Raw genomic sequence first — 54,256 nt, forward strand, 5'->3', positions numbered from 1 at the left:
TACACAAGATATAGTAGTAAGATATAAATAGACATACTGCCAAAGAAGGACAACAAAGCTGAACAAAGATAGGTAAAAAACTGAACTAAGTATTTTCAGAAGGAGGAGAATATGTAAATGTGTATAGTACATATCAATGACAAACAATTTACAGTGAAACGAGTTATTTCTATGGATAGAATACATAAATAGTGCAAAGGAATTAATAATGAATGGGTAATACCATAGATTATATATGAAGTGGGTGGTTGTGCACTGTATATGAATGTAGATATTTCTATACGTGCAGATTTATATATTGTATAAAGCCACTTCCCTTAAATCTCAATGCTAATTCCGGAAGACTTCAGAGTAAGAAAAGGGAATCCTGTCTTTAACATTGCAATAAATGTAAAATTGCTCAACATCATAGAAGAAGTCAGTGTGTATTTGAACGTTACTATTACAGAATAATTGGAATTCCGGTGAATCATAACGTTTTCTTGTGTGTGGATTTATTTCACAAGGATTTATTTTGAAAGAAAAATAATTCAGAATGGGAATTCGGTATGTGTTACGGTTAGCTTAAGCAACGCTAAACCGTGTCTTTGAGGGTAACCCCAGATCAACGAAAGATCTCGCGGGAGTAAACATTTTAACCAAACCCATGATTTTTATGCACTAATGTCTAGGTTTTTTCTTTCCCTAAACCTATCCACATTTTACTCATCGCTTTGGCATATTGTAAGACATGACTGGTTTGGACGACGGGCTTAATGAATTAACAACGCATACAAATCTCGCGAGCGTTTCACAAATTAAGGGTTCCCTTCTAGACACCCCAAGAAGTACTGCTACTGCTGCTGTGCTGCATCGACCTTGGCTGGTTAAGGATGGCAGGGAAGGCGTGGAGGTCAGCGGTATGTACGAGAAACATATGTGAAACTTTAATAAGTATTGCACCAAACTCATGGTATTGTTTTTCAGTTCATCCGCTGTCGTTATGTTCTTTGACTGTCGTTCACACAGTCAAAGTCAAAGGACTGCAGGCATACCAGGAACAGTACCTACCCAGCTACTAGCTAGGCGCTAACGCATAGGCTACTTGCCTGTAGTTACTATAGCAACCTGACTCTTGACTGCTATTTAGCTAGCTAGGTAGTCGTTAGCTAGCCAGCTAGCTACATGTTTTCTTGTATCGAACATTGTACTAAAAGTTAGTTTATCGCTGATTGCTCAAGTTAGTAACAGTGTGGCATCAAATGTCTATGAAATGTCATCAACAGATTCTTAATCTACTAAGAAAGTGGGGTTTATCGCTCAGTGACAAGGATAAAATCAAGGCACAGGAAGTAAGTTAAGCATAACCTACGTATTACAACGTTGACTGTCCTTGCTGCTTTAGGAAAAGAGCTTGCTAGCAATGTCCCTCAGTAGAAATGCCATTCAAATCTGGAATGGGCATTTTCTTTTACAATCCTTTCAAAATCAGAACACATTTGCTATTGCATTGCTGAAATTTCTGCAAATTAGCCGAGCTAAGATAACCTATATAACGTTACTATAAGCTGTCAGTTGTGCTTCAAAACTAAAGGCGACCTCTTCCACGCTTTTTCTATTGGTCAATTACATTGCAGCATTCAGTTTGCCATCTGAGCTGCCTTTTCTCTTGTTGCGGGCCTTTTAGTAGCTAATCTAAGTGTATGGGCTCTTGACCCCCGCCCATACACTAAGCCAAGGCTAATTTATTTTTTAATAGTCATTTATAAGGAACAGGACAACAGAAAATTGCCTTTTCAACACAGCTAATGTGCAGTTTAAAGACTGCTGTGAGCTGGAGTCTCCTCCTCCAGAATGTCCTTTACAGATTGCTTCAAAAGTCACACATATCTATCTGCTGTGTTCTGTCAGATATCAATCCCATGTGTTTCATGTAATTGTGCTGCTTTTCACGCTCAGATAGATTAACAACAGTTATTGTGTACTTTATAGGTCAAAACGAGTGCAAAGTAGTATAGTAGTATAGTGCAGGCCAACAGTTGTCCAGTTAAAGTACTGTAAAACATAAGAGTGCACAATTCTTGGGTCATTCTTTTCCTAGTATGTTCATTTCTCCAGTAAGGTCTGCTCAATTGATATTACAGTCTAGCTCTACTTATAATGGTTTTCCCTATCATTATAATTTCCTGTATTTATGCTGATGAAGTGAATTATATTATGGTAAAAAAAAATAAATAAAAATTATTTATGCCTGTAAAAACTTGGGCCTTTTTGACTGTCAGGTGTCATGGGTGGTTGGAGGTCTGAAGAAAGAGATTCCACAACCCAGGACATTCACCCGTGGGGTACGTATCTTCCCCCTACAGCTAAAGAAAATCAAAATTTAGAAGATTTTTGATGTAAGTTATTGCTTGTATTAATTTGCGACTGTATTAAATACAGATTTATTGTTGTATCACTGAATGTTATGTATCTTTGTTATTTCTCACAGATTCAAACTGTCACTTTAATCCCTGGGGATGGAATCGGTCCAGAGATCTCCGATGCTGTTATGAAGATATTTGAAGCAGCTGAAGTTAGTTCTGGAGAAGCATGAAAAACACATGATTATTTACCAAGAATATTAACTAGCAAAATGATGCTTTATATTGCAATAGATAATACTAGTATTATTACAGCACTGATACTCAATAAACAAAATCTGATATAATTAGAAATACAGTTAAAGTCTTTTAAAAGAAACTGCATGATGTTAACTAATCTAGTGATGTTGCTGTACACACTTTTGATCTAGGCACCGATTCAGTGGGAAGAGAGAAATGTTACAGCCATCCAAGGACCAGGTGGCAAGTGGATGATCCCTCCTGATGCTAAAGAATCTATGGACAGGAACAAAATTGGCCTAAAAGGTTAGCCTGCTTAATACATTTATAATTTCATAAATAAAAATGGGATTAATTGAAAGTTATTTATTGCTGATGCTGATGATCATAAGTTCATACATATTTACTGCTCAGGATTAGTAGCTAATCCTCCAGTCGTTTTACCCTCCTTCATTCCCATGGCAAATATGTGAAATAAAATTGTTTTTGAGCTCTTGCCCACCAAGCTACAAGATTGGTAAAATAATCTTACCCTTTGTATGTCAGAGAGGTTTTTACAAAAATAACTGAAATATTACTGTTCATTACAAACATGGCACATATTTAGATCGTATCCTTCCGAAAAGTGTTTTTTGTTGGCAGATGAATTAGTAAATAATTTTGATTATTTAACAATCTATAGGGCCATTGAAGACACCAATAGCTGCTGGACATCCATCTATGAACCTGCTGTTGAGGAAAACCTTTGACCTCTATGCCAATGTGCGCCCCTGTGTGTCCATTGAGGGCTACAAGACCCCGTACACTGATGTGAACCTGGTGACCATCAGGGAGAACACGGAGGGAGAATACAGTGGGATAGAACATGTGGTAAGACCCTTTAAATAACACATTACCTGTCTAATTCTTTCATTTTATTGATTACAGTTTTGGTCTTTTGACCTTTTGATTATTTAGATTAAAACATCATATCTCATTATCCTTTCTTGCTTCCCCATCATTTGATATTTAGGAATAGAAGCACTAGCGTTTTGTTTTTGAAATCACTCAAACACCATTTTTAGTTTACAGATTTTACTTGACTCTTTCTTGGATATGTTTATTTTCAGATTGTTGATGGAGTTGTACAGAGTATTAAGCTCATTACAGAGCAGGCCAGCCAACGCATCGCAGAGTATGCTTTCGAATATGCCAGAAATAATCAGAGGGCCAGTGTTACTGCCGTTCACAAGGCCAATATTATGTAAGCTGTATTTGCTACAGATTACTTTACGTAATTTGTCATTTTAAATGAGCTAAAATTAAATGGCTGTCCTCATCTTTTTACAGGCGCATGTCGGATGGGCTTTTCTTACGAAAATGCAGAGAGGCTGCTGAAAAGCACAAAGATATAAAATTCACTGAGATGTACCTGGATACTGTGTGCCTGAATGTAAGTTCCAGTTCGTTTAATCTCTGTAAATGTTTTAGATGGATAATAAAACAGATAATGGCATTTTTTGTATTTGACATTCCTAATGAATAATGGAATTGTTTATAACTGTTTTTACAGATGGTGCAGGATCCCACACAGTTTGATGTATTAGTGATGCCTAATTTGTATGGAGACATCTTGAGGTAAGATAGATGACATGTTCTCCATTTTTTGTGCATCATTAAATTGCACCGAAGAGCTGCAATCTTTGATATTGATACCCCTATTTGTACATTTATGTATACACAGTTGTGCATTGTTTCACTGTTTTTGTGTACTTGTAAAAATCTGTTAAAACTAGGAGACTAGTGTTGACAGGGAAGATTCAACCAAGCAGTATATTAACAGAAAGTAATGACAAAGTATTATAAATTTGTTATGTCAAATTTGTGGCAACCATGCACAATGGCATGTTCAAAATAATGAGGCTATGTACCTTGAAATCTAATTAGCAAGGTCAATACAAGTGTGCGTTCATGAACAAACCTATAGATAACTTTATAACTTTGTGTTTACCATTACAGTGATCTTTGTGCTGGACTAATTGGAGGGCTTGGAGTCACTCCAAGTGGAAACATTGGTGCTAATGGTGTTGCCATATTTGAGTCGGTATGTTCTTTTCATTTGTCAGACTCCCTTCTTTTCACAGGTTCTCACAATTCCTCCCATGATAAGTTCAAGTTGCATGGTACAAATTAATTGAGGCAGTGAAGGCAGAACAAGTTTGACCTGTTTGTATTTGTTATTGCAGAAATGTCAATCGTGAAGATGAATTGTGCTTAATTTCTCCTATTAGGTTCATGGAACAGCCCCAGATATAGCAGGAAAAGACATGGCCAACCCCACCGCTTTGCTGCTCAGTGCGGTCATGATGCTGCGGCACATGGGCCTGCATGGCCACGCCAAGAAGATTGAGACTGCCTGCTTTGACACCATTCGAGACAAAAAGGTGATCCACTTTTCAAGAAATTAAGACGTAGTTTTGGTTGTACTGTATGTTCCTATTTTAAATCATAATGCTTTTGTTATTTGTCTTAAAGGTTCTAACAAAAGACCTGGGAGGAAACTCAAAGTGCTCCGAATTCACTGAAGCAATATGTCAAAGAGTGCAGGATATGAACTAAAAGGATAAAGGATGGTAACGGGGCCATGAATTAATTGTTAGGGTATGGGCCTCTTTGTTTCATCATGTCATGTTGTATCTGCACATTTTAAACCAAAATATGTATTTAAAAAAGACTCAGGAGTTTGAGATCCTGAATGGTTTATTTTTCTCTCTGCACACTCCAAAGCACTGTCTTAAAACTCTTGACAAACAATTATTGTATATGTGATATGTATTTTATTCCTCAAGTGTTTAATCTGTGGTGAATATTGTCTATTTATTGGCTGAATTTGGCCTCTTGTCTACTTTGTTTGACACTGTTATTTTGACATTAGTAGTACAATCTGTAATCCCCATGATCACTTGGCAAAAACTCAAAGCATTTGTCAACAAGTCAAACGCTTCAATTACTGTATGTGGATATATTTCACGTTTATGTGGTTAAAAAAATCTTAAATATATTTAATGACTTAAATGTAATTAGGCTTCCATATCATGAAACTTGATGTTTTGCACGAAGCCTTTTTTCATGTCATACTGTTTTTCTTGCTGCAAATATGAATGTATAAAGAAAAATGGATATTACAATGAAATCAGATATGCCATTGTTTTTATTAAGTGTTGCACTCTAAAAAAAGATGGGGTTGATTGGCAATGTGTAAATCTCTAAGCCAGGATTTTTTTAGTGCGTATACAAGTGACTCTTGTGTGTCATAAGCCCCGTCAGCTGCTATGATGATGATTAGATTCCTGGTGAGAGTTATTATCATGTTTGGTGGGTTTTTAACAGAATTGGTATAAACCATATCGTGAATACCACTAAATATTTCCGCAAAATAGCTAGTATAAATTTAAAGCAGTAAAAATAAATTGTTGACTAGAGACAAATCTGAATTAGAAATATTTCAGCCTATGAGAAGATGCATTCAATTGTGTGACTTTGTAAAATTCTTAGCAAGTATTATTCACTATTTAAAACTTAATGATTTTATCTTAAATATTATTTAAAAAAATCAATACGGTTGTTCTATTATTTATACCTTCTATAACAAGACACAGATATACTTAAACTCTATGCATGTCCACAAGAATGATAAGATATGCAAGTGATTTTCATACTAACAGTTACACAGTCATTTCTCAAGGAATACGATACTATTCTTGATAGAAGTTGTCTATGACCTTATGGTACATCTCCAACACCACAGGGCGCCGAAGCTTCATTGTTGGACCTGGAATGAGAAAACAATATAATGAGCCGTAATTCAGTGCAGTCTCAAAATTGCAATGCATTTAATTTAATTTAAAAAGTGCATAATCTGTTTAATATATAACATTGTCCAGTGACTGATGCTCTGCTAAACTTACCCAGCTCTCCTCCAGACACAGAGAAGTCCTTTTTGAGAATGGTCCACTTCTGAATGTGTTGGGCATTAGATGTGGCTCCAGAGTTGACTCTGTCGATTCCCTCTTGAATTGCCTGGTATACCTCTTTGTCTTTTCCTCCAATGATCTCGGACACTTTGGTTGCTTGGCTGCCGAGCTGTTGGCAAAACTCCACAGCCTCCGTACTCAGCTCCTCTGTGGGCTCCATAGTTTCTGTATCACTGCAACACTGGAATGCAGAATTAAACGTACAATCCATCCCAAAATCAAAAATAAATATTTTCCCTCTTACCTATAGAGGTATTTATCCATCTAGATTGTTTTGGTATGAGTTGATTTGTTTTGGAGATATCGGCCCTTAGAGATCTCAGCCTTCTCTCACATTTAATAGAACTAGATGGCACTCTAGATGGTGCCAAAAGCTGAGTGCCATCTAGGTCCATTATATTTGAGAGAAGACGGACATCTCTACAGCCGATATCTCCAAAACTCTAATTAAAAAAAATAAAATAAATAATCCAGCTGATAAATAGCACTACAGTTTAGATGTAAAATTGCTTTTGGGATGAACTGTCCCTATAAATCTTAATATATTTCCATATAAATCATGACCAGTTGTGAAAATTGTCTTTTAAAGCATTATTTAAAATTAATATAAAGGGACTATATATATATGTCACTTAGGTATGCACACACTGCTTCTGTGTAAATGTCTGTAAATTTTTCCTCTCGCCAAGGTACAGTACATAATAATAACTACATAAGATATGGTTAACATGAGGAATACAATGAGGCATATTATGTTCCATAATTTGGATAAAACCTAATGGCAGATTACCTTGAGGGTCAAAAGCATTGACAAGAATTTCCTCTTGTCTCCGATGAGCATGGCATTGCTGATGATGGGCAGCTCCTTCTTCACTGCCTCCTCTATGGGAACAGGAGGGACATTCTCTCCTCCAGCTGTGATGATTAGCTCTGAAATGAGAGAGGGCACCCTGACATTGCAGCTGTTTATGACTCATCACACGAATAATGGATTTTCTGTCCTCATGTGCTCAGGTGCGGATCTGAACCAAGACATCAACAATATCCTTATTTGCTCAGATGGCTCTACCTTTTATTCTCCCTGTGATGTACAAGAAACCCTCTTCGTCTATCTTCCCCAGGTCTCCAGAATGCAGCCATCCGTCTTCGTCCAAAGCTTCTCTGGTTTTGTCTTCCATATTGAGGAAACCCATGAAAATGTTGCGCCCCCAAAAACAAATTTCACCTGTCCCCTCTGAGTCTACATTGGCCATTTTGTATCGACAGCCAGGCACCACCTTCCCACAGCTTTGTCAAAGAAAGAAAAAATCTCTTTGTTATTTTGTATTCATAAACTCCAAAGCATAACAAATTTTGCACACTATTTTTTTATGACCCCTCAAATTTTACCTTGGTAGTTTGTAAGCTCTGGGACCTGACATGAAGTGAGGTCCAGTGCTCTCACTCATGCCATATGCCTCATACAACCAGATATTCAGGCTCAGGAAAAACTGCACAGTTTCACTGCTGATTGGCGCTGCTCCGGAGAAGAACTTCTGACAGCAAGACAGACCCAGCTCAGCCCGAAGCTTCTGCAGCACAAGGCTGTCAGCCAGGGAAAAAAGGAATGATTTCTCATCATCCCTAAAAAAAAAAAGAAATGAAATATCAATATTATTAAATCTCTCTGCAAAAATGCATTTTTGGTGAGTCATTTACACTCTTTTACCAGCTCTTACTTTTGCGTACACTTCTGATTGGCTCCAAGACTGACAGACATCGCCCATGTCACCAGCTTCTTTTTCACGTATCCGCACTCGCTAATTCCCTGTTTTATCTTCTCCATCATCTTCTCCCATACCCGTGGGACTCCCATGTGGGATGTGGGACAAACTTCTCGCAGTGTTGTTACCAGGCTTCCCTACAACACATACATAAGTACATAAAGAGCTTAAAAACACATTTGATCAGTCAGTTGTCATTTTTATTGAGTGTAGTATTCAGCTCATTTCTTGCACAGCTAAAATTATAACTTGGTATTAGTTAAGCGAATAACAGAAGTATTTCTCATTTTGGGGGGATCTGGAAACAATTCTGCCACACAAGATTGTTTTTGCAATTGCTTTTACCTATAATTGAGAGTAAGATTGATGACAAACTGCTTATTTTTTAATTATTTGAACTTTAAAGACCTACTGTGAGACCTTTAAGATATACTGGACATTTTTATTTACCTTTAATGCATCTGGCTGTGCAAAGTATACCAGCTCACCCCACTGGATGCCTGTCCAGAGATCATAGATCTGAGCGGCGATGTGGCTGAGAGGCAGGTAGCTCACTAGTGATTCCTGTTTAGTGTCAGCTGGCTGCATGTCGCCAACCCTGCTGGCATGATTGGCAGTCCATGTGATCTGAATATTCATCACAGATTAAGATTAGACAGAAGCCTTGTTCACCGTCTTATCTTTATATAATTGCATATAATAAGTACAGCTGAACATTAGTCACACAAAAGCTTACATTGTCATGACTAAGCATGACTCCTTTCGGCTTGCCTGTGGTGCCAGAGGTGTAAATCAGGATGCAGCACTGGTTGGCTCTCTGACTGCTGATGATGTCATCCACTTCTTTCTCAGAAACATCCAGACCCAGCTCCATGAACTCCTCCCACTGTCCCAAAACAGCAACATACAGCATCACAGCCTGAGCTGGGTCACTTTGACCCATATCACTTCATGTGGTGTCAGGGGGACTTACAGAGTAAAGACTGGAGATCTTCTGCTGGGGTTCTCCTCTGTACTGCACTATGGCTTTCAAATGGGGCAGTCTGTCACGTATCTATGGTATCAAGAGTGAGAAATTTACCACAGCACATGTTGCATGTGGATCAGATCAGGTTAATTTTTATTGATCTAGTGTCAAATCATGACAAAGGTTATCTCATTGCATTCTCTTTATAGAGCCAAGGTTGTAGTCAAGACCACCTGAACCAAGACCAAATCATTACCAAGACCAGATTGTTTCAAGACCGAGAGAAGAGCAAGACCAAGACAGGACCATGTTAAGACCTGGACTAGACCGCTTTTGATGAAATGTGGAACATGCAAACCACAGACACTCCTAAGACTGATCTGAAAGATCCACGTATATACAGTACATAGGTAGCTAACATGTATAGCTAATATGTGTTAACACTCTGAGTTAGGGACGAAGAGATTTCTGAAAAGTTTTGGTACAGTGGATGATGCTAATGTTGCTTAACAGTTACTAAAATTTTAAATAAGAAATGACTCTGGTTATTGGTTGCATTTGAAGCAGGAGGTTTTAAAGCCAATCACAATTATGATGTTAACAATTAAATGACAAACAGGATATTTTGTGATATCACCACAGTAGTTCTCTTGAAATAAACTCCAGAGTCTTCTTCATCTGAAACTAACTAAAAATGTGGTCAATTCCAAGACAAGATTTTCAAAAAATTATTCTCTAGACCAACCTTGAGACCAAGACCGATGTCAGGTACTGCAAGACTATAAAAGACAAGTCTAGACCATACTCTTTTTAATGTTATTACAGACACAGAATATTTCTAACCAAGAGCAAGCACTAATGTAACAGAGGCAAGGAAAAACTTCCTTTTCACAGGCAGAAAAACTCGAGCTCAGTGGGTAAAGGCCTTTATATATTTGAGTAACAGCACCTGCAGGATTTTATCCAGTTGCTTTTGGTTTTCCACCACAATAATGTTGGCTTTGGAGTCACTGAGCACATACTGGCAGGCTTCTGGTGAGTTTGTGGCATAAATTCCTGTCATTATGCCCCTGTAGGAAGAATGCAGCTCATTATAGATTGGCAACAGCAGCATGTGTCAGATGAAAAAGCACAATAACGACAACACAGTGTCTTTAGAGAGAGATACAGGCTGATTCAGATCAGTATTTTGCGTAATGTGGGTCTGGTTCTCACCCTGCCATGATGGCACCCACTGCAGAGAAGAACCATTCTGCTGAATTGAATCCTAGTATTGCCACTCCATGGAATCGCTCTAAACCAAGCTGCACAGAGTAACAAACTTTTTTGTCTTTTCATTTTTGCAAATCTGAAAATTGATAGCACTCAATACTCAATATTTAGTATGCACAGTAGACACATTTTCACACAATATACCTTTATAAAGCTCTTGGCTGCTCTCCGGCAGAATTGATAATACTCTAAGAAGGTTATCTTTTCCCATTTGCTGTTCTTCTTGCTGGCGAGTGCGTACATGTTCCCATATTTTTTAACTGAGGCCTTGAACATTTGGTGAACTGTAATAGGCTCCTCCGGACATCCTTCATCTATTCTGAGTCTGACTGCACCTTTAGCATCGGTGGTCCACAGAGAATGAGCTGGAGCAAGAAGTGTGCCAGCAAACTCCTCTTCTATGGTTTTCTTTCCTAAAATGAGAGAGAAAGTAAATCCAGAAAAACAAATGTAGTCCTTTCCAGAGACGAATAAAAAGCCATGTTTGTGGCCTCGCCGGTATGATTCAGAACCAGCAGAGATCTAGTGATGCTCAAGACTCACCTACGGAGACATGTTCTTCACTATCAGTCTGCTCGTGTGCCATAGACTCCTGAACACTGAAACACACAGAGGAAACATGGGCTCCAAACGGCTCATATACACCCCACTCTCACATTGTGGCAAAGGCTTGGCCTGCTGTTTTTCTTTCATCACATGGGTCTAAATTTCAGCTGCATTGTTTATCCAACACAATGTCAGGCTTTTGACACAGCTAAAGCTCCCTCGCTTTGCTTGACAGAATCAATGAAAGCTAAAAAAAAAAAAAAGACTGCTCATTGCCATTCATTAAATTTATTATTATAATATTATTATTATTTTGATATATATATTATTTGTTAAACCAGAGACCTCTGAAGTAAAGCTTGCAAACCTTCATAATCAACCAAACTGAGTTTTATGTGTCTGTCCTTCTTTCACTCCAGTTATACTTCAGCAAACAAGTTTTTTCTCAGTGGAGGAGAAATTAGAGCTTCTCTGCCAAGCCACCATGAGTGGGCTTAGCTAACTTAGCTAACTAAACAAGCTAAACAATGTAAAGTTTTGTTAAGTTTTTATCTAGAAAACAATATAAGGTTTTAACTTTATAACTAGATGAAAAACAGTATAATGTTTAGTCAACTTTTTAGCTCACTAGCAAACAATATGTTTTCTTAACTTAACTTTTCTAAACTTAAGTTTTAGCAAATTAGTAACAATGTACCGGCTAGCAGAAAATATACTATACTAGATCCCAAAAGCACTCAAATTTATTTTCCATTTCATTGATTAATTTATTTGGGTAAGCAAGCATCTCCATTTTTATTCAGTTTTATTTAATTAATTTTAAATCTGAATTTACTCATTTTAAAACTTGTTTTGCTAAACTCTGAATACATCTAATCTTAGATTAATTAAATTAATCTTTTTAATTTTTGTTGGTGCAACCCAAACACGACAAAAAGTAGCGATCAAGGACAAAATATGGTATAACTGTTGTCACACCACTTTTGCTTTAAAGAGAATTTGCATGCTAACTGATTAATCTGTTTCATTCAGCTTTAACAGAAGAGTATTATAACATATGCTACAACTAAACTGAAAATATACAGATGATTCTTTCACTAGTTTGATATATGGTCTGATGATCATCATCTCCTAATCTTCAAGATTAAATAATTTTAATTTGCTTACCTTTTCTCAAGTTGATCATCTTTCTCCACTTCATCTGGGAGTTCCATACTGTTAGGTTGGTAGATATCCTGGTATTGTGGCTACAGGTTATGTAAGACCAAGCTGGGTTTGCTCAAAGGAAACACTTTTCAAAATCTTTCTTTCTTACCACATATATTTTTTAAGAACTCAGAAACTAAAAGGACACGCAGTTTAACAACCCTTATGAAGTCATTAATGGTTGCGAAACAAGTCAGAAAGTCCATGTGCGCACTGCATTGGAGCGATCGCTCATGAAAACCATGACCAGAATTTAAATGACCTCAATCTTTTCATATGTAAAACAGTGCGATTGTAATCTTCCCTTAAGTCTCACACAGGAAGGTAAAATCCCTAATCATAACAATACCACACTTTCAACTTTCAACAAGGTTTTATATCTAATGGGAATTATAGTAGCCTAATATTTGAATTCACTATTTCAAAGGTGGATCAGTTGTGTTTAAATGTGGGTCCTGCAAACAATCTCAGTTCCTTCAAAAGTTATGTAGGGATTAAATAATGTTGGATTTCTTTTACATACTTATAGGAAAAATATCTAGTATATTTATGGTACCAAAGCATAGTCAAGTGAAAGTAAGATCTGTAAAATCTGACATGCATGTAATTAAGGGAAACATGGAAGTATGTTGGCAGTGATGGTCAGGTTACATCATTTATATTCACATGTAAAGGGGGCATAAATGGCCTTTAAGAGTGCTTTATATTGATAAATCCAGGGTGCTGTCTGTTGTGCTAAAGTACTAGACAAAATTCTGACTTTTTATCCAAGTCCTGCCCTTCTGTCAGTTACTTCTTGGATCTCTTGTTCATGAGTTTGTTAGCTAGTCATGGGTGGATGAAACAAACCTGGTCCATCCCCCCTGCTAAAGATTAAGAAATTGCCAACCATTGGTGATCCTGGTCTTTGCCTTATGTAAAATAGTTCAAATTAGCCCCACCTTCACCAGCTGCAACATTAACATGGTGTTTACACATTAATGCATCAACATCGGGCTGGCAATATGCCATCCAGCCGGAGCTGGCAAGGCCACATCCTCTTTTGGGGGAAAACTGATGATTTCTTATAATGGGAGAGATAAGCGAAAAGGCTCCCCATCCATCCTGGAGAGAAAAGGATCCTGAAAAGCACCAACATCAGACTGTTGCCTCTGATGAAATCTCTTCGATCGATTTATTTTTATTTTATGTATATAAATTCATGCAAACTTATCAAAATTGTCATTTAAAGACATATAAAACTGCACTGTTGTGTAAGGGGTTTCCGGCTTTCTATCCCCCAAAAGGGGACGCAACCCGAGCCAGTCTGACATATAATAATTTCATTTATACCATATGAGTAAAAGCATTTGACTCCTTTTACTTTTGCTGTAAGTATTTTGCAGGACTTTCACTTGTAACAGAGTATTTCTGTAAATAAGGTATCGTCCATACCACTGCACTGTTATCAGCACTATACCAAACCAAGGTAAGGAAGACTCGGGTGTACCGGTGTAACAAGCTGATCTGGCAACCTTCACCACCCCCCCACCTCCCCACCCTCGTCCCCTCCCTCTCTGCTCCTCTGTGCCTGTCTTTTTTTTTCGCTCAGGTCCAGCCAACGAAACATCCGGCTGGTGTCCGGCCCCTCTCACCAGAGCTCTCCAGAAAGTTCCTCAGTGTGGAGCGGCTATAAGAACCAGCCATCTTCCTCCGCCGGCAGCCTCACAGGAACGCGGACAGAAACCAGCCCCGGTAAGTAAATACTCTTTAGAGTAATTTAAGAGACTGTTCAGACACACGACACACGAATGCTGGCGGTTTCATTCAACATTAACGTAATATATGGTTGACAGGAATCGCTATGTGACCGCACGTGCTTCCTATGACACGTTTCGTCACGTTATGTGATGCTACGTTTGTTACTATTTTCTTCTCGACCAGCTCAAGTTTAGGGTTACGGTGATTAACTTAACATTCATTTTTAATTTTCGCATGGTCCACTAAAAGTCACAGCTTTATGTAATATCTTAATGACACATGTCTCTGGCTTATTGTCGTTTTTCTAGGTTGTCACCATGGTTCACGAAACAGGCTACTACGATCTCCTGGGTGTCCAACCCAGCGCCTCACCGGAGGAGCTGAAAAAAGCCTACAGGAAACTGGCGTTAAAATATCACCCCGACAAGAACCCCAGCGAAGGCGAGAGGGTGAGTTAAGCTACATATGGCGTGAGAGACCTTCAGGGGTGTCCCGGCTGCCGTTTATGGACTGTAGGAAATGCCCTTGCTAATTTTAAACTGCTCGCCCGCTTGAATCGACAGCGGGAACTTTCTGGAACCATCCAGGCTGCCGCAGCGCTTGGTGTTTAGGTACAGGAAGATTTAAGCTCTTCTGAATGACTGTGTCGAAACGCCCCGGGCTTAAATGTCAGGAGGTTGTGAAATAATGTTTAAAATAGAATTAGTCAAGTGTTTATTCACTGTGCTTCTATCGCAAGACTTTAAGGCTTATTAGGGTGATGGACATGGGAAGAACTTTGTTTTGATCTTTACATTGAGTGTCATTATCATAAACTTCTCTGAAAATGTGTATCAGGTAATTTTAAAATAGTTCAGGAAACATGATAGTAATCACTTACTGGCAGTGGTGTAGTGTGACTGTGCATTTACTCAAATGCTTACAGTATCTTGGATATTTTCATACATGACAACATGGAAATCAACTTTAAAACTCCTGTAACTTCATTTTATTTGACTCCCATGTAACCCATCTGCTTCTGCTGCAGCATCTGTTTGCTGTGTGCACATTGAATTCATGACAGTAAAAACAAAGTAATTTTCTCTCAATGAAAAATGAAGTGTCTGTGATGCTTATGACAAACTGGCCAAAAATGAAACAGCAAGATGCAGCTGCAAAACTACAGTAAGATATAGTTTACAGACTACACTGTACTTTATTATAGTGTATTGGGATTATACATAGTACAGTAATTTAATTTACGATGCATTAATGTACAGCTGTACTGTATTTCCTAAGATCAATAAAATTTAGTAAATGGCAAAAGCTGTGTATTTTATTACTTTGTATTCATGTAGTAAACAAAATTGTCAATTATATGGTAATCTGCATGAGAATTAAAGCAAGAAAATTGGTTATAATAATCATCAGCTTATAGTGATGAACCTGACCCAAACAGACAGGTTTCCAGTGACTTTTGGTGACTTAATTAAGTAAATCGCAAACTATTTTGATTGTTGCATATTCGGTTTGTGTAATTTTTTAAGTCTAAAGATTTCAGTTTCTTAAATATGAATATTTTCTGGTTTCTTTACTCTTCTGTAACAGAAAACTGAAAATCTTAAGGTTATAGGAAAAAACAAGACATCTGAGGACATCATGTTGGGCCTTAGAATACAAAGATCAACATTTTTCCCTATTTTCTGACGGTTCATAGGCAACAACTATTAACCTACAAAATAATTACCTGATTACTCAATTATAAAAATAACTTTTCATAAGCTCAGAAAAACAGCCCTGTTGTCAGATTTTTGCCTAGCACTAATGATTAACTTTTAAGAGAGATGTGGTCATCACAGGATAGCAACACTGTAAGCATGTGACAATAGTAACGTTTATTTGTATATCACTGATCAAAGCCAGTGTTACAAAATGCTATGCACATAAAACACAACAATACAATACACAGTGATATGAAAAACAGGGAGGCATACGGGGGAAAGGAGGAATAAAACGTCAATACAGTTATTAAAAGTCATAGATAAAACACAGAATAAAATGTTAAACTTAAAGTTTCTTACAACTTAAATTAATTACTGTGACATAACCCCCGACAGGGTGGTGTAGGTAGTGCCGGGGTCTTGCATCACCCTGGACGGGTCCATAGTGTCCACAGCAATGGCCTGCTATTCAGAAACAGACTTTAGGATGCAGTAATTGACCAATCAGAATTTAATATTTAACAAATCCATGTGATAATATTTGTGAAAGTTTTAAATGTAGTCTTGTTTACAAAAGTGACCATGTTTTTTTTTTTTTTTTGTTTCATTTCCACAGTTCAAACACATATCTCAAGCATATGAGGTGCTGTCAGATCCAAAGAAGAGAGACTTGTATGACCAAGGAGGAGAGCAGGCAATCAAAGAGGGGAGCGTGGGAGGAGGATCGTCCCCAATGGACATTTTCAATATGTTCTTTGGAGGTGGAGGAAGGATGCAGAGAGAAAGAAGAGGTACGACACATTTTATTAACAGTCTTATAGGTAATGTAGTAGCAGGCGATTTATAGTTTATATATTTAAATATGTACAAGCTTACATATATCTACTTTTCCTGTAGGAAAGACTGTCGTCCACCAGCTTGATGTTACACTGGAGGAGATTTACAACAGTGCCACTAGGAAGCTTGCACTACAGAAAAATGTCATTTGTGAAAAATGTGATGGTAGGTACTGTTTGTTTGTTTTTTGTATCCAATACACAATAACAATTGTTTAAAAATTAAGAAAATAACCTTTTCCTGTTTGTTACAGGATATGGTGGCAAGAAAGGTGCCTTGGAGAAATGCACAAATTGCAAAGGAAAAGGTGTCCAAATTAGGGTGCAACAGATTGGGCCAGGCATGATTCAGCAGATCCAAAGTATGTGTTCAGACTGCCAGGGACAGGGCGAGAAATTTAACTCAAAAGACCGCTGCAAGAACTGCAACGGACGTAAAGTAGAACGCAAGAAGAAAATTCTTGAAGTCAACATCGACAAAGGTACGTTTTTGTTTTGTCTGAGACTTGTTTTGTTTTGTTTTTTAAATGTAGGTAGTAGTGTATTTTTTTTCCAATGCAAACTAAACTGAAGATAAATGTGTTTGTTACAGGTATGAGAGATGGTCAGAGAATTACATTCCACGGTGAAGGCGACCAGGAACCTGGACTGGAGCCTGGGGATGTAATCATTGTGCTGGATCAGAAGGAGCACCCCATTTACCAGAGACAGGATGACAATTTGATAATCAAGATGAACATCAAACTTGCTGATGCCCTTTGTGGTTTCAAGAAGACCATTCAGACATTAGACAACAGAATGCTCATCATCAACTCACAGCCTGGTAATTAATTTTGATAAGCTCGTCACCAGTGCTGGCTTGTTGTTTTTTTCTTTCTTTTCTTTTTTTTTTTTTTTTCTTTTTTGAGAATATACGCAATTCAGATTTTACGAACATCTATTTTTTTGTCCACAGGTGAAGTCATAAAGCACGGTGATATCAAATGTGTTCAGAATGAGGGAATGCCAATTTACAGAAGTCCTTATGAAAAGGGGCAGCTTATCATTCAATTCCAGGTAAGACCGACTGCAAAACATTTCACCAGTGTGTAGGGCTCGACAGATACAGAGTTTTTGCGGCTGAAGCCAATACACATATTAGGCAGTTGTATACAGTGTCTGTGTTTGTGTGTGTGTAGTGGGCAGTATTCTTCATACAGAATACATGCAAGCACACTAAACACACCATTATATGCATAAAACCTTTAAAAAAAACTTTCAAAAGACTTTTCTTACACCCCTAATACAGATACAGCTGTGCCAGGCCAGTATGGGGCAGATAATGTTGGCTGACAGATACATCAGTTGGGCTCTAGCCGATATCGCTGTAACAGGCCAATTTTGGGTTGATAATATTGGTAGACTTATATATTTATCGGGCTCTGGATTTAAACCTCTATATCAGATTCTTTGTTGTAGATATTAGCTAACTCTAATTAATCCCACAGGTGGAATTCCCAGAGAAACACTGGCTCCCAGAGCATCTAATGTTCCAGCTGGAAAGACTACTTCCTCCCAGGGAGGACGTGATGATAACTGATGACATGGAGGAGGTGGACCTCTGTGAAGTAGATGAGCGGTCACAACAGAGAAGCTACAGTGGAGAAGCTTACGAGGAAGACGAAGACAGTCCCAGAGGTGGAGTGCAATGTCAGACACAGTGATCAAAGTCTATTATAAAAAAAAGAAAAAAAAAACGTTGTAGAGCATGTGGGGTTTTGTTGTTGTTGTTGTTTTTGGATTTTGGACTCTCCAGGGACACAAATATGCAAGTGGAGTAGTCACTTCACACTTTGTGCTTTCCAGTTCATCCAAACTGTATTTTCATGTTATTCTTATCTGTTATCTATTTAAGATCCATGTCTTTTATATGTACTGTATGTTTCTTAAGAACTGTATGGCACAAATGTTTTCTTTTCATTCATAAAAAAAACTACTGGTTTGCTTTCTGTGAAGGTAATTTCAGTCATGACAAACATTTTTATTTCTCAATAAAACTCCCAGAATGCCTCAGCTTTTAAAACAGCTGTCTTTATTGAATTATTAGATTTCACTTTTATTATCTAGCATATTAAAAATTCTGTTAGTTTATAAATGTTTCATAAAAGTTGAACATCTGTACAGTGACAGAGCCTGCCATTAGTGAATGAACAACTACACTGTAATCAATAGAAAAGTAAGAATTATCAACAGCATGGCTCAATTACAGACACATTAAGTGTGCGATCCCTTCTTTAATGTTGTTTCCTCCTGAAAGAGCAACCTGGAAACCAAATATTAAAATGAGTTAGACATTATTCTACTTTGCTTTAAACTCTTGAATTTAAAATATATAGCACTACTAATAATTTGTGGGGGGTTTTGTGGATGTTTTACCTTCAGTCAGTCGTGCCTTTCCACCTTTTGGCTGGCACAACACAGTTGAGCATCCCACGCAGAGTACAACTGTCTGTGCATGGCTGAACACAGTGGTGATCTTATAGCAGCCTGCAAAGACACATTATTAAACTAAATTATAAAAAAGACCAACATATCATTATAAATAAACGTGTTTGTTATGAATGCCATGCATATGTGACCAAACAAGTGGCCTAAAAACACTGTTAAGCTTTGTCTGTATATGCTCTCTCTGTATCACACAACCAGGACTTTAATCTAGAGCTGCAGCAATTAGTCGTTAAGTAGATAGACAGAAAATTATTTGTCAACTATCTGATAATCTATGAATCATTTCAGTAACTTTTCAAGCAAAAATGTATATTGCATAGTGCGGAAATGCCAAAAAATATTGAGTTATTATTTCTAAGCCATAACGCCCAGCCCTTGTTTGCAATTTGGAGATGTCACTTTGGGCTCTGAGAAATTGCAAGGAGTACTTTATTATTTTTTTTTTCTATTCAATTCATAGACCATCATTCATTAATCTTACATTTAATCTTCATTATTTATCAATTAGTTGTTTGGTCCATAAAATTTCAGAAAATGGTGAATCATGTTCATCATTCAAATGTTTTTTTCCACAACCCAAAGATATTCAGTTCACAGTCAGCCAGGAGTAAAGAAACAAAAATAAATAAATAAATAAATAAAAATAAATGCTGCAAAGCAATTAATTGATTATCAAAATAGTTGTTGTTTGTCGATTAATCGCTGCAGCTCTACACAAAACAACTGTGTTCATAATGGGGATTGATAATGAAAATAATCGTTACAGAAGTTGCAGCCCAACTTCAGTCTATTCTCTTGACATACCTGGGCACTTGACATCCATAAAGTAAGAGTTGGGAGTCTGAACAAGCCTTTTCTTTTTATGTTGTCTTCTCTCATGGTCAATAGTTGGATGGAGGAGGTCTTTAGCCAGCTGAAAGAAATCAAAAAAAGGCAGAAGTTACATTTAATCAGAAGAAGTTTCGCAATCGTGACTTTAAAGGATTTGTAATATTAAGGTAAAGTATTTTTTTCCGATCTCGCCATTATTTGCAGCTGTTTGAATTATCTCAATGCTACATCTGTGATAAACAAGGTAGCTAAGTAGCTTGAAGTTGTGGTTTTGGATCTACACTCAACGCTTCACATAAGTCAAGGTATTAGCCAACATTTTAGCAACGCCATGAACGATGAAAAACCTCTGTCCCATAAGTTCAAATCATTTAATTTATCTGTCAAAGGACGTTACTTAAATTAGCTTTGTTTTTATAAACTCAAAGAAGCATGTGAAGGGCCCTGTATACAAAAAAAAATTTAGGTACAGACTGTTCCTTGGCCCGAAATGACTCCGTTACAGACTATATCACATACGCATTGGAAACAGTTGCTGTTCAGCAAGTAGTCGCCTCCCGTGACAGTCAGGGCTATGTTAGCTAACTTTCACTACATGTGCCGCAGCTGCTACATACCAACAACAACAACTTCGAGGACTCACATGCGCATAATGACAATGATGACTCGATAATAATGAGCACTGACAGCTGACAACACTGTATGTTAACTCAAACTGAGCAAATGGTACAAAAACGTTGCAACTTACAGGCATTTTCACCAGGCTATGCTCTCTTTCCTGCGCATACGTGGGCTGAGAACAGAAACAGAAGCTGTGCTGCAGCAGCAGGAACTGACAGACCTGCTGAGTGGCTCAGATTTCAATGAATATTGTTTACTGCATATTAAAAAAAAGAAAAAAAAAAAAAAAAAGCAGCAACTCAGTGCATTTATCCATGTAGACATGGTCAAGACGACCTGCTGAAGTTTAAACCGAGCATCAGAATGAGGAAAAAAACTACAAGTAAAAGCATTCACAAAACCTCACTGAAGCAAAAGTATGGAAATATTATCAGATAAATATACTTAAAGTAAAATTAGTCATGTTGCAGTAAAATGTTCTCTGTCAGCATAAAGTTGCATAAAATGGAACTCAAGTGAAGTACAACATAAGTAAAATACTAGATGTGAATGTATTTAGTTACAGTCCATCACCAATTACAACTTTGACCTAATGCAAGATGGAAATTAATGGAATGACATCCACTGATGAAAGATTAAATATTGAATCTAAAATCATTTAACTGACTGCAGGCATCAGACCAAAAGCTCACTGTTATGTTTTAGTATTTTTCTACATTTTATATATTCTAAAATTTCTTATTCATGTTATTGTCAATATTCACTTATCTGAAGATTCTACACAACACGTTCATTCAATAACTATTGTTCTTGATCTTATTCTTAGATCTTATTCTTTGACTGGCAGATGGAGTAAACTGGGGAGGGAGGACTTTTGTGGAAGCACTGGGGTGTGACTGTGTGGCAAATGGTTTCCATGGCTCTCCAGTCAGTTAGGAGGGCCCATTTTGTTCAGGGCCCCAGTGAGGTCTGCTTTGAGAATGCAATTTCAGCGTATGGCAATATGGCCAAGTGCAATATCAAAATCACAGAAGTTGCACTTTGATCAAACTTTTTGACAAGACAGCATTGAAATTAAGTAGAATAGTGCTTCGGAGATGCACTAGCCTACAAATGTTGTTTACCAGACGAAAAAGAACATGTTTGGTAAAGACAAAAGTCAAAAGTCACATCATCATGATTTTAATAGTTTTTTTTTCCAGTGAGACTGAAATTGTGATTAAAAAAAAAAAAGATCATTGGAAAAAAACAAGAACTAACAAATGATAAGAGTCCTCATGAAATTATCAAAAGTAGAGACAATACATATAAATAAAAAAAAAAATACTGTCGTTTTCATTTTTATCAAATATATCAACACAACAAGCCTGCGCAGACTGGGACATCTATGACTGAATCAGTTCCTTTCACAAAGTGTTGTTTGTATTGTAACTTAAATCTTGACCCTGACAAATTCATTTGTTTTCGTGTTAGTTTTAGTTTCTTTTCAGTATAATACGGGGGTGTATTATTGTAAAAAGAAACTAAAACTTACACTGACACTATTAAGAACTAAACTAAAAAATTTTAGACAATAAAAACTAAACTGAAATCAGCAAACGTACTTTCCAGGTGACACCATAAAGCATGAGCTGGCTGACTACTTCAGCTATCCCTTTAAACTACACGGACCATAATGCGTCGCGGGCCGTGACGTCACTCCCCTCGGCACCGGTCTGCTGCCAGTCTGCCTCACACAGACAGCTGAGGATTTCCAGACGGGGGATCCCGACTCAGCACGGCCTTGTATCATCGAAACGTCGGGGTCAGTGGTGTGTTTAAATGGCGAAAACGTACGATTATCTGTTCAAGCTGCTGCTCATCGGAGACAGCGGAGTCGGAAAGACATGTCTCCTGTTCAGATTCAGCGAGGACTCCTTCAACACCACCTTCATATCCACAATAGGTGAGTACCCTGCCGGCAGCCGCCCCTAAATCTGACAGAATGCATGCACACATCAACAGAACATGATTATTTATGGCAGTGCACCAGTGCTGGTCAACATATATAGTCGTAATAATACCCAGGGTACAGATTCTTATTATATCATACAGACCCACATGTTTAAACGGGCAACCACTGCATAAGAGCAAGACAATGGGGCTGAGAGACAAATTATAATGATGTTCTGTCCTTGATGGCTCATCGCCAGCACTAAGGTTAAATATAGAACGAGATTAAAACTGTAGTCATCATGTTCGAGCTTTGGAAATCTTACTGAAATGTGAAGTCCATTTTTTCCCATTCAGAATTGTTATAATATTGTTAGGCTGTATCCTTCATGAAGCTCCACAGCATACAGCTGTGACATTGAATGGTGTTCTCCTACAGCTTGACATAGGATTAAAAGTCTTTAGAGTTCTTTTAGTTTACAAAGAGCAGCTTCTTATTGTGCTTGGTTTACGGTGCATCCTAGGTATGTGAAAAATGTTATAATATATAGTGAATTAAGGCACTAAGAATCGGTCTGTTTTTTTCTTTTTTTTAATTCACCTGCAGGAATAGACTTCAAAATCAGAACAATAGAGCTGGACGGAAAGAGAGTCAAACTTCAGATTTGGTAAGTGTAATTACTAATTTGTTAGATATTTTTCTCTTTTTTTTCTTAAAGAGAAATATGTAAGATTTCAACATTAACAGTATATTAAATTGGTCAATCCAGAGATAGGAAGTAACTAATGACTAATGACGACTTTTTACTTTCACTCTCTACATTTTAACACAAATATCTGTACTTTCTACTCTACTTTTTCAAAGCAAGCTCGTTACTTTTACTAGTTTTAAATCATGAATCATTGATTATTTTTATGTTGCATTACTGTGAGCCACTGTCCCAACATCAAGATCAATTTCAAGCTAATTGGATGTGACAGTAACTCTGAGAAAAGATGATTCCTTGGTGTGTCCATCAGTGCATTTCATGCACAACAGACATAACGAGACGAAGAAGGTGAAAAAGACAAAACAAGACTAAATTAATGTAACAAGATGAAAAAGTAAGTAACAAGACAAAAGAACGTAAGAGGACCAAAAATGTCATAACAAGATGAAACAGACAAAAACAGGTGCAACAAAATGATAAATATGTAAAAGAAGTAGCAAGACTGCAGGGTGTGCAGGCTGCAGGGACACTACACTATAATTTTTATTTTCTTTGCCTTTATTTAATCAGGCAAGTTACTGAGAACAAATTCTTATTTACATCTGGCAAAGGCAATAAAGTCTAGGCACTGAAAAAAAAACAATAACTAAGTTGATCAGTAGTTTATAACTCTGAAAACGAAAGCCCATTGCTCTGAAAATACACATTTGAATTCAGTGACTGACTGTCCACTACCTGCCAGACTCCATTAACACATTGCTCAGTTTAATAGCTATAAACATCTGCTCCTTCTAAAAGATTATTAATGATTTCTTACAACTCATAAACAGACAGACACGCATTCCTCGGACAATTAGCATGAATTTTAAGTCTAATAACGGTGAAACAGGCAAAATAAAAATGTGCTGGCTCCAGCATTGTATTTGGAGAAGCCAGTATTTCACTTTCTGTAATCTCTTATTACATATCATGGTCATTTTATTATTTAGTACAGTAAATATGAATATTGCATATTTCTCCTTTAAAAAAAATCTGTGTGTGGCATTAATCTGCCCATTTACCATAGACGGTGATTTGTATTTTCAGGGACACTGCAGGGCAGGAGAGGTTTCGCACCATCACTACAGCTTACTACAGAGGAGCGATGGTAAGTGCACACTTCATCCTACACTTCCTCCCTCTGGGCTTGTCTCACATGTCACAGGCTCTGAGATGTTGTTTATGAGGATGACTGTTTTTCTTCGCAGGGCATCATGTTGGTGTACGACATCTGCAATGAGAAGTCCTTTGAAAACATAAAGAACTGGATTAGGAATATTGAAGAGGTAAGCTCTGAGTTGAAGCTAATATTTTTGCATAGAATTAATTTATATTTGGTAGTAACATTATCAAAACTATGGTTACTTTAATACTTTTTCAATACAAAAACAATACAATACTGACATTTAACGCCATATTAAAATGAAAAGATCTACTCTTTTAAGACCTCATTACAGTTTAGTCTTTATTTTCCTCTCTGAAATTTGGCTAGCAGCAAAACCAGGCCTCAGAGACTGTTTCTGTACCAGCACAGTGTGCCGCTTGTTCATGTAAATACATTTTTGTTCATTTTTCCATAGTATCAAAAGATATAAGATATTGATTAACATTTTTTAATTCCACTGTACAAGTTTAAATGTCTGGTATTATGATGACCCTATTTGCCAGAAATTGCTGTTTAATGTCGTCATGGTGAGAGTAACACACTTAAAACTTTGGATAATGAGTCTTTTAACTTCTCCCAGCATGCCTCGTCTGATGTGGAGAAAATGATCCTGGGTAACAAATGTGACATGACTGACAGGAGACAGGTGTCCAAAGATAGAGGCGAAAAAGTGAGTCCTTGCAGCCAGTCATTACTAAAAAGCAGTGTCAAATAAATTGAAATTCTGTGCATTTTTCCAGTTTGTACTGAGTGACACTAACATTTTTTTTTTTTATCTTAGCTCGCTATTGATTATGGAGTTAAATTCCTGGAAACCAGTGCAAAGTCTAGCTTAAATGTAGAAGAGGTAAGCAAAAATGTTTTAAATCCTGAAACTGCCATGCTGCATGACCGATGAAGATGCACATTTAACATTTAGTTTTGTGTTTCTGTCTCTCTAGGCTTTTTATACTATGGGAAGAGACATACTACATAATCTGAGCTCAAAGACGGTAAGTGAGATTCATAAAATACGTGGTAGATGCCAGGGTTGTAATTTCCACTGGGGATGTAGGGCACTTTTTCCACTGTCAGTTTGATTTAATCACTGTAATCACTTGAATTAGTCTTCTTACTGATAAAACAGGAGCTGATAAAGCTGTTGATATGCTCATCCTGGTTGCTCACAGTAATACCAGGTGCATTCCACTACAAATAAAGTATGCCAGAAGAACCAGGGTGTCCTATTGCAGCCTGCCACATTACACAGTATGCAAGCTAGCATGTTTTTCTGGTCATTCTGACCCACAATCCACAATCATGATCACAGACAGATGACAGCTCATTCTGTTTTCCAAATTGACTTCAAATTTCACACTACAGACTGTGGCAGATACACGAGCATAAGCTTTGCAAGCAGTAGTGAGTGCTTTGCATTTTCTTTAACCTTTGTTTGGCCTCAGAGAGACTTTTGATAGTTTGTACTTGCAGCCTGAGACGACTGCAGGCAAGACTGGCGGCTGAAAAATTCTTGAACATCCTTCAAATGTAATGCAGTTAAGGACAGTGCAGATGTTTTCTTGGCATTAGTGTCTCAATGTGGCCCCTCATTACTTGTGAAACTGAATCCACGCCTTTGACAGATGCTACACTAAATGTAAAGCCCTGCTTGTTTCATACCGCGTTTATTACATGTCTCCTCTATCTTTCCTTGGCAGACTGACAACAGTGCTGGAGGATCAGGCAAACCCGTCAAGATCACAGAGAAAAAGTCCAAGAGAATAAAATTCTTCAAGTGTTCACTCATCTAGGCTGCAGTGTTTACGACTCTAGCTTGACTTTGCTGTTTTGGAGGTTTCTGCCTCCCGGACGTCCTCGCAGCAGCGGCAGCGGCAGCAGCGGCATCAACGGTGATATTCAGAGGGCCTTAACTGCCAGCTGAGGCTCACAGGTTCATGAGTGGTTGAGATGCCATCCTAATCTGCTGACCAGAGGAGGATCAATGAGGAATGAGGCCCGATACTGTATATCCGCTCATGCAAAAGACTTGTGCGTGATTGCCAGTGTTGGTTTGTAACCGGCCCTGCAGTGTCTGCTCACAGGCGGCACTAATTCTGTTGGCATATTTAATACCTCTCATGAGAATATCTAAGTTACACATAGTTGTCTTATGAATGTGAAAAAAAATGAAAACATGCAGATTCTTTCATAAAATGTAGCATCGTTTTATAAACACTACCTATTGTCATATTTACTACTATGATGCTGTGAGATAGACATATCAAGTCTCAGCATTGATTGTACTTGTCTGTGTAAATTCATGTATATTTATATGCCTATAGTCTGGTTGCACTGGCATCATTTCGATTTGTTCATGTGTGCCCAGAAGGAGTCACAGACTTGTGATAGAAAGACAAAAATATGTATAAATATACTCAATTTTTATTCTTTTTAATGAAACCTTTATTTATATTTACAGGTTTCTGTGAAAAAAATGAAAGGTTGTTTGTTTCTTGGGAGCTGTACTTACTACATATTGTTATGCGATGATTGTCAGTATTTGCATGAAAGCTGTAGGGATACCTCTGAATGGGTCATTATTAAGCACATTTTACAGTATCTGAAAAAAAATGTTTACAGACAGTATTTGAAAGTGTCAGTCGTATATAGGAAGTTCATGTTTTTGCTCATATTGTGTATAATGTCACAACTAATGGTTGTGTGTATACTTTATTTTCACCTTAAACTGTAGACATACAACAGGTTCCCTCGACATCTCCAACATTAAAACACAATGACTGGGGAAAAGCTGTAATGTTGATGATTGTAAGCTACTGTATGTTACATGAATGAAAAGTAAAGATAGTAAAGAACGTGGATCTTTAAAAGAGAGAGTTTTGTTGATTTGTACGACTATTCACTGACGACTAACATTTACTGCATGATTGAAAGTCTTAAAGGGTTTTGTTATTATTTTTTACAGTTGTTCTGATACCATCTTTTACTACCCTATATTGCTGTATGGCCTGGCTCAGGTGAAACCCTTTGTAAATCATGAACAAATACATACAGAAAATGAATGCTATAAAACATGACTCACCATCCTGGGAAAAGAAATTGCAAATGTGACTTCCCCTTTTTGAGGTTAAAAAATTATATGGTATCAGATCGGTGCCTAGACGTGTTATAGACAGTATCGGATTTTTATCATTATTGTGAGAACAGTTACATAAACTCAGTCAGTAATGATCTTCACTTGACAGCAGGCTACCTTAAATTTTACATTTCTTTGTGCCACCGGTAGTATTCAGTTCCTTTTCCTCTTTTTCTTCTCATTCTGTTTTGTCCTCTGTTGCTCCTGCCTTCATCGACGCCCAGTCTTTTTGGTTCTTATTTCTTCTCCCCTGCATCATCTTCTCTCTTCTCTGCCTCCATCTCTTTCCCCACTTTCTCCCGTGCCATCCTGCAGGCTTCAACAAGGTCTCTCTCACTGGTTGAGGCTCTCGGCTCCTTGCTCATCATTGAGTACTTTGCTTTCCTCTCGGTTTCGTTCCAGCTCTGTGACCTGTGAGACGGCATACACCTTTCATCAGCTACAGTCAGATACTCAGTCGTGTCTGAGAGGTTTCTCTTGGCCTTCATCTTTGATTGCTCCTCCATGGGTTCTGTTTCTGGAAGAGCTCCTTTTCTCTCTAAAGGAATATGATCAGTCTGAATCTCCACTTTTTGAAGCTCTGCAGCGCCAGTTTGAAACTGCTGGGCAAGAGCTCTGACCGTGGACACTTTGGGCATGTGACCTAAAGTGCTGGGATGCACCTGGTACTCCAAGTTTGCCGGCCACTGATTTGGTGTTTTAGTGACCTGCTCCACCACTGACCTGTAGTCTACATCATCACCTGCCTCGGTGGGGTTGTAGACGATGCTGCTCATAGCTCTCTTCTTTGTGACAGGTGATGTCTGGCTTTGGCTTTCAGTGGGGAGATATCTCAATGATTTAGTCCTCTTTGGGGAGGAAGGGTTTCTTGGCGGCAGTTCAGGCTTCTGTGTGGGTTCACCTGCTTCTTGTGGTTCATCAGGCGGGCTGACAATGATGGTGCTCATAGCCCTCCTCTTATTCAAAGGAGAGGTGGGTTGGTCTTCGACTGGATAGTGTTTCAAGGATTTAGTCCTTTTTGGAGGAGAAGAAGGCCTTAGTCTATTCTTATCCACTAGTTTATCTAGCAGCACTGTACTGCCCTGTTTTATGTTGCTTAGGGTCTCTTGACTTGATGTTGCAGAAGCAGCACATGGAGATATGAGAATGTCCACACAGGAACTTGGCCGAGATTTCTCCAAACCACCAACCACCTCTAAGGTCTGACCGCCTTCCTTTGTGTTCAGAGCACAAGTACTGGAGGCTTGCCGCAGGCTCTTCTGTCTTTCTAAACCAGTTTTAGTTGCCTCATCGTCCTTCTGCTTCGCTGCAAACTCCTCCATGTCCATGTGGAAGCGGTAAAGACTGTAGCCATCAGCGCTGTTAATACTGCCCTGGCGAAGAAGGGAGGACGGGTCACACACAGAGGAGTTTCGTGAATAGGTTCTGGTCAGCTCCAGTCTGTCCACCCCTGCAAGCTTTTCCAGGGCGACCGCCATCCGTCCGTGGATCTCCTCCAGTTGAGCCAGGCGCAGATCGACCGTCTGCAGGGAGGCCTTCATCGTGTTCTCCCTCTCATTTACCTCCTCCAGGCGCATGGACATGTTCTCAACTCTGCCAAGAACACCAGAGAACCATAAGTTGATGCAAGTACAAATTGTATGCTAGTCATCATACTTAGAAATGTCTAAGATCCACCTGAATAGGGGGTTCACCTTTCTGAGGTAACTTTGATGCGTTCATCACTGGAGGACTGCTGCTCGTCCTCTTTTTCACGGAAATATTCCTCCACACACTGTTCTTCAAACTCATACAGACTTTTCAGCTCTTCTGGATTCAGCCTGAGCTCTGGTAGAAACAAACAAAGACATGATATCAGTCAGTGTGTTTCAGTCGGGATCAATAATGTTTTGTTAGTGTATATCTGTGGGCCACAATGTGTTAAGATTTTTATTTTTTCATGATCCAGGATGAAACTAAATCAGGGGTTTTGATGTCTGAGTGCCAAAGAGGGAGTCAGCATATGAGTGAGAGCTGCAAAGAAAAAATCATGAGCTTGTCATAGGATGTGATTGGTCTCATAATAGGTTTGCATTTGTTGAGAACCAAATTTACATGTTTGCAGAAAAGGCAGATCACTTTTTATGTCCCCTCAGGTCTGATGAATGATCGGTCTTTCTGGAAACTTGGCCAACAGGCCATAATTTGATCCCATGGATTAAACTGAATCACTTTCAGTCGTGATATTAAAGCAGGTGTCCTTAAAGTGCTGCCCACTTACTTCACCAGGCTCATCAGTGATCTGCTTTATCTGCAAACTGGTAAACACTATCGTGAGAGTTATCATGACAAGTTCATGGGGTCATCTGTGCAGCCCTCAATCTTATGCTGACTCCTTAAATTGGCACTCAGTCATCAAACATTTTAGAACCCATGTTCCATTTAAATTGCCTTTATTTGTTTTGTATAATTAAAGTTGACTAACTGAGTCCACGGTCCTTCTCATCCAGCTCTCCCTCTTGTCTCTTCCTGGCACATCGCCGAAACAGCCTGTTGAATAGGATGTAGAGGTGGCTGAAAATAATGAGAGGTGGCGGCAGGATGGGACGGTCGTGGAATGTCATGATCAGCTGATATCGCTGGAACTTCCACACCTGGTTCGAAATGGACTTTACTTCAAAGAATGTGTTGCTGTGGGACAGTAAACCAAGACCAGTGAGTGCACACTGTAATAGAAGATATTTCTTGTAAAATAATAAAGCAGTTAAGACGTCAGAGCTTAAACTTACTTGAACACCGCAATGAGCAAGTTGACCAGAAGAATGTTTGCCACGAGGAGGTAGCAGGCCATAATAGCAGGTGTGAGCCAGGCACCAGGGATACATGGAGGCAGTTTCTTCCCATCCTCGTCATATAAATGTTCACCACATGGAGCTGTGGGGAAAGTTATAGGTATGAAATTTATTCTGAGATCTTTAGCCAACTGATTTGAACTGCATTCTTGACTTGAGCACTACTCACGGTTGATTTCCATTGCATAGACTTGGAGAAATCCCAGAAAAGTGCAGTCACGCAGAGACATGGAGAAAGCGTTAAAATCAGTAAACACAGGTTTTTTATATCATACTTCTGTCAAGGTCAAGCTGATGTCCATTTAACTATGGACTGGTGTCATCAAAATGTTTCTCCAATATGCCAGTAATCAAACACTAGAATAAATTGCTGTACTTGAAGACTGAGGGACTCAAACATGCAGCTTTCTATATCAATATATATATAATAAAACAAGCATTTATAAGCAACTTCCTCATAAAATAACTGTTATAACCCTGCTAATTTAGACTTTTTCCAAAAATTCTTGTTGCCTTCACCCTGACAGAAGAAACACTGACAGAATTTAACTTGAAGGCAGATGATCATGATTGAGGAGATGAGATACCTATCCTGCTCTTCCTCAATGCAAAATTATTACCATGTATTGAAGTAAGAGCTTATTATAAATGCACCAGCAGAGGGAGACAAAGTATTGAGGGGGTCACAGTGTAATGTCTGTCACTAAACATCACAGAATTTAAAACAGAGAAATTAATGTAACACTGATCATCTGCCCAGAATCAGGAAACAGAATCTTACTATGAATTCTAGTCTTACGGTCTATCGAGTCCGCAAAAACCTCTCCATAGATCATCCAGTAGGGCATGTAGAAAATGTTTCTGGCCAGGCGCCATGTTGGCTCCTCATCAGGGTGAAGGATGGCTTGCCGGGCCACACCGAAGCTCATGAGCACCACCAGCATGATCACCACAAAGTACATCATGTCTATCATCTGAAAGACAAGAAATTTGAACTCCGTGTGAACTCCTGTCCATGTCATGTCTGTCATGTGAGTTTCACATGATTTGTTCAGCTCAGGATGAAAATGTTATTACCATCTTTCCTATCATCATCACATAGGGGCCCAGGTATTTGTTGACTCCAAAGATGTCCAACACGCGGATGTACCAGAAGATGATGTCGATGCAGTAGATGACTCTGCCATAGCCCATATAAGGTTCATGCTGCAGCCGAAGCATCAGCCCAAGAAGGAAGGTGGAAATGGCAACCAGGTCTGTGATGTTCCAGTACTCCTCCAGCCACACACTTATCTTCTGTTTCAGCTTCCCTGGCTCTGACATCAGAATCTACACACCAGGGTTTAAAGGTCATGCAGAGGCCATGAAATATCTTTGACACATATAATGATTTGAATCTGATCAAATTGACCACATTTAATGGCGTGTACCTGTCTGACTTTTTCAGTGCCCAGTGTCAGGATGTAAGCAATGACAGTCCACTCTTGTATAGACGGCCATCGCTCCATTTTCACCAGGATTATGTAGTTGTACAGCATCAGATAGCCCAGATAGGAAATCTATTGGAAGAAGAACCAAAATACCATTGTACTTCATACTCATTCTGCATCATATTCGTCTTGTTTGCGTGAAGGAAACTTACTGTGTTGAACCAGAATTTGGTGAACGGCGCATCATAAAACTCAAAGAACCTTCTGCCAATGGGGACTTTGCGGATTTTTGTCTCGCCCTCCTCCTCATCCCCCTTTCGGGAAGTTGCATCAGCATTAGGGTCCTAGAACAAAACAGTAAAACTCTGTTTCAGCTCATCATTTGTCACTTTTGACAAAGGAGGGCATATAGACAGCAGGGCTCAAGAATAAGGATTGGCTGCTTGCCCAAGTCAAGTAAAATGCTACGTCAGGCCAGTAAATCTGCCCCAACCAGGCGAGTGGTACAAAAGAATCAGAACTGTTAAACTTTTTTGACTATCGATTAATCATTAAAATAAATTTTCATGCAAAAATGGATGCAGATGCTGTTTTCAGCCACTCAAATGTGGAGATTTCCTGCTTTTCTCAATTTCTTATCACTATAAACTGTCTATAAATATCTTCGGCTTTTGGAGTGACAAAACAAGACATTTTTAAAGACATCATCTTAGACTTTGAACATTTTTCATGATTTTCTGACATTTTATGAACATTACAGCTCTAGATTAAACATGTCAATTAAGTTGATAGCTGCTGACAAATAAGACAATTTGAACAGGAGTAAACAAAAACTTTCTGACCCAGTTGCCCCACTGAGCAAGTGAAAAAATCGGTGTTGAATCCTGAACTATATGTAAAATAGATTAATCAGACAAAGTCAGTGTGAACCTTGCTGGATTTTGCGTCATCATCCTTGTCTTTTCCCTCTTCTCCAGCTGCATGATGGGATGCATCATCTCCAAGACGGAAATCCAGCAGTAGAATGAATGGAGGAAATATGATTCCCAGAATAACCTAGGTGAGAAAACAATCACAGTTTTTATGAAAACCACTAAATTACTTGTTTATTTACAGCGGATTATTTTATTCTCATGCTGTGAAGGAAACACTACAAGTATTGCAACCAGTGATGTCATTATTATTGTGAAATATATTTTATGGATGTATATTATCTCAACCTTGAGGCCAGGATTTTTGCCAATCCTTAAGCATCCCATCCACATGTCAGTGAGCAACATCTGGCTGCAGGTGTGGGCAATGAAGTCACGTTGCTTAGCAGCCACAGCCAGCTTCAGACAGGTGGAGTTACTCCAGTTAACCAGCTCATATGTTAAGAGTTTCATGGCCACCTGTTCGTCATGTTTGTAGGACTGATCCAAAAGCTCGTAGGCCAGCTGGCCAAATTCTCTGTAAAACAAGAGGGAACAATAAGTCATCTATAGATTTTATTTTATTTTTTTTATTTTATTAGTTTTAGGAACTAATAAAACAAAAACATAAATGCAGAGGTATGAGAAGCAGAAAGGAAGATAATTACAACCATTATATAAGATATATTATAAAGTAAGCCTAACCTGTTTAGACGAGTGGACAGGAAACTAACATAAAGGTGCTAAAATTAGAGTGATATGCACCAATGTGCTTCTATTTTGAGAAAATACCTTTTGACACTGAAATTAAAACTAGTATTTTAGTACCGGTCTCAAGACAAAATTCTCATCTGTACTGCCTTTTGATTATTTTACCAAGACATTTTTCATGGTACACTTATATACATACCTAAACTGTATATATGGCAATAAAAAAGGTGAATGAGGAAGAAAATTCATCATTCATTTGAGTGGGAATGTGGATTTTTCAGATCAGTTTGGAAGCGCCTGTGGTTTGCACGCTCCCAATTTTATTGTAAGTGTGCAGGCTCGGGGTGGCCATAGGGAGTACCGGGGAAATCACCGAACGGCCGCTGCGCTCCTGGGCCACGGCGGCCGCGGCGCCATAAAAACCAAGCCATTATTCTAGTAAAAATGCCCTATCGGAGAAACGGAAAAACGCTTTTTTACGCGCACGCGTGTGCATGAGGGCTGGTCTGGTGAAATCCCCGGGCTGAAAATGAGTCCCACCCCGACCCTGTAAGTGTGTCATGTAGTGTAGGACTCAAACTGGTCTAGTCTCGACCTTAACTCTGTCTCACCCTGCCTTGATCGTGGCCTTGACTCATCGTCTCGACCCCTTAAAGTCTTGTCTCATTCTTGATACAATCTGTCTGTCTTGCTCATGACTTGGTCTCAGTTTAGGTAGTCTTGACTTCATCACTAACTGAAACCTATGTGAGAGATATTATATGTACTGACTTGGAGTTGTTCTCCAGGTCTTGGGAGATGTCGTCCACCAGTTCACTCTCTGAGCACTCATGGGCCATGGCTTTATACAGTTTACAAGCCACCAGCGCCTTCGCCATGGCTTCTTCTCCACGCTGCCAGAGGAACAGTGCCATCTTCTGGCGCTTCATCAGCACTGCCCACAGCATCAGCTCGTGGAAGGGGTACTTGAATCGACAGACCTCAGGGTCATCAACATCAATTTCCACCTCTTCCTCTTTCTTCTTTTTGGGCTTTTTCTTGCCTTTTGGTCGAGGTTCATCATCCTGACAAAAATAAAAGTACGTTATTGATTATTCTGCTGTGTTTTGGGCTGTATTGTTTCAGCTACTTGTTGTGTAAAGGATACTCCACCTCCATTCCCAGAAGCTTCAGAGCTTTTGGCTGCAAGAAGAGAACAAAACATGATCATTAATATTTAAGTTATACCTAATATGATGACCAAGCCATTATCAATTATTTTCTTCCACCCATGCTTACCCTTTTCAGTCCATACAAATTATTGTAGAGGTTGCGGAAAGCCTTCCTGGTGTAATTGCTCCTGTAAGCTCCACCCATGAAGCACTCCAGCACCAGACCAATATCAATCAAAGTGATCTGATAATCTGGAGGAAGGTTTCCCTGCAGAATCACAAGAGTAATGTATGGTAGCAATCTGAAGATTTTATGGGAAAAACATTTAATGGGAAAGATATTTTTTACCTTTTTGACATCCCGAACCACAGCATTCAGTGTGTTAGCAGGGCCAAGTTTCTGAGAAAATAAGGAGAGGATGGTTAGAGATAAGTGTCAGCCAGTCTTTATTTTTAGGGAATCCGAACTGGTGTCATTTTTATTTGCTGCAGTGTGTGAGGCCCACCGTGTTGTATAACTCCTCCAGTCTGGGAATGGTGAGGAAGTGGTGAATATTGACCCCATTCTCAAGGAGCAGTTTAACAAAGTCCACTCTGTCCAGCACCAGAGCATCCATCATAGCCTGCTCCAGAGAGTTCACCTAAGAGAAAGTAACACAATGGACAGACGAATTATTATTTACATGTCACAGACTTTGTTATATACTCATAATCTTTGTCATCATAAACGCCTCTCTTACCCAGCGAATCAGCTCCAGCTTCCTGGGGTCTGTTTCCTCTGGAGGTTCAGGCTTTGCCTTTCCCTTCCCCTTCCCCTTCTTTCCCCGGGTTTTGTTGCGAGGAGCGGTAGCAGGGCTCTTTTGCTTTTCCTGGGTCGGAGCTCCGGTGGTTGTAGTGTTGGCGATGGCACCGGCAGGCTAATAAGGTAGATAAATAAAGATGTAGCCCCTCCTGGCTTAAGCATCGATATATCTTGTCATATCTCATAAATATATTGCCATATCAAATCTCTTTTCTACTATTAGCATTATTTGACAACATTGAATCTTTGGGATTTTGTGTATCTGACGAAAGATGCAGTAAAGATCCAGTAAAGATCCCCTGCAGGCACATACAAATACTCTGCTTTGAATAACAATCCATGTCTGATGTTGTTTTTCCACAAAAAACAGATACATTTTCTTAAAATTTTTAAAAAATTCACCTACTCTGCCTTTCCCTCATTGAGAAAAGTTAAGCAAGATGTCTCCAACTCCACTGAAAGTTGGAAACTATGTGTATGTGTCAGTTCATGTTTTTCACGTCACACCTGCATAAGCTGCATATTGGACCACAACTGGCTTCCAAACTTCATACAAATATGTGTGTCTTGAATTCAGATTAAGGTTTAAGAGTTTCATCTATAGATAAATGTGAAAACACCCTGTAGTTACATCATTCTGCACAGTCACAGTCCAACATCCAAGCGAAGTAACAATAAGCAAAACACATTTTTAAATGGTGAGAAAAATTAAGCAACTGTATTTCAAATGACTTTTCAAATTTTCTAAAACAAATTGTTTCCTTCAGTACAAAATACATCCTTGCCAACTTTGCATTTATAGTGCACTCATCTGTCATGTTTAAAGCTCAGGTAGGCAGTTAATTTTTGGCATCACTGGGTAAAAGTTGCATTTTGACCTTTATGTAATTCAAGTGGTCTGAGAGAAAACCAGACTTCTGCTCATCCTCTTGATTCTATTTACAGACTTCAGAAAATCTAACCTATGATGGGAGACTTTGGCCAATCACAGGTCGGTAAGATAGTTGATTGTTGTGTCTCGTTCCCAGAATGTAAGTACGTGACCACCTGGGAAATGAGACTCAACAATCATCCATCTTTGAGCCACCAGTTCAAAGTGTCAGTAATTTGATGACTTGGGAATGAGACTCAACAATCAACTATATTTATCCAGAAATGGTCACTGCTCCTTTAATTTAAGCAATTCAGGCATGAGAACCACTCACTGGCAAGTTGTGTCCGTAAACAAAGATGTGATTGCGAGCGATGTCCACTCTGTTCCAGGCCAGAGCCAAACTGAGCTGGTCAGCTGCTGAGGCGTTCGTACCTGATGCAAAAGAAACAGTCAGGCAAAAAGACAGACAGAGAGAGAGAATAGGAAGCGTGTAGTACATTGCAAGAAAACTACAGCTCAGATGTAATAGTGCTCATACTGTTGAGATAATACCTTTTAACAAGGCAGTAAGAATGGCCATTTCAATATCTTGTTGTCCCTCTGAACCCATTCGAAAAACTGTGATCTACATGTAAAGAAAAAAGATTACAAAGGTGAAATCATAGACTGTGATGTTTGAATCAGTTAATAAAAAAAACACATAAATTAATACATGAATGCATGAATGAATGAGTGAATCTGAGCCAGGAATGTATTCCCATTTTAACTGTACACTCTTAGAAATAAGGGTTCCAAAAGGGTTCTTCTTGAAGGGCTGAAGTTCTACCCAGAACCGTTTTTTTGTCGAAAGGGTTCGTTAGGGTTCTTTGCAAGACAAAGTCTTTCTTTATGAAACCTTTTCATTCAAATAACCTTTTTTGGAAGGAAGAGTTCTTCAAGGATTATTGAAATCCTTTCATCAAGGGTTCTTTGTACCATAATATATAAGTGTTCTCTGTAGAATCCTCTTTATTTCTAGATAAAACCCATGGAATATAAAATGGTTCTTGGTAGAACCCCCTTGGTAGGTTCTAGATAAAACTTTTGGCATTTAAAAAGTGTTGAAATGTTGAAGTAAGTGAATAACTCTGTCATCAAGGGCTTGTCAGGGATTCTTTATCCCATAATGTAAGAGGGTTCTTGGTAAAACCCCTCAAGTGTGTTCTAGATAAAACCCTTAGAATATTAAAAGGTTCTTGCCAGAACACTCTGGGTGGCTTCTGGATAAAAACCCTTAGTGCAAAAATGGTTCATGATAGAACCCCTTGGTAGGTTCTAGATAAGGAATAAAATGGAATAAAAAAAGGCTCTTGGTAGAATCCTTTGGTGGGTTCTACTTATAACCCTTGGAATATAAAAAGGTTCTTGGTAGAACCTCATGAGTGTGTTCAAGATAAACCCCATCTTTGAAGTATGAGTGAAACTTTTTACATATGGTTCTGGGTATAACTCTTGATGTTGGGTTCCACGTAGACCTCTCTGAGAGGGTTCCAAGTGTAACATTTGAAAAAGCCAAAGAGCCCTTTATGGTTCTTGTTAGCACCTTTATTTGTAAGAGTGTAGCTGTAAACATGTGGTGTTTTGAACTGATGGGAGATTCTTCACTGCAGCAGCATGTGGCTGCTGACCCTTCCAGGACAAACAGCTAATTTACCCATCAGACAGTGTGATAGAGCTCTCCTTGTTACAGACTCGACTATATCAAATGAAATTACGCTGACGGGCCCGTCACATGTGCAACCATGATAAATGGGATTAGGCTGGCATGAATGTATGGCACGGCGCCAGAGCTGGTCTCGGGATGCGTTAATAATAAGCAGCCAGAAAACTTGTGTTGCTCTCTCAGACAGTTATAGGGTGCGCTGAGTGCTTTTTTTGCACATAGACTTTACTCATGTTAAACTCCTAATTCTGTTAAATTTTACATCCTGTTGTTACATCACAGCAAAGTTTTGCCTCTAAATCAGCGTTTTTATTTGTCTAACCCAGCTGTTCACATGGGATGCACTTAGGATGAAAGGATTATGGAAGGACTAGACAGTGACACTGATTCACCTGTAGGTTAGTCATGGCACTTTAGATTAAGAGCAGGCAATAGTGAGGCCTCTTAGCTGCGTATAAAGAGTTGATTCTGTCACAATGTCTGGCTCGGGTATCAGTAAAAACTAAATGGTATGTAAAAAAAAAAAGCCTGCAACAGTATGATCTTTGAAAAAAGCAGTTTAAGTTGCTTATCTGAGTGTGTTGGAGCATTAGGCGGTCTAATACATCGGGGATAGAGGATGCAGAGTCGCTGCTGGTGAAGTGATAGCACTCGGAAAAAAAGCCTGGCGAGTGCAGAGAGAGGAACCTGGCTGAGGATTAGGGAGATGGATCCTCTCCTCCATCTGTGTGCTGCATGCTTACTGTGAATGGATGAAGTAAGAGCCTCTGCTAAGCAGGTGGTAGTGTGCGCTGATCTTTCCCACCCAAATGTATGGAGTCTGGAGATTATAGCCTATGCGGTGGGTATTACAAACTACTAATCACATCACTTACGGAAATCTGCTGGAGATGCACAAATGCTGCCACTATTTATGCACGAGGTCTCCAGCAAACACGTTGGAGAAACGCCCTGAGCTCGGGGATTAATCTGCTATATCTGAAGACTCTTACCAGGGTGTGTGCTGCATTGTTTACATTGAAGTAACCAGTTTAACACTACAGAATCACTTTACAGCTGTGTGCTTATACAGTACGAGAGGGTTGATGATGACCTACGGTGAAGCTGCGAATGACCCGGATTATACGACATGCCACACATGACCACAACAAGAAGGAGAGATGAGAAGCACGTTGTGGGGATTATGTTTATTCAATATGTTAATGGAAACACACAGATGAGTGGAATGGATGAATGACGATGGAGACCAGATGTTTCACAACTCAGAAATGTTTATTGATTGACACAGACTTTCAAATACAAGATGACTGTGAAATACGTGAGGCTTATTTTTCACTTTCTTTCTTTTACTCACCAGTTCCCTTTTCTTCATGCACTCCATAACCATGAGCAGGATCTGTTGTGACTGGCTTTTGCTATAGTTAAAAGTTTTCTGAATTGTCACCAAAAGCTGCTCTCTGACGTCGTCGTTAACCAGCCTGGAAGAGGAGAATTAGACAACATTTCAGCTTTTTACAAGAAGAAATAAAAGCCAAGGGAAAGCCTGACTGTTATATTGGTTAACTGAAATTATCAGCTCGATATTGGCCTATCACACCTATATCAGTCTACAATGGTATTGGCATATATGTTGTCCAACATGTGCCATTATTAATTCAGTTTTAATATATACACAAATTTTGCAACATATATGGATACTCTATAAAAACAAAAAAGTTGAGAAAACGTTTGTAAGAAGTTTTGTAAATTCATTTAAGTTAAAGTAAATTCAGCTGACCAATTTTTGAAATAGATTTTTTTTTAGTCTAAAACTCAAAACTAAAGAAGAAAAGTATCTCAACAAAACTTAGTTTGAACTGGGCTCAAACTCAAAAATTTGTTGCAGTTAGTTTTCTTGAATTTCTTCTTTTTTTTCAGTGTATCGTAACTTTTTTACTCCTTAATATCGGTACCAGCATCAACCCTAAAAATCTAGTGTTGATCGGGCCCTCACCCTAGTACAATAAAGGAGAAATAATCTAAAATCTCACCCTCCATCCTCTGAAAACTTGTGTGCGAAAGAAATGATGTCAGAAGCTCGGCCGCTGCCATCGCACACCACCACGGGGATGGGAGGCTCGTCTCTCAGACTCTCCAGCGCGATGGAGATCACATTAGGACCACCCTCCACTATCAGACACACCAGAGGAACCCCCTGACCCAAACCTGGAACAAACAGCCACAAATAAATCAATCCTTATAAAGTAAGTGTCATCTTATGAAAAAACAAACTGTGAGAATGACATGTCGAAGTAGAACAACATTGATGTGAACAGACAAACCAGAGGAGGGAGGGAGTGAAGTCAGTGGTGACAGGTGAGCATCCCTTTGCTGTCCCTGCCTTATCCGAGCTCCAGGCATAGGATGACAAAGGGAAGCCCACAGGTCACAGAGGAGCTCTCCATCCACATGTCCAACCAACAGGACTCTGGCTCACACTCACACACCATGGAGGATGGGTCATGTCTTTTATCGTCCGTGGTGACTTACGGGTATTGATCTTCTGCAGGGAGATGTGCTTCTCCAGCAGCCGGCGCAGTTTGACCTCGGAGCCGTACTTCCCACAGGTGCCATTGTCGGTCAGGATGAAGTGCGAGTGGCTGTTGTTGAGCACTGCCAGCTTGCTCAGCGGGTTCGCCATCGTTTGATAAGGTCTGGTTACCTGGAAAAAGACAAAAAAGTTAGTTTGAAATGTTTCAGGAAGAGATATGAGTAAGAAGGGGTATTTTTCCAGCTGCAAATCCTCACATCTTTTCCAATGAGATCCTCTTTGTTTTCCAGGATCCCCCATGGAGCAATTCCTATGGCGCACACCTTCCCTCGTGACTTGGAGGAATGGTCCTTTAAGGCATCTCCAACATGACGGATCACCCCTAACGAAAGAAAGAACAAAACACAGGAACATGAATAATGACTTTCAGGGACACACTGTGGTTACCGCACGCAAAATCCACACAGATTGTCATTTGTGATGAATTTTCCCCACAAAAACTCTAATTACAGCGCTTAAACCTGTGACAATGGGTTGGTCAAATCTCCCCCAGGAAATTGCAGAATAGGTGTTATGCAACGACAATTTAGAGCAAAGGTAATCCTCTAATGTCACAAACTGCTATTTGTTAAGTGAACATTAAAAGCATTATCCAGAACTGTCAGCCTACCCGTGTTGACTCCGCCCGTGAAGATCCAGGCTCCAGTGGTGACGGCGGCTTTGATCAGGCCCTTGCCAAACACTTGCTTGAGTTTGGGCTGGAGGTCAAAGTTCTGGAGGCCTCCGTGTACGGAGATGAGCAGGGTGGGCAGCTCCAACTGCCAGTCCTTCACCATCAAGTGCAGGAGGTTGTCAGGCTTTGTGTCGTAGGAGACTCGGATATACTAAGAAAGAAAAAACGGGGACAGTAAAGTTACTTATTTAATACTATATTTTCCTTAAAAACAATGTATAAACTCATATAAACATTATTCCTTTCAATCATTACTTATTACCCATTAGAAGTGTGTGGTTGTATCTGCAGAGACTCTGACTCTACCTTTCTTGGCTTGTGGGGGGTGAATTTCAGGTTGTATTTTCTGCTTCTTCTACTTCTCCCTACTTTGTTGCAGCCTGTGAGCTAGTGGTAACTGGGGGCTCGTCTGCATCATGTGACTCTCACTCACTTCCCTCATGCTGTTGTAACTCCTGACAAAACCAACTATGTAAACACAGGAGTCATTTTTCAGACTCACCATTGCCTTGTTGATGAATCCTCCACCCTGGAACTCGATTAGGCCGAAGGCGTCTGTCGGGTAGGTCCTGGTGTGCTTGATCACACTCCATTTATCCTTTGGGGTGTCAATCTGCACCAGCTGGTGCGCCTCCTCTACTGAGTTGGCACCAGGAGGGATGGCCACGTGCTGCGTTGTCAGCTGACCACAGGCACATCTAGACAGATCCCAGAAGAAGCACGTCAGTCCTGGAGCCTGTGTGGCTTCAAAACTGTACTGATTTTTTCATAGAAACCCCTGAGCTGTGTACTATCCAGTGGATACAGTATGAACACAATGAGCCATAGTCAAAGGGTGTTGTTTAGTCTGCTCATGGAGGCTGTGTTTTTTCCTCGAAAACACACGTCGCACAGACTCTTTCATGGCTGTGTCCATTTCTGGGAAATGTGTGCCTCAATGAACAAAGGGCTGCGCTGCCTGGCCGCTCTCAGCCTGTTCTCAACTCGATGCCCAGGATAGTAACCATGTCCTACAGTGCTCAGCTTTAATCCTGATAAATGTCTGATAATCTGTAGTCATAGGTGTCATGATTTAGTAAATGAATGAATAAGTGGAGAGAATTTATTTTTAATCTATTTAAAACATTACTCAAATATATGGAATATGGAGCTGAATGGCACCCTTATTCATATTTTAATTTACATAATTAAGACTCTCACAAGTTACACACTTTAGTTTTTCAGGAAATCTTTTAAAATTATTTTTAATGATTAAAGGTACAGCATGTACTATCAGGATATATGTTTTAAACTCACAGTTGTGGAAAAATGGTATGGTATATGAAAATATATATTACAATTAACTATGTTCAGGGAAGAGCAAGGTTCCTGTGACACTGACAAAGTTACCATGTCACTGTTGTTTACAATTGAAGGACCAGATGTTTTTGTTACAAATATATTTACTATTCAGAGAGACATCTTCTGTGTAATTTACAGATATTTTTTTTATACATTTGTAATACAAAGAATTACATTGTAGTAGCAGGCTCAGCAAAATAACAAGTGTCTCTCAAAACTACATAGTGCACCTTTAAATGAAAGTTTTTTTGTAGTAAGCTGTTTCAAGCAGTGAAAAGGAGCAACTGTCATCGGTCAAAATAAACGAAGAAGACATAGCTGCTCTTGTAACCTCAGGCCACAAATAACAAATAACCATATAAAAGGTAATTTGTAGACTGTTAATTACCTGGTTGGATCCTTGGTGGGAAATATGTGAATGCATTCTCTCTTAACAAAGTTCCTCTCAATCCAGGCCTTTTGTGCCTGCAAAGAGAAAAGCGAAAAGAGAAAAAAAAAAAAAAGTGGTGTCATTGCACAGTCGCAGGGAGATCATCTTTGCTGATATCTGAATTTAAGTTTCACGATCAAAATCCTCTTAGTGGTAATCCTGGCTGAAAGATGAAGATCATTTGCATCCTGCAAAGAAACCCAGTGAGAGAAGAGAAAATTTAACCAGACTTCTTGCATGTCCACTGGCAAAAACATTACAGAGTGAGGTTGAGGATGTTCTGTTGCTCCTGAGATCATTAAACACCTTCCATTGTCTGCTGGACTTGATAAGCAGCCAGTAGAAAGCATCAAACAAAAGTACCATGTCCACACACTTTGTCAAATCCTGTTCTGATTGCTGTGTGATGTTTTTCCAGTGCTGAGTGAAAATGACCTGAGTTCAAAGCATAGTTTCTCTGAGGGCCATTGTGGACGGCCGAGGCCCAATTAAGACCGACACACTAAAAAACATCATGAGTCTGAAGTCATATGAGTAAAAATGAAAGACCGTAGATAAAATGTAGTCTTGTGAACAGTAATTGCAAGTGCTCATAACACAGTGCAGTTACTGTTCTCTCTGTTTATCTGCACAAATGGCTTCAGACAGCAAGCAGCTGAAAACCAGAGACCATCCAGGACTGTCTGTTATTTGCCCTGCATGTCCTCCGTCCAAAGAAATAGTCAGATTATATTAGCAATAATGACAAAAGAGATAATTTGACATTGTGTTAAATAATCATGTCTATTGCTTTTTGCAACATATCTAAACAATATAAACACACATATATGACTTCTTAATGTAACTAAATATTAGCAGATACTTGTTCTGGCATATAGTGTATTGCATGATGCATATCATCTATTTTTAACTCTTTTACCTACTATTTCATCATACTTTAATTATGTTTCTGTATCTTACTTAGTTGAATTGCAACAGTTCTGCTGCTGCTCTGTATTCCACTTTTCATCCTTCCCTTTATATATAAATAAAACTCCTGTTCCTGTTTCAAATCATTTAGTTCCTCTTTTTAATTTTGCACTTTTGTATTTTCCTATTTAAAATGTTAAACTGTTTGCTCGCATGATAACAATTTGAGAAATAACTTTGCCAAGGTAAGCTTTTGCTAAAATATCATCATCCTGTGTTTTCAAAAAGTCCAAGGCACGGCGTGGCTGTTGCTGTCTGTCCCGTCTCAGCAGTTTTCCATCTCAATCTTATCATGCATCATTAAGCACCCAGAACTCATACAGCGCTGCCTGTTCACATTCACCACATCTGAATTCACTTTCTATCTCTTGCCACCCTGTGGTATCTAACTAATTCTGTCATAAAAGTGATGAAATTCAGTGTGAAAAGAGCTGCAGTTCCAGAATGTAGATAGACTTACGCACAAGCTTCTGTCCGAGCTGCAGGGTCCTATCTCTGCTGCTGCTGGAGATAAAGACCAAAGTAAAGAAGTCTGCTGCTCCTCCAGCAGAGCCTTCTCCTGCTGCTGCTGCTGCTGCTGCTGCACTCCCACTCGAGTGCTCTCATTGAATCCCACAGGACATGAAACTTCTTCACTTTATGAGGGCCAGTTAATATGATGAGCATGTGAGCAGGGTCTTTGTTCGCCCAAGTCTCATGACTCCAGTTCAAGGTAATCCTTTTGGGAGTCCCATGACCCCTTCTCCATGCCCACAGGGTATTTTCATCCCTCGCTTGAACAAGGCACAATAAATCTACTTTGATAACCGGCCCCTAATCTCCCCAATTTGTTGAAAACTCCTTTCTTTGTGTTCGCTTCACAGTGTGGAAGATCTTAGCCTGTGCGAGGAGCAGACTGTGCTAACCTAGAAGCACTGCAGTCTCGTTCAGAGGCTCCCCAACTTTTCATCAGAACATTTGCACCCCCTCCAACTACTTTGATTTCAACCCAATTTGCATAATTGAGAGAATTGGATGCAGGCATTCTTTTGGAAGGCGCCTTGTTAAGACATGACTGGTCTCCAGTTGGGGGCAAGGTCAGTCAATGCTAATTGCAGTTAATCTCTATTTCCACCCACCATGTTTTTGTGGAAGAAAAGAAAACTCAGCACACCAGCTATTCAATATTCTCTTAGTCTTCTAGCTTTTTAATTTTTCTCATGTTAAGTGGATTTGCATTTAAAAACTGTGATTTTGTGTGATAAATAGCCTTAAAGGACACCGAAAAGAGATGTTACTGTTTAAAAAATATTGTCTGGTAACCAGAAATTTTAACTTCAGGCCAAAAGAGATCATTTTGATCTTAAAAGCCTTCTGTCTGACCTATTTAGATATGTTTCAATTGAATCCTGTTTATTGTACATGTTGGATTTAATATTATTAAGGGCTTTCAGGTGCATGCTTAAATAGCTAGAGGAAGCATTAGGTGAGCCAGAGGCTGAGATGGAGTTAACAAGCACAAAGTTGTAGACATCCATTTAAAACCTTCCTCATGTGAAATGGTATGATAAGCGCTCCTTTTATGGTTGAAGTGAGCAGTTTGAGCCTGACTGTAACTCACAGCGAAAAAGACAAGGGAGGTTGGTGGTTGATGACTTAGAAAGACAGAGAGAGAAAAGCCTAACACCACCCCAACCCCCCCCCCCCCTTTGGTCCTAGCTCTGGTAACAAAAAAAAAGAAAAAAGAAAAAAAATGCACGTGGGCCGCTGTTAATTATAGCAGAAGAAAACAAAGTGCATTTCCAGAAGGGTTTGGTGAGTATGACGCAGTTATTTCAGCGTACTTAAACTCATTAACCGCAGCAATTAAAACCAAAATCCTGTCAGCAGCCAGCTGCCTTGTTAAGGGCTGCCTTTGAGCATGGAAAACAACAAAAACCTTGAAGAATTAGATACTGCAGGATCAGATTGTGTCACACCGAGAAAATTAACAAGACTTAAGACAAGCCTCGGAACAATAAACAACATTCATTCCAATGTGCTGCATTATTTTCTGAGAAAATGATCGCTCAAAACAAAAGACAATTGTGTAAGGTGGAAATTATAATTGCTGGATTGCATAAAAGGTATAAAATATTGTTATGACCTCTATTTATATTAGCTGTACTGATGTAATAATGCTCCAAATTTTGACTATTGCATGACACTGACATAGTACATTGCTCTGCTTTTATATGTTTCTATTCTGATTTTCAAGTACTTCTACCACTTTCATGATGCAGTCGATACTAGAGGGGCACAGAGACATTGTTATCTGTATTTGTCTTCGGATTGCAGACCAGAGGTGAGCGTGGTTTATACTGGAAGTCACATTAAAGTGGACAAATGCTGTATTTTCTAACCTTACATTCACTGGAAATGCAGTTGTGCCAAAATTATTTAATGTTGGTGTATAGTTAATTATGAAATATATTTTCACATCTTCTCACTGTACTTTTCTTCTCTGTCGCTCTCTTATTTTTTAGCTAAACTTAGTTTTATGAACTGTCTGAGGTCCACCACCACCGCTCCTTTAACTGGGGAATATTGAAAAAAATGAAAAAAAAAAGTTAACTCCACAATAAAGTATATAAGAATATCTTTCAGTTTAAGGGAATAATCTTGGTGAATTAAATCAGTGTTTGATTAAGGTGGATGCAAACTGTGCTGAAGCAATCATGGAGTTGGCCTTTTTTCTGAATAATACTGAGCAAGAAGAAGAAATATCCATATCCATCCGTTTCCATCACATTATTTATGTATTTGGATCATTCCTAATAGACAGATACAGTATTTTCTGTAAGTCACGACACATCGAGTCCACATACACTGTGTGTCTTACATTCATGCCTTCTTGCACTTGAATCACATGGTCCTGGTCTCCTGACCCACAGCCTACTGAGCAACTAGATCACAGCAAATTTGTTCCAGTGCAGCTGCAATTACACCGTCTATTCAGCTCCAACATCCATAAGGAAAAGGTATAATGAGTGCTGTATATCTGTATGTTGACATCTGACCTCGTCATTTCAGTGCAAATAGCTGTTTAGCAGACCGGAAGTAATGAATTATAACTACTCAGATTACTGTAATGAAGTCATTTTTTGGGATACTTCTACCTATATGAGTATTTTAATTTATTTTAAATTTATTAGTGATGCATACGACCTACATAACCAAACGAGATCATCAGCGAAAATAATAGCTGTTTCTATATAGATGTTCTTAGTGTGTGCCACCGAGTTTCAGTCTCCTTGAAATCAGATGAGTATTATGATAACCAGGTAGAAAGAAGCAGGAAGAAACCTTTCATGTGCATTTTATAAATAATAAGGTTATGAAATCGCAAATGGGCCAATGAAAACCATGACATACGGACGAATAAACAATCGCTGCAGCAGGCACATGTTTGGAGAGGTGACAGTGACCACTGAGCTGAAGTACAAATGTTAATTATTAATCATGAATCACCTGATTAAAATATACCACTCAATAGTTTAGAAATGGAAGTAATTAGAAAAAAACATGTTTGGTGTCTTACTGATTATAAATGATTAAGTGATTGTAGTATTGTTAGAGTTTTCTACTATCGGTGAAATGCACAAAAGTCACAGCCCTAACCAGAAGAGTGCAGAAGTTGTGTAACTGTAATTTAGTCTGAAGGTTTGAAGAAAAAGAAACCCATTTGACTGAATGTCTCCTATTAATGTTTGCATTGAAGATAAACAGTTAAATAGTAACTAATACTCTAGTACTTTGTACTTTTACTTAATCATCTTTTTAACACCAGCAGTTTTACTTTTAGTTAAGTATTATTTCAGTAATGTAACAGGACTTCTCCTTGAACACGGACTTTTAGTGCTCTGTCCACCACTGGCTGTTTACAGGTGTTTTTCTAAAGTTGAGTAAAAACCATATGCGTCATTTATGTCATTCTTTTACTGTTCTGAATATTGCAGAAACGATGGATTTGACACAACAAAAGCCTCATCAGCACAAGTGAAATGGATCAGAAAGGATTTGGGGGTCCTAATGGAATGTGATGTCACCAGGGTTGAAGATAAAAGCAACTAATTGCTCGGCTTTGCTATTGAATGGCGACGTGGCTGGAGCCTGATGCAATGTGACAAGAAGGAAACCCATGCAGTCTCCTTCACTGTCTTAAAAAAGAAAAAAAAAAAATATTCCAAACTCATGGTCGGTCCCACGTGGAACGAATAAAAAGCCGCCTTTTACACATTTTCACTTGAGGGGAGAGATATTTGGACAAAGTGACACGCTCGAGTCATAGGCTCTGGACAGGCAAATTTGCATTAACTGTGAGGCTAACTGTTTTCCTTCAGCCCTGTTTGTAAATGCACTCATTGTCCTGCTGGGTTTGAAAATCCAGTTAGCCATCACATGAGTGCAACATGTCACTGATTATCCCCAAGAGTCGAGGGAGTCATAAGACATGTTTTAAAGCTGCTGCTGTTTTTCTGTGGTCCCCCCCCCCCCACCCCCCAAAGGAAAATCTGACTGAAAAAGACACTAGATTAGTTTTTTAAGTTTTTTTCTTAAAATCAGTGGACTGGAATAAAGATAAACATGTAAAAACTAACAGATATAAAATGTTTCTGTAGTATAGGAGAAGCATGGAAACTAAATAATGTAATAATTCCAAATGTTAGAGACTTATACGACATGACAGCAGGTCACCCGACCGTGTTAAAGGTTGTTTATGAGGTACAATTTGTTAATCACTTTACATCATAGTGTTGTATAATGAGATGCTAGTTGTAGTTCACTCACAGAAACAAATAAACAAAACTGCTATTATATATTTATTGTTATAGTGCTTATATACATATATTTTAAAACTCATTTTAAGGCAACTACCTTCACAAGATTTTTGAGTTTTGAATTAAGTTATATGTCAACCTTTGATGTATTGTGAAATAAATAAAAAAATATATATATATATTTTGGTTTTAGAAACCCAAAAAGGTGAATTACAAAAATTGTTCACAGTGAACTGTCAACCTGATCTGTCATTATTTGGGTACCCGAAAATTAAAAGGTTGCAGTTGCAAATATTAGATTATCAACCATTATTCAAAGAGTTTACTCAACTATTTTTTTAATTGTTTTTTTTTTTTCTTTTTGTTAATCTTTTTAGTCAGAATCTGGCTTTATTTCCCACTAGGTTTTCACATACATAGGAATTTGCTGTGGTACATTACATTTAAAGAATTTATGAAAGATGTGATCTTAAGTGTTTTTTAAAAAATTAACATGCATATAGAGTACGTCAACTAATGGCCATGCAGTACCTTGTTTTTTTTTAATGTAATTATATGCAGTGTGATGGCAGAATTAATCGATTAATTGATTTTGAATTTGTTTCTGATTTTAGACACAAAAAGCTAACTTAGTCTAAACTTAGGTAGCAAGAAACACATTTAATGTAACTTTATTCCAGAATGCTGCAACATTTAAAGATCTTTCTTATTTAATTTTTATTTTTCACAAGTGTTTCACACTCAGACGCCTGCTGCAGCCCTGCCTGTGACCCTGCAGCTCGAGATATTTCAGCTCAATCCTGACATGAGCCTTAAAGCATTTTTGAGGATTCTTGGCCCTCTCCTGACCTGAATGAAGCCTGATGCTTGCATCACACGGTCATATGATCCTGTAAACCCGGAGTGAAAATTGTTAATCACATTTGGATTGATTGTTTTTTTCCCTTTGCAGCTTCTGTTGAGGGTCTAAGCACAAAACTTATCGATAATTATTCAAACTCATCAGGCTACAGACGCTTTAAGGTAATTTCTGCCTTAACTATTGAGCAAAAAGAAGCTAATTCTCAATTCAAGAGGTAAAAAATCAGCTTATGTGTTGCTGAAGAGTTACATGTGAATATATTTAACTGAATGTGCTGCCTGTTTGGGGAGGATCGGGGACTTTTACCCTCGTTTCAATCAAGTGTCATCTATCCGCACTACATTCAAAGAGATATCACCTTCACTCTGTTTCTGATTTACTATACCATGGATGAAAAATAAATCCTTTTTCATACCACAACCCCCTGTAAATGATTAAGTACACGCCTAGCATTTGAATAAAGCAGATGAGTCCATGATTAAAAGACTAACATAGCAACATGACTGAAAAATGCATGATGGACAGTGTTATATCTCTCGGCGGTCTGGTCTGTGCAGCCAATGAGTTTATATTTAGCAACATTTCCGATCTCATTAAAAGTGCAGCTGTATTCAGCTGAGAGCTATGACATTGTTGATTGCTTTACAGAGTAAAACCTCATATAAAATGGCTGTGGATTATACAAAGAATATTAATCTCACCAAATAATGGCTGCTTTTATTTATAGAAATCCATCGCACTGAATTCTTTTAATGATGCCAGTGTCAGATATACAGCTGCAAGATACATCAGGGGTCAAGATGATTTAGCAACATGATGAACCATTTTCCTCAGTATTTAAAAAAAAAAATGCACATTTACAAGGACATTTAGACACTGATTATTGATGCTGATTATATGAAATCAACAAAGGATGAACTTAAACTGCTTTATTTGCTTTTTTCCCCATGAAAAACAAGAGGCATTTTAAATTGTTTGGGTTTACTTATCTTTTATTTTGTACTATTTAAATAAGAAAGTGTTTCTGCTCTTTGTCCTCGTCAAAATTCAAAATTCTTCTGTGCTTTATATGAATCTACAACACAACACAAACTGAGTTAGTTGGTTGTGTCTATGCTTTAATCCCAGCATACACTGCTCGCTGGATTGGGAGCAGAAGCATGCATGAACATACTTATATATAAATATATATATATAAAAATGCATCTTTCTTGCTTTCAAGGACATGTAAAACAGGAGTGTGTTAATCACATGAAAGCAGACTTTAGAAAGATAAAAAAGTCCTTAATCTGTCATAGCCATGGTCCATACTGGGCCATTATGAAGGATTAAACTGCAGTACTGGAGCGAGCGGCTCTTGAAGCCTGGTGCAGCCTCAAACACCACTTAGCAGCAAGTTTGCAGGGCTGGGAAAGCAGACCATGTGCACACCAACATACGAGCAGCAGCGGTCCTGAATGGTGCATGTCATTATGCCAGACAAAGGGCCTCTGAAATGATTGGTTAGAGACTAATGTGGCTCATAGTAACAGCTCCATGTGACATGCTATGCAAGACAAGTCATTTACAGTATTGTTTGGTTTCTGAATGCAAGTTTGAAATGATAAAAGAAACAAAACAAAATGCAGTTGTCATTCTTTTTTTTAAAGAGCAACACCAAACATTTACTTTCAAAATGAATGCCACAGGTATATGTCAGAAGAAACATCAAATGTTGGAACACAAGTGAAGACAGTTCGGTTTAGAGGCAGAGAATCACCTGTTGAATGTGACAGAAAAGGCTTCGTCTTACCTTCTGCGAGCCGGATGCAGAGCGTTTCAGGGAGGACCGTTTAAAGGTGGTACTCGGGCCCTTGTTGTCCATGTTGACAACTTTGAATTCGAGTCAAACTGACTTAAAAAAGGATCCTCAGAGACTGGCGGCAGGTCAGAGTTCAGCGTCAACATTAGAAACAGACAGAAACCCTAAACACCCACTACAGAACCATGGCATGGCTGCAACCTCTGGATTCACACTTTAAAAAAACAATAATCTAAGTTTCACATCATTACAGGTCTCAGTGCTTCGCTCTCCTCTCTGCAGCTTACTCCCGACTGACAAGACAGAGATCCCAGCCAGGGATATAAATCACTCGATGACACACTTGACACATAGACCCTTTTCCTCTGCCGGGCATCCCATAATCAGGCTTAATGCAGCCGGCTCTTATGAAGCCTCAGAGTCTAATGGATAGAGATTTAATAAATGGTTATTGAAGGTAAATCTACTTTGGCACACCACAACCCCAAAAAAGGCTTAGAGAGATGGTGCAAGCTGTGAGGCTAAAGTTAGCCGGCGGAAAGCCAAAGGTTGTCCCACCACCATGATGAGGCTCAGTGTGTGTGACAGGGGAAGACAGGAGTGTCCCAAACACAAAGGTATGCACACATGCAGAGTGTGATGCAGAGGAAAACTGCACACCTTCTGCTAAAGATGCACCCAAATCAGAACACATCATTCAGAGAAGCACAAAGAATATGACGGAAACAGATATTTCTTCTATCTGAAGTTGCTCTTTATTATTTGGAAAAAATCAGCTCTATGGTTACCCTGGCAGAAATAAAAAAGATTGCAACAGCCTTAAACAATCACTGATTTAATTCACAAGGATTACTCCCTTCAACTGGAAGATGTGTCTATATACTTGTATATTTTTAGTTCAGAGGTGGGGAGGAAATAAGTACAAATACTTAATTACTGTACTGAATTTTCAGGTATCTGTACTTTACTTGAGTATTTAGTTTTCTGACAACTTTTTACCTTTACATTTGATCACAAATATCTGTACTTTCTACTGCTTACACTTTCTAAACAGGCCTGTTTCTTTAGTTTTAAAGTATTTTAGTGAAATTATTGATTGTTTTTATTTTGCATCATTGCGCACTGCCTTCCCAACATCAAGACTGACTTCAACCTAAGTGAATGAAACAATAATACATAGAAAAGACAATTCCTTGGTGTATCCATCATTGCATGTCACTTATGAGAGACATAACAAGAAAATAACTACATAAAGACGTAACAAGACAAAAGTAATGTAAAAGAAGGAACAAGACGGAAATGACATAAAGATGTACCATGATGAAAACAATGTAAAAGATGTAACAGGACAAAATAAACAAAACCACAGACCACAAGATGAAAACCACGTAAATGACAACAACTTAAAAAATGTAACAAGATGAAGATGATATCATGAGACATAATTCGTCAAAGTAAATGTAATAGAGAAGGAGACTTGACCATGGAGATAAGCTGCAGTTGAGTTTGCTTACCAAAGACACAGTCAGTAGAAATGTCCTTCAGAGGGCAACTTATACTTTGAGTACATGTCAGAGCTTGTACTTTTTCACTTCTACTTGAGTAAAGATGATGAATCAGTACTTCTACTTTTGCCAAAGTACTTTTTTTTACACAAGTATTTTTAATTTAAGTAACAAAGAATGTATTTTTTCACCTCTGTTTTAGTTTCTTTTTCCGGTGCAAAACAGAATATTTTGATTTTGGATTTCGTTTTCAGATGTTTCAATATCCCCAGTTAAAGAAGTACTGGTGGGCTTCATAAAATGGCAAGCACAGTATGAGGATGTGAAAATATTGAATTATATGCCAATATTAAACTAGTTTGATGCTTTGTAGGCAAAATAATCGCCCACTTTCTCTCCTCTTTTAGAATACAGATACAGAGACAGATAGTTTTGCTGGTTGTACAGATACAGATACAAATATTGACATCTGTTTACCTTCTATCTGCCGTGATGAAGCTCATTCAGACTGAACTCTGATCTGTCTTATCAGGGAAAACATTTTTGTCCTGTGGCCGATATAATTTTGATACTAATAGAATATAACAGAATAACATAATGCACAGTGGATTTAATCTGTCATTTCCATTTGATGGGAACATTTTAAATGTAGTTTTGTTCCACATAAAGTTGTGTCACAGCACAGATTTAGAGCAGCTTGATGTTAAGTATTGTTAAGAGTTTGACCTGTTATGCAACACTAACAAAAATGATGGAAAGTGAAACAATTAAGGCTTTAATACCACTGTGCTTTTGGCCTGTACCCTGACCAATATTTTGCTATTCATTAACAGATCTAGGAAAAAAAAGAAAATAAAAAAAATAACATTAGCCGTACTGAATTACTTTAATGCTGAATTTTTCACTTCCAACTGAATCCTGTTATGCAATGTCATTATGACTCGTTATTTCTATTGAATGTTAAGCTGCACAGAAAATGTGATGTTTAAGTGCCTCAACTTCTGCATCTAAAATCTAAACTACCTGCTGTCTTACTGCAGATCCATTACAGGATGCTGTATACATGAACGGAACAAAGCCTGTCAGTTTTTATGTGAATTTGTCTTTTTCCTTGAATCAAATGAAAAATATCTGAGCAACAGATGGAAAAAGATTCAGGTTTTTGTCCAGTTTGGACAAATTAGATATCCAACAACAGTGGAATCCATTGCAGCACATTGTATACATGAAAGGAACAAAGCATATACGTTTTTGTGTAGATTTGACTTTTTCTCTGAATCAAACAAAATATATCTGAGCTACAGATGGAATAAGATTCAACTTTCAGTCCA

At 38.6% G+C, this 54,256-nt stretch overlaps 6 protein-coding genes across 10 annotated transcripts; 3 read left to right on the forward strand and 3 right to left on the reverse strand.

Moving 5' to 3' along the window:
• Window positions 1–808: 808 nt before the first annotated feature.
• On the forward strand, window positions 809–5,754 carry idh3a (isocitrate dehydrogenase (NAD(+)) 3 catalytic subunit alpha). Of its 2 annotated transcripts, XM_084734134.1 has the most exons (12): window positions 816–899; window positions 1,266–1,331; window positions 2,262–2,324; window positions 2,471–2,554; window positions 2,774–2,888; window positions 3,265–3,452; window positions 3,692–3,825; window positions 3,912–4,014; window positions 4,135–4,199; window positions 4,581–4,665; window positions 4,853–5,005; window positions 5,097–5,754. In XM_084734134.1, the coding sequence occupies exons 1-12, from the start codon at window positions 873–875 to the stop codon at window positions 5,178–5,180; spliced, it is 1,167 nt and encodes a 388-aa protein (XP_084590260.1). In that variant the 5' UTR covers window positions 816–872; the 3' UTR covers window positions 5,181–5,754. The 2 variants fall into 2 exon arrangements, with proteins under 2 accessions (XP_084590261.1, XP_084590260.1); XM_084734135.1 differs by lacking the exon at window positions 1,266–1,331 and having other exon boundaries at window positions 809–899.
• A 249-nt stretch (window positions 5,755–6,003) lies between these two features.
• Window positions 6,004–12,733, reverse strand: acsbg1 (acyl-CoA synthetase bubblegum family member 1). Its single transcript, XM_084734133.1, has 14 exons — window positions 12,311–12,733; window positions 11,141–11,196; window positions 10,742–11,010; window positions 10,541–10,629; window positions 10,275–10,395; window positions 9,332–9,412; window positions 9,095–9,244; window positions 8,809–8,985; window positions 8,314–8,495; window positions 7,985–8,218; window positions 7,665–7,882; window positions 7,386–7,525; window positions 6,530–6,776; window positions 6,004–6,393 (listed from the first exon to the last, which is right to left on the reverse strand). Exons 1-14 carry the CDS (start codon window positions 12,355–12,357, stop codon window positions 6,317–6,319), a joined length of 2,088 nt encoding a protein of 695 aa, XP_084590259.1. The 5' UTR covers window positions 12,358–12,733; the 3' UTR covers window positions 6,004–6,316.
• A 1,631-nt stretch (window positions 12,734–14,364) lies between these two features.
• On the forward strand, window positions 14,365–18,687 carry dnaja (DnaJ heat shock protein family (Hsp40) member A). The gene is made up of 7 exons (XM_084733358.1): window positions 14,365–14,538; window positions 16,406–16,580; window positions 16,687–16,791; window positions 16,880–17,107; window positions 17,218–17,448; window positions 17,581–17,681; window positions 18,113–18,687. The coding sequence occupies exons 1-7, from the start codon at window positions 14,407–14,409 to the stop codon at window positions 18,326–18,328; spliced, it is 1,188 nt and encodes a 395-aa protein (XP_084589484.1). The 5' UTR covers window positions 14,365–14,406; the 3' UTR covers window positions 18,329–18,687.
• Window positions 18,675–20,835, reverse strand: rps27l (ribosomal protein S27 like). The gene is made up of 4 exons (XM_084733360.1): window positions 20,692–20,835; window positions 19,917–20,025; window positions 19,041–19,151; window positions 18,675–18,927 (listed from the first exon to the last, which is right to left on the reverse strand). The coding sequence occupies exons 1-4, from the start codon at window positions 20,695–20,697 to the stop codon at window positions 18,899–18,901; spliced, it is 255 nt and encodes an 84-aa protein (XP_084589486.1). The 5' UTR covers window positions 20,698–20,835; the 3' UTR covers window positions 18,675–18,898.
• A 1,266-nt stretch (window positions 20,836–22,101) lies between these two features.
• LOC146316689 (ras-related protein Rab-8B) lies at window positions 22,102–26,883 on the forward strand. Its single transcript, XM_084733359.1, has 8 exons — window positions 22,102–22,509; window positions 23,104–23,164; window positions 24,293–24,353; window positions 24,454–24,531; window positions 24,991–25,080; window positions 25,192–25,257; window positions 25,352–25,402; window positions 26,108–26,883. Exons 1-8 carry the CDS (start codon window positions 22,386–22,388, stop codon window positions 26,198–26,200), a joined length of 624 nt encoding a protein of 207 aa, XP_084589485.1. The 5' UTR covers window positions 22,102–22,385; the 3' UTR covers window positions 26,201–26,883.
• trpm1b (transient receptor potential cation channel, subfamily M, member 1b) lies at window positions 26,882–51,708 on the reverse strand. 4 transcript variants are annotated; one of them, XM_084733357.1, is made up of 27 exons: window positions 51,412–51,708; window positions 42,948–43,024; window positions 41,721–41,916; window positions 41,156–41,369; window positions 40,743–40,867; window positions 40,485–40,656; window positions 39,986–40,160; window positions 39,310–39,433; window positions 36,806–36,878; window positions 36,585–36,685; window positions 35,318–35,494; window positions 35,084–35,218; window positions 34,927–34,977; window positions 34,705–34,845; window positions 34,579–34,608; window positions 34,198–34,490; window positions 33,025–33,253; window positions 32,735–32,860; window positions 32,017–32,148; window positions 31,805–31,933; window positions 31,452–31,703; window positions 31,174–31,348; window positions 30,544–30,564; window positions 30,312–30,456; window positions 30,008–30,213; window positions 29,238–29,370; window positions 26,882–29,136 (listed from the first exon to the last, which is right to left on the reverse strand). In XM_084733357.1, the coding sequence occupies exons 1-27, from the start codon at window positions 51,481–51,483 to the stop codon at window positions 27,780–27,782; spliced, it is 5,061 nt and encodes a 1,686-aa protein (XP_084589483.1). In that variant the 5' UTR covers window positions 51,484–51,708; the 3' UTR covers window positions 26,882–27,779. The 4 variants fall into 4 exon arrangements, with proteins under 4 accessions (XP_084589483.1, XP_084589482.1, XP_084589481.1 ...); XM_084733356.1 differs by having other exon boundaries at window positions 31,156–31,348; XM_084733355.1 differs by having other exon boundaries at window positions 34,705–34,977.
• Window positions 51,709–54,256: the final 2,548 nt, after the last annotated feature.

The sequence above is a fragment of the Lutjanus erythropterus genome, chromosome 13 (genome assembly GCF_056507025.1).
Source record: "Lutjanus erythropterus isolate fLutEry1 chromosome 13, fLutEry1.hap2, whole genome shotgun sequence".
NCBI classification, from domain to species: domain Eukaryota; kingdom Metazoa; phylum Chordata; class Actinopteri; order Lutjaniformes; family Lutjanidae; genus Lutjanus; species Lutjanus erythropterus.

Coding starts and splice junctions, on each gene's coding strand:
- idh3a (XM_084734134.1), top strand. CDS start 873: ATGGCAGGGAAGGCGTGGAGGTCAGCG. Junction 3,453..3,691: donor ACAGTGGGATAGAACATGTG/GTAAGACCCTTT, acceptor GTTTATTTTCAG/ATTGTTGATGGAGTTGTACA. Junction 3,826..3,911: donor GTTCACAAGGCCAATATTAT/GTAAGCTGTATT, acceptor ATCTTTTTACAG/GCGCATGTCGGATGGGCTTT.
- acsbg1 (XM_084734133.1), bottom strand. CDS start 12,357: ATGGAACTCCCAGATGAAGTGGAGAAAGATGATCAACTTGAGAAAAG. Junction 11,011..11,140: donor TGAAGAACATGTCTCCGTAG/GTGAGTCTTGAG, acceptor CTCTCATTTTAG/GAAAGAAAACCATAGAAGAG. Junction 8,219..8,313: donor AATCAGAAGTGTACGCAAAA/GTAAGAGCTGGT, acceptor TTTTTTTTTTAG/GGATGATGAGAAATCATTCC.
- dnaja (XM_084733358.1), top strand. CDS start 14,407: ATGGTTCACGAAACAGGCTACTACGATCTCCTGGGTGTCCAACCCAGC. Junction 16,581..16,686: donor GATGCAGAGAGAAAGAAGAG/GTACGACACATT, acceptor CTTTTCCTGTAG/GAAAGACTGTCGTCCACCAG. Junction 17,682..18,112: donor AGCTTATCATTCAATTCCAG/GTAAGACCGACT, acceptor TTAATCCCACAG/GTGGAATTCCCAGAGAAACA.
- rps27l (XM_084733360.1), bottom strand. Junction 19,152..19,916: donor TATGGATGTCAAGTGCCCAG/GTATGTCAAGAG, acceptor GTGTCTTTGCAG/GCTGCTATAAGATCACCACT. Junction 18,928..19,040: donor AAAGGCACGACTGACTGAAG/GTAAAACATCCA, acceptor TTTGGTTTCCAG/GTTGCTCTTTCAGGAGGAAA.
- LOC146316689 (XM_084733359.1), top strand. CDS start 22,386: ATGGCGAAAACGTACGATTATCTGTTCAAGCTGCTGCTCATCGGAGAC. Junction 24,354..24,453: donor CTTACTACAGAGGAGCGATG/GTAAGTGCACAC, acceptor TTTTCTTCGCAG/GGCATCATGTTGGTGTACGA. Junction 25,258..25,351: donor CTAGCTTAAATGTAGAAGAG/GTAAGCAAAAAT, acceptor CTGTCTCTCTAG/GCTTTTTATACTATGGGAAG.
- trpm1b (XM_084733354.1), bottom strand. CDS start 51,483: ATGGACAACAAGGGCCCGAGTACCACCTTTAAACGGTCCTCCCTGAAA. Junction 34,609..34,704: donor ATTTGTATGGACTGAAAAGG/GTAAGCATGGGT, acceptor CTCTTCTTGCAG/CCAAAAGCTCTGAAGCTTCT. Junction 31,704..31,804: donor GCACTGAAAAAGTCAGACAG/GTACACGCCATT, acceptor CCTGGTGTGTAG/ATTCTGATGTCAGAGCCAGG.